Below are 72,089 nucleotides of genomic sequence, written 5' to 3'. Positions count from 1 at the left end.
TAACTGTGAGCTTGAAAAAAGTATTGATACAAACTTGATCCGACAACTGGTTTCTTTGTCATTTTCTCTAGGAGTCTCGTCACAAAACTCAGATGAAATTTTGCATTCATGGTATGAGGAGAAGCAAAGTAACCCATTGGATGAGCTAAGTCCCAGTGCACATGAATTTCAAGATCCTTATGCAGTATCTTTGGAGTCAGATAGAGAATCCATATATTCAATTTGGGAAAATTTGGATCTGTTTACAAGTTTTCATGGGATTTGCATTTCAGTCTTCTCTTTTCTTGCTCATACACAAGCACTTGTGGAGAATTCAAACAACACCCAAAATGCTTACTTGGTTGCATTGGTTGTTTCATTTCACTTGATCAGGTGATGAATGGAACAATTAAAGTAGGTTTTATTGAATAAGCTCCATTTTGAGCATCTTTTCCATTTTGTCAGTTGTGTTTTAGTATCGAGTCAATTTTTAGTTGAGTAAAAGTAAGTTTGTGTCTTTGAGTCATCAGTATTCAGTCATGTATTTTAGAATGAGATTTTGTTTTTTTTGTTTTTACTCCATGGCCAATAGATAAGGCTACTTGGTCTACGATGTTCTTGGCACCTCCAAGGAGATACCATCCCCAGTGGAGCCAATGTCAGTGTCAGTCTTTGCAGCCTTCCACCAACGATCAAACATGCTCTTACAAAGTGGTCTTAGGGTGTCAAAGTGAAATTTTGTCATTTCAGTGAGTCTTCAAGTAAAATTTGGTCACGAGGTATTAGGTCTAGGATTGTTTTCACTCCTTCCAAAGCTTTCCAAGTATTGGTCCATGTCACCATTTGATTGAGTGTACCATCATTCAAAAAGTTTTCATCATTATTTCAGGTTCCAATGGGTCATTTTACACCTTGTTTGTGCTTCAGTTGTGCTTAGGTAAGGCTCATTTCCCTCTCCTAGGGTTTTGAAGGTAATTTTTCTTGGATGGTCAAATCATAAATAAAACTTGTATCCTGATGCTCATACACCTTCCCGTATCCTTAATATACCTTCTAAAACACTTACCATCACTGATATCCCTCAATTTCCTCATTTTCCCACAAACCCTAGCCTATTCCTACAATTTGACACTTTTCTAGGTTATGCCTATGTTTTGCCCTTTTGGACCCCTTCCCCTCTCTCAATCCTTGAAATTACACTTTCCCCTACTTCCTAACATCCATCCCTACTTCCCAAAAGTTTCTCCAAAATTTAGAATCCCCTCATCCCCTTCATTTCCCTTCATTTATGCAAATCCCTTATTCCACACATCGGGATAGGTTTTATTAAAATGATGTTTCTGAGCAAGAAAAGATGAAATTGAAAAATGTGAGAGAGGTTTTTGTCCATAATAAACCCAAGAAGAAAAAAAACCTTCAGTTTTTACAGAGGTCTCATAGTTTGGGAGAAATGTTCAATCCATGATTTGCCTCGGGAGAGTTGACGTACTTCTGGAGTTACCTTGGTAAAATCATTTTTTCCTCTATATGGAATGTCCAAAAGACTTGATTGATGAGTCAAATAATAACTATACAAAGATACCTTTTCAATGAGCTATCATGAGGTCAATTTTGAGTTGAGGAAGGCCTCCAAAAGTTGACTGAAACAACACTCTGCATTTTGGTAGCCTCATTCTGCACATTTTGACCAGTCTTGGGAGATTGAGCTTTTGATAGGGAAAATGAGCTCCAAATTGAAAACTTCAAAATGTTTTGGAAAGTAGACTCGACATGGTTTCCAATGAGTTATTCCATGCTCAATTTGGACATCGGGAAGGTAGTCAAAAGTCATATTGAAGTGGTGTTGCGCGTTCAGGAGGTGGCGTTGCGTATTTGTGGTTGGTGCTGCGCGTTGAGTAGAAGGGCCAAAAAGAAACTTCTCAACAATTGCATTTTTACCTCCTAGTTGTGGGATTCTTTAACCACCATTTTCCAATAGTCTGATAGGGACAAAGGAAGTATTATCAACACCCTAAACAACTGGAGAAGAAACTTTTCAGATTATGAAGTTCTTGGCTTAGCTTGGGCTCTTACGCCAAGCTTCATTATTTGTAATGTCAGGAAAGAAAGGAACAATAGAATCTTCAAGAATGAAAAGAAGCCATCCCTTTTCCTTTTTGAACAGATCTTAAAATAGCTTAAGGAGACAGTGGGCACTATAGTCTGAAATCTCTCTAAGAATCCACCTTCTGTAACAGAATTGAGGATTCTGAGTCATCTAGGGTTGCAGGAACTTATTCCTCAGGGCCTGGATAGGAAGGTTTTAATTTTGGATTCTGAGCTAGACTTCTGGCATCCTCCCCCTAATGGTTTTTCAAAATTCAACATTGATGGTGCTTCAAAAGGCAACCCGGGCACGACTGGTCATGGAGGGGTTTTAAGGGTTGAAAACGGAAGTATTCTTTTCATCTTCTATTTCCATTTAGGAAGAGACACCAACAATATGGTAGAATTAATGGTTATGGAGCAATGTTTAGATTTCCTGGTTCAAGATAATCGCCATAATGTGATTGTTGAAGCTAATTATGAGTTAACCATTAACTCGGTCAAGAGAATCAGTTGGGGCACCAAGCCGAAAAAGGCCTCAAGAAACTGGAGCCTGATCCAGGTCTTTCAACGGATTCACAGTCACCTCCAGTGCCTTCGAACAGTTAGTTTTAAACATGTACAAAGAATGGCCAATAAATTGGCAGATCTTCTGGCCAATCAAGGAGCGATCTGCACAGAAAATAGGGTTGCGATGAATTGGCAAGAGCTACCTCAGAACAGATTAAAGGCGAATTGTCACGACCAAGCAGATGAAGATAGGATGGTGTTTCGGAACAGAGCCATGGAGGTGGGGTTCAGATGACTCAGCAGCTTTATGATTAGCGGTTTGTTCATAGTCAGGTCTTTAGAGGGTTGCAAGCAATGGTCAGCCTTTGCAACTCAGGTCAATACTTTCATAGAGGCTCCTAGAGGTAGCAACCCGGGTGATTTGGTTTTTTGGATGACAGGCAGGATGGCGGGAGCTGCATCTCACAGTGGTTAAGGTAAAGTAGATGCAGCGAGAGGCCGAAAACCGAGAACTCTCAGTGTTAGGCCCCTATACTACTAGTGTAACCCCTTATTGTTATTAGTATAACCCACTTATTATATTGATGTACCCATGTAGTGCCCATACTGTTACTATTGTGCCCCATAGAAGCCCACTATTGTTATTATTGTGCCCTTACATTATTATTGTTATGTCGGCTTTGATTATGTTATAACCCCTTAGACTCCTATATCTAGAAAGGAGGTCTTTTCATTTGTATCATCAAAGAATTGTTAATTTATGTAATGTAAAGGAGGTTGCCGCCTCGAAGAGGCTGAATTCTAAGGCGTTGATCTATCTTTTCTATCTTTTCTTGAGCTGGTTTCGTAGCATTTGGTATCAGAGCTTTGGATTCTAGGGTTTCGCTGCTCCAAACAAGTCATCGTGGAATTTTTGCTATAACGTTTTTTCTGTGGCATTTTAGAAGTCGCAGAAAAAACCCCTTTGAGAAGAAATCGCGTTGAACCTTGGGTCCGAATTTCAGAGCTTTTTGCACGATATTTACGAAGATATGATCTGAGGAAGTTGGTTTTTTTGTAGACTCCTGAATTACATTCAAAACAGCTTACCTGGGGAAAATTGTCATAACTTTCTCTCTGGGGATTGGATTGAAATTTCGTAAGAAGGTATAGAGGGACGACAGACTATAGTTTCTTATATGCATTTTTCAGATCCAAAGGTTGAAACAGTGACACGTGGCACTTCATACAATTTCACTCTTCTGGAAATGTCTATAATCAGGTCATCTTGGGAGATTGTGCATAACGCTTTCTTAGAGAATCCAATTTGGATCAGACTAGTGGCATTGGAAAGAGGACACAGAGGGCTACTATAGTTCACAATTTCAGAACTTAAAGATCTGAAAGTACAGAGTTATAGTCATTTCAAGGTCGAGCTCCTAAAATCAAGAAAAAGCAAGATGAGGAAGTTTGATGGCAAGGATCCGGTAAATTGGATACTTCAGATGGAGCAATATTTTGATCTACATGGTGTACAACTGTTACAAAAGGTATGTATTGCATCTTCATACTTAGAACTAGATCAATTTTTATGGTATGAAGGGCTTTGTTCTCATAAAAAACTTGTTACGTGGTCAATTTTCAGGGAGGAAATGATAGCACATTATGAGGATACAAAGAGCAACACCCTCTTTAGAGCAACACTACAACAATTGGAAAGATTAAAAGGGTTTTGTGAAATAATGGAAAGCAAAATTATGGAAACCAAGAAGCATACCCCTCACAACCATAAAGATCGAAGTGTTGTTTCTCCCAGCCTTCCACAACCTACAAGGGTTACACCACAACAATTGGAAGAAAAAAGAGAAAAAGGGCTTTGTTACAATTGTGATAGCAAATGCACTAAAGGTCATAGGTGTGCTGAGAAGAAATTATTTTTCATAGAATATGAAGAGGAGGAAGAAAAGGATCAAGAAACATCAACAGAAGAGGATATACGCCAGGACACCACCCCAGAGAAAGAAAAAATGAAACAAACCATATCTTGTAAAGCATTGGCAAGAATTACCACTCCTCAAACTCTCAAGATAGAAGGACATATCAAGAAGAAAAAGGTGCAAGAAGTGAAAGATCACATCGAGAAAGAAGAAATGAATCCAACCATATCTTGTAATTCAATGGAGGAAATTACCACTCCTCAAACTATCAAGATAGAAAGACACATCAAGAAGAAAAATGTTCAAGAAGTGAAAGATCACATTGAGCATCAAGAAGTGAATCCGACCATATCTTGTAAAGGACTCGAAGAAATTACCACTCCTCAAAAGATAGAAGGACATATCAAGAAGAAAAAGGTTCAAGCAGAGAAAGATCACATCGAGCATCAACAACAAGTTCTCCAACTTTTAAAGGATAATGCCACTTCGGTGCAAAATCAAATGAAACAACAGATAGATCAACATCGTAGTGAAAAACGTTTTGATGTAGGTGATTGGGTATTTTTACTGCTACATCTCAAGCAAGCTATTTATGAGAAGGAAATGTTGGCAATACTACATGCACTTAAAAAATGGCGACCTTACCGAATGGGAAGACTCTTCAAGGATGAGGATGTGGAAGCATTGTTTTGTGCTATTTATATTATCCAACCAGATTGGATAAACAAACAAGGGATGAATGGAAGAAGGACGAAGAAGTATGGCCACTTATTCAAAAGTTGCAAAAGATCCCAATTCAAGCAATATTGCTAGAAATTGAAGAGGAAGGAAAAATCATATTGGAACCTGGAGCAGTCACAGAAACAACAACCCGACAGCTACGAAATCGATCAATTTCAGAGTATCTCATCAAGTGGAACAACTTACCCACTGAATATTCCACATGGGAGGAAAAGAATTTTATACAGAAGCATCAAGAACTACTCAAGCGTTGAGGACAACACTTTTTGAAGGAGAGTGGCATGTTAGACCCCTATACTACTAGTGTAACCCCTTATTGTTATTAGTATAACCCACTTATTATATTGATGTACCCATGTAGTGCCCATATTGTTACTATTGTGCCCCATAGAAGCCCACTATTGTTATTATTTTTCCCTTACATTATTATTGTTATGTCAGCTCTGATTATGTTATAACCCCTTAGACTCCTTTATATAGAAAGGAGGTCTTTTCATTTGTATCATCAAAGAATTGTTCATTTATGTAATGTAAAGGAGGTTTCCCCCTCGAAGAGGCTGAATTCTAAGGCGTTGATCTATCTTTTCTATCTTTTCTTGAGCTGGTTTCATAACACTCAGCGGCCTCAATAACCGGGGTTTTTATTCTTTGTTCGTAATACCGCGTTCAGGGCAGTTTTTCAGTGATTGCAAGCCTTGCAAGAGGGAAGTGGTTTTGCCTATTTGCGAGCGATTCCATTCAGTGAGCCCCACGTGGCAGTGGGGTTGGATGGAATACCGCCCTCATCGCACGCTATTGTTCGGTGATGTAGACTGGTGCAATATGATCCTCAACCGTTGGATCTTGCATTGCAGATCTACGGATGGGATTGATCGAGCATGTTGGTGGCTCCATATGGGTAAACGTCGTGCTTCTAAGCACAACGATATTGGCCATAGCCGTATGATGGAGCGAGAAAGTTCAACGGTTGAGATTAAAGATGCTAGTCAGGAAAATGGCGGGAGGAGTTAGTGTTTAGTGCTCTTGGCGGGAAGCGCCTTTCTTATCTGTTCCATAGATTTGTGGGTTGTGAGTTATGCGGACATGAAATCTTTACAGAATAACACATTGTTTCGCTTCGGGTCCAACTCTAGATTCTTGCTTGCTCGTTTCCGTAAAGTTTTGAGGTTTGGTTGCAGGGATCGGGGCTTTTGCCTCTGGCGCATTAACAGTTAGTGTTGGGTTTTCTCCTTGGTCCACAGCTTACCGAGGAATGTTGTATTTTATGTATTTTATTTACTAATTAATGAAACAGAAGGTCCGACTCTTGCTTTAGCAAAAAAAAAAGAATCAATCAATTAATCAATTGTAAAGAAAGGAGAAAAATTGGTATAAGTTGATCAATTTGTACAATACTGATTCACCCCTCCCTTCTTAGTATTTTCAAGGCCCCAACATTTGGTATCATAAACTTCCAACAATGACATAATTAACAACAATGTTAATGCAAACTTATCTATTGGCACAACTTTAATAAAATAAAACACCAAATATAATGCATTGTGATGCAAAAATGATGTGATTGGTTCCAATCCCTTTCTACCCATTATATTTAAAAATGTAGTATTATAGAAAATGTAATACAAGAAAATTATGCATGCCTGATAATATCACTTAGACAACTTTAAATGGACATACGTGATGCAAATCGAAAACTCAAAATTCATATATTATAGGAGTGATGTTTAAAATAAGATTTTATTAGATAAGATTCATTCTATTATACTAGATTCATTAGCTTAACCAAATTCATAGAGCTAAAAATTATTTTTGTAACAATCCAAAAACAATACCCCATTCAAACTTTGAATATATCAAAGTTGTCATCAAAGTTTGAATATATCAAAATTATATACATATATATGAACTGATATCGACCCTGATAACATTTTCTAACAGTGGAAACCTATGGACCAACCCAAGTTGTGGCCAGAAAACATAAATAAAACCTGCAATTGTGGCCAGAGAACATACCATTTTCGTGAACACAATGGAAGTTGTTGTTCCATGCGAAATGCGTGATTTCATGTGTTGGCGTGGCTGAACATAACATTTTCATGAGAACCAAATAAAAAATCGACACTCTGATGTATATTATATAACACCTGAATGGTGCTCCTATGATTAGAAGTTTCATTTAGCAAGTGGATCTGTAGCCTAAGTTTATAGGGTCTTAATGCCTTTAATAATCGCTTAATTTTCATTATTTTGATTAAGCAGCATGCAAAGAAGTATATATATGGCGGGGATTAATTGCAAATCAATTCCAAGCACTAAAACTCCGTAAGTTAGAGTACACTAAAACTCCATACATCAGATTTAAGTATAAGATTTACTTTCATATTGCTTGTGTATTTTTATACTAGCGTATAAGTGATGCCTCCAAAATCCAGAGTTGATATGTTCTTACGAAAAAATTATAACATGATTGGAGTGGGTATGACCAGAAAGAATTAAATTAAACTCTACATAAGGTGCACTAGTATTCTTGGCAAATGGGAACAGGTACTAGGAGATAGAGGCATTGGTAGTGTGCAAGAGTTTATTGGAAAATGGAAACATGCAATAGGAGATGGCATTAGTTGTGACCGCTGAAAAGGAGGTGAAGAGGTACAAACAAGGCTGGGTTATCATATAGCTCTCACATTATAAATCAGTTGAATTAACAAGTAGGAAGAGAATTCTAGAGCTTTTGTAATAGAAAGAAAAGATTAATAATCTACAAGAGTGTCCTGGACAATTATATTGTTGGTGTTTCATACTGAAGTTTCTTTTAATTATTTCAGAAATATCAACAGCGACAACACTAGTGTGGTGAAGGGCATAGTTACCAAATTTGAATTCAAGTTCGAATTCAAATTCGATTTGATATATATATATATATATATATATATATATATATATATATATATATATATATATATATATATATATATATATATATATTGACCATCTAAAATTCAATATGGAAAATATTTGAGAGTATGCATCATAGAGACTTATTTTTTCAAAATTTTAAAAATTGAAAGGAACAATACTTATATTCAAACCATTAAAGAAAAGTTATTAAAATCTTTTCTCACAAGAATAGTCATGTTTACTTATCTCTAACAATGACCTCTCTTGTCTAAGGTGTTACAACCCCTCCTATTAAGGATGATAAAAAACAAATGAGGGGCAAACTAAAACATGTAAAGTAAAATCTAAGAATGAAAACTCAAAACTAAATCCTATATAAAAGATGGAATACTAAATATTAAAAATAGGCTTAAGTGATCCTCACATACTAGTAAATTTATGTCTCTATCATTAAACAAATTCATATAAACTTTGAAAATGTAAAAAACATCCTCATTTCTAAAAAGAGAATGCATGCATTAGTTCAAAGTTTCAAATAGCCCTGATATTAATAGATGAAAGCTAAATTATCAACTAAAAAATCAAGGCCTAAATACAATGAAATATCATATTAAAGTTTGAATAATTATATAAAAATTTGATACTAATCAGATTTTCTAAACAGATTTAAAACTTCAACTTCATTTAACGAATCTTTATAATAATGAAGAATAATATTAACAAAATAATTTTTTATTATAAATTGTAGAAAAGAACCTCTATTTGAATTCCATAACAGTAATTGTTCAATTATATTTTTTTAAATATAGAATTTACCTTAGTTTCAAATTCTGTAATATAGAAATTTCTATTTTTTTCTGTGTTTTACATATTTTTAAATGTTTTTAAATATAAATTTACTTTGGTTACTGTAATATACAAATTTTTGTTTTTTACCATATAGATTGCTTTCTTTTTGGATGGGACATCCTCAAAAGAAAGGAGAGGATAAATATTGTTCATAGGGTAAGATACCTCCTTCCTAACTGATCCTTAACCCCTGGTTGGTAGTTGCTTTGGAAGAATTTCAAAAAGCAGTAAATCCAATCCTTTCAAGATTCTTTTGATTCAATCCTTAATTGGTGGACCAAGAGGAATATTTGGCCACTAAATCATTATTTCCAAGATTGACGAAACTGAGGGGTAGTGATCGGGTTCAGAATGATAGCGAGAGGAAGCTAAACTCGTACGAACTAGCAGACAAATCGAACCAAACCCATAAATATTTGAATTTTTTGGGTCAATTCGCCCGAATTTGGTAACTATGGTGAAGGGGGAATTGAGGGGGGAGGGGAATTAACAACTTGGAACCCTAGTCATCATTGCCCTATGTTTCGTGTTGCCCTTCCCATCTACCATGATCTTAATGAATTTTCCAGTTGCCTTCGCCTTTGTTGTCAGTATCGAGCTCTCGTTGAGGTGCTTGTGTGACTCATTTTTTTTTGGGGGGGGGGGTTTGGTGGCATTTTACCATCAATGATCCCTGTCCTTGGCTCTCATTCTTGGATGCATCTTTGCTGAGGGTTTCTCTCGTTGTCTTGGTGCTGACCTTGTCTATTTTCCATCGTCGATGTCTTTTATGTTGTTGTGCACAGTACCTAAGGGTTTTCTTCGGAGGCATTTATTGTTCAACTATTTTCCATGTTGTTTTTTGGTGATTGTTTTTGAATAATGTTGTCTTCCCATCTACTTTACCTTGTTTGTTTGTTTGGCCTTGGTTGTTTGAGCTCGAGGTTTTTGTTTGCAGAGTTTTTCTATTTCAAACATGGGTTCAAATGATACTAATATCGACAGATCTTACTTGAATACATATTTAGTTTGTGCATTTATTTGGAGCTAGCATTCTGTAGAGAGAAAAGATTCTTATTGCTCAATTAAGAACTAACTCACATAAACTTTGATGTGAAATGGGAGGGTGGAAGAGAGATAAAGAAGCTTGGGAAGAATGAGTGTGTGCTTTTTGCACTTCCGGGGCAGTGGAATCAGAAAAGAATTTCATTTTAAAATGTGATCCTTTCATAGACATTAGGGACAGTGATGGGTATGTTAGCATTAATTCCTTGGATTTGTCTTTTCAAGAGTGGACTATTAGAAGGTTGGGTCAGCTCATCATTAATTTGAGTAAGAAAACGATTGAATTGCAAAAGGAGTCCCATAATATACTATTTTTAGTCTTGTGGATACACACTTAGTTTGTGCATTTACAAAATGTATTTTTCTTATTTCTATAAATAAAATTAAAATTTTTTACGAGGAAAAAAACAAACAACATAATCATGGTGGAAGTTTTATATACAAATAGTAAATATATTAAATTTAAATGTGTAAAAATATAATTTGCTAGAAGTTTCATGTACCTCAAATTGTTGTATGAGATTCTCCTATTTACCAAATAAGGTACTCACTTCTGTACCATTTAACCTTTAAAATCTCTAAAGACATATATAAGTTTGTATATATATATTATCCCTATCACTTTGAACATATGAATTTTCAAAAGGAAATACATATGTTTATCCATTAAATCCATTCAAACTATATTAATGTTAAAAAAATACAATATAAACAATGAAATTACCTATTAAAAATTTAATTCTACTATAATTCAAACATAAACAAAAATCATTATGGATCACAAATTTATTAGGATCAGAGATGGGATGAAATTAGTTTGATTGTGATCAGATAAGGGATGCAATTAGTTTGATTGTGGGAATCATGCTTAGATAGTAGGATTTATATAATGAAAGAAAAAGAGAGTCATATTTTTTCTCAATCAGCGACATGTAAGTTCATGAGTTTGTTGCATCACTATAAATAATTTTGTGGGTGGAAATTTTATCTATTTTCTAAATATAAATACAGTAATCTCACAAGTATGTGAGGTGTATATATTTCGTAGAAAAACAAAAATATAAAGTTAATAAGGTATTGAAATCTTTGACAATAAAAATTAAGAATAATTAATTATAATAATAAATTTAAATTAATATTTCATAATATAAATTAAGAATAATTAACTATATTAATAAATTTAAACTCTTACCAATCAAAATAGAAATAGAAAAAAGAGTTTTTAGAATAAAAAAAAATTCTTAATTTTTAAACATTTAAAAATTTGAATAAAAGATAATGTTTTACATCATCACATTTACTGGGTTAATTATCAGCTTTATCATCTAAACTTGCTGTAACTCGTTTTGTTAATTACATTGACGAACTTATGTTCATTTCGTTGACCACAATAATAAATTATTTAGTGGGCACTGTCAAGAACTTTCCTCCACTATAGCTATCGCAATTAGGTTCTTTTATTAGCATATTGTGTTGGAGTTAGATCTTTGAGAATTTGATTTAATGTGTATTAATGGATCAATCCACAAATTCACAAGATAAACCTCTAGTTAATGAATATCACAAATACTAAACTAAACGGTAAATATAAAAATAGTTTCCCGGTATTTGGTGATTAACTTATTTCCATGAACTTTGGGTTTTCACTTGAGGATGACTAGAATTTTTTTTACTAGATTTCAGGTGAGGTGACGAACTATGGAATGAATGAATGAATGAAATTTTAATGTCCACGAGACTAAAAAAAAAAAAAACTATGGCATCACTAGCCTCCCTACTTTTCTCTTTTTGTAATTCAATCATTTTCTTACTCAAATTAATGATGAGATGACTCAACCTTGTAACGGTCCCCTCACTGAAAATACAATGCTAAGGAATCGATGTTGACATATTGTTGTAACTACCTCTGATGCTCTGAGATCATCACATTCCAAAATGAAATGTTTCTCTAATTCCACTACCCCATAATTGCAAAAAGAACACACCCATTCTTCCCAATATTCTTTAGGTCTTTTCTACCGACAAATTTTGCATTGAAGTTGATGTGAGTTAGTTCCTAATTGACAAATAATAATCTTTTCTCTCCATCGAATGCTAGATCCAATGTACTCTTGTTGTTGGAGATCACACGTGGGGTTGAATTCCTAGACATAGTACTTCTTCTTTCTACTCAACATTTTTCCCCATAAACGCTTACGCAGCTTCTCCATAACAAAATTCTTTAACTCCTTGTTTTTTGTGGGATAGGAATTGAGGTAAATATTCCATTTTTGCATCCTTTTGTTGTTTTGTCTCATACATGATTTGTTTCTTTCACTCATGCCTTCATTGTAAATAACTTTAGGCCATCTACCTACTCTCATTTGCTCAATTCTTTTTAAGTACCTTATGAGACGCACCATAGAAATTTGTTCGATGGGATCTACTCATTTTTCACTCAACATTTTCTCATAAGGAACCGAACTTTTTATTTTGAATTTGCCCATGATCAAGCATTTTTGGATTTTCTCAATTTGCTTCCATTTTGAGACAAGGATATTGCTAGCCCACAGTTTAACCCATATAATATCACTAGAGAAACTAGGAGCCCAAAGAGCACTTTGATAGTTTTCCAATCCCATAAATATGTCTCTTAGAGCATATAATGCTTTCCACCCTCCTAAATTGTTCTTCTTTTTGCAATCCTCCCAATTAAGCTTGTGGATTATATCGAGGAAATATATGACCTCTAACTACTAGTTTTTAATATAATTTAATTTTATTTACAATTTCTCCTTAGTGTTATCATTGACCTATTAATTGTTCCATATTCTTTTTCTATTAAAATTTGTAATTTGATTTTTGACTTTTCATAATATTTCTGAACTATTTTAATTTTATTTACAATTTATTCCTAATTTAACCATTGGCCTATTAATTGTGTTAGCTACTTTGTGTCCTCATCTATTTAAGGCTCTCAAAACTTGTGTGATAATCATTAGACTTTCTAGTCTCTCATGATGAGTAAGGTGTTACCTGAAAAGTTAGACAAGCCAAATTCTTACAGAGTTTTATTCATAAAGCTTCCAATAACAAAATTTAAACCTCAACAATGACGACCATTCAAATTCAATAACCTTAAATTTGATATTCAATCACTGAATTTATAAAGCTACTTGTCATAATTTCCAATAAGATTTTACAAATTAATTTACACTTACTTCAACAATTACGGCCATTGAAATTTAATAATCATTATTGTAACATTCAATTATGGGAACTAGTCATCATAATTTTAGAAATTTTAGAGCGTGTAAGACCTAAGACCTAAGATATAACATAGGAATGTTGCCATCAATGGGAAGAGGGGGTGCCATGATTCTCCTCAACCACTCTCTAACTTTTCATTTCTATTGGTTTTGGGACAGAAGCACTAACATGAGAGCGGAGTTCTTGGCCATTTGGAGCATTTTAGATTGTGCCTCTTAGCTCACCTTGGATGAGATTCACATTGTTGGTGACTCAAAGGTGGTTATTGATTGGGCCTTGTGGAATATTTCCATTTTGGTGCCCTTCCTAGTCCACTGGATGGAGAAGATCTCTTACGTGAAGGATTGTTTTACTTGAATCACCTTTGATCACATTTTCCAGGAATAGAATAGTCAGGCTAGCCTAATTTCCAAATGTGGAGTCTCTACCACATCTGGAGAGATACTTTTAAAGCTTCTTGCAGGGTAGGGCGATCCGATTTGGCTCCATTTCCATCTCATGAAGCATCCTTTGTGTCATTGTTTAGTATTTTTTTTTTGTTGTACATGATATGGTTCCTAATGGATTCATCTTAGAGGCTTCTCCTATCCTCTCCTTAGTTTGCAAGCTTTTTCTATTTATCAATTTTGGACATATTATGGTGGCTACACATGCAAAAGATGGAAACCTCCTATACAAAATCATTATCTTAATGCTTTATTCCTTTTGGTGCATAGACGTTTCTGATATTTTTGAACTCTGATGAATGTAATCTCTTTTATTTTATTATTAAATCTTACACAGGGCAAATCCCAAGTTTCATGATCGAAGCAAACATATTAATACCAAATACCACTTGATTCAACATTATGTAGAGGCCAAAGTTATTTATTTGACACATTGTCCTACTTTACAGCATATCGCAAACATATTTACTAAGGAACTGGGATGTGAAAAGTTTGAAAAGTTCTAAATGTTACTTGGCATGTCAAATGTTCCTTCGGATTAAGGGGGGAATGTCAATTAAACCTTTGGGATTATGTTTGTAAAATAGTAATTAGTTGTTAGTTTTTACTTTCAGCTAATAAGTTACCAAGACATAATTGTCTCGTACCTACCCTATGTTTGTATAAATGAATGTATTCACAATCAATGCAATTTCTTTTTCATTATGGAGTTTATTCTGCCATGGAGTTGAAGCCTTTTGTTTCTTCTGCAAGTCTTCAAGTACTTTGCAAATCCAAATGATTTATTTTGTAGCTTGATTTGATGCAACATATTTGACTTCAATGGTATAATCAACAAGAACATATTACTTGTGTTATCTCCAACTGATAGTTGTTGATCCAATATTCGTCAAATAACCAGAAATAGAGACCTCATTCTCCTTATCTCCGTCAAAATCACAATTTGCATAGCCAGTGAGATGGAAATTTGTAACTTTGGAATATTTGATGCCCTATGTTCATTCGATTGCCTTTCAAACACTCGACCACTCACTTTTTTGCATTCCAATGACCTTCACATTGCTAATGCATGAACCTGGAAAGTATCCCTATAGAAAAAGCTATGCCAGGTCAAGTAGTAGTTAAAAAATTCAAACTTCCAACAAATTTTTTGTACTTTGTTGGATCTTCAAACGTGCTTCCTTTAGTGGAAGTGAGATTCAAATTTTTATCCATTGGAGTAGCAATGGGGTTACATTCCTACATCCTAAATATGTTCAATAGTTGTCAATTATGGTTCTTCTGAGAAATAAAAATATATTTGGGTTTCTGATCAGCTTCAATACCTAAATAATACTGTAATAAATCCAAATCTGTCATGTTGAAAACTTCCAATAATCCTCTTTTAACATATGCTATATAGTCATCATTATTTCTTGTGATCATAAAATCATCTACATAGGCAACCAAATATACAACTGAATTTCCAACTAGATCAAATAACTTATAATTCAACTTGAGAAGGTGTTCAGTTAATTTTTCATACCATGCGCAAGATGTCTATTTCAGTACATACAAAGCCTTCAACACCTTACATACCTTTTGTTCTTCTCCTTTGACAGAAAAACCTTATGGCTGAAACATTTTAACATCCTCCTTCAAATCGCCATTCAAAAAAGTTTTTTTTTACATCCATATGGTGTATCTTCCATCTATTTTGAGCTGCAAGAGAAAACAGAGTTTTAATTGTGCCCCATTTTGTTGTAGGAGAAAATGTCTTTGTGTAGTTAACACCTTCCTTCTAAGCATAGTATTTTAAGTGAACCATCTACCTTATACTTGATCTTATACATCCATTTGTCACCAACAGGTTTGATGCCAACATGAGGATCCACTAACCTCCAAGTTCCATTCTTTAAGTTTTATTTTTTCTTAGGGTCATTACGGAAATTTTTAGGTCTAAAATGGGTCTCCTAAGAAAAATGTACAACCAAATAAACATTATAAGAACCAATAGAATTCAATATGATGATGTCAACCATGGGGGATGATTCGCCATTTTTGGAGTAAAAAAGTAAAAAGATTAAAAAATAATAAAATAATAAATCTAGTTTTTCAACCCATATTTTCAACTTATCTTCATACGATTTTACTCAAATTTTGATTCGAGTAGGAGTACAATTTGGATGTACAATTTAATTCCTCATTCAAAGATTACCCATGTTTCATACTTTAGATGGACCCTATTATACGAAAAATGAGAAATACATGAAAAAGCGTGATTGCAATCCCGTTTTTCATGTATTTCTCATTTTTCGCATGGTAGGGTCCATTGAAAGTATGCAACATGGGTACTCCTTGGATGAGGAATCAAATTTTGCATCCAATGAGTGTTTCCTCTTGAAATTTGAGTAAAACCATAGGGAGATAATTGAAAATACGAGTTGAAAAAATAGTTTTTTCTTTTATCCCTCTAAAATTTGATGATGTAATCTAACCTTATTTTATTTTTTCCACTATTATTTTATAATTTCCTTAGGAGGCCCATTTTAGACCTCAAAATTCCCTAATGTATATTGTTCTTTGATTTGATAATTGAATTTCTTTATTTACACATTAAATTCACCCCATAACAGCATAGAATTATTCAGATTCACATCATTGTTTAGTAGCATATGCAACTATATAGAAAGAACAATATCATCATCATCAATGCAGTGGAACATAAAGCAACAATAGAAGAAAATCATTCACACATAGAGACACCGGGATTGGTCAGAGACCAAGGAAAAACCTACTATGGCGAAAACTCTTTCAAATTCTTCTTCTTACTATATTCTCATTCAATGGTTCAGCAAAAGGGAGTACAAACACTACGGTCAATGAGCGAAAACTTTGGATAACTAAAAAACAAACATTTAGTTGTCAGTCGCATGGAGGAGGAATCATGCATGCAACTGGAGAGGTTCAATCACTCCCTTGAGCTTGTAAGATAGTGATTGTGGTCGAATTAAACCTTTGGAGAGCTTGCGACTGAGATGCCAGTCGCATGGAGGGTGATTTGTGCATGCGACTGAGATGCTTTGGTCGCATGGATGAGCTATTCAACGAGTGACTATGGTGAAGCTATTCCTATGTCATGCCTGCGACTAAGGCCCAAAACCCTAAAACAGAGATGCGAGCTTCAGACCCTACAATTTCATCTTCAAGCGAACCCATTTCTCTGTGGACGTGCCTCGGACTTGTGTGAGCCAAAACCAAGAAAGAGAATTAGAAGAGTGTCGCACGATAATGTCCAAATGAGGTAGAGATCACTTGTATTTATAAACTTCCAAGGGTTTCCACTTTGCTTTAGGGCTGACCTGATCAAATATGCACATGTGCTTATAATTCAAAAATACAATTTCTCTTAAATCCAAATTAGATGACCATTATATCGATTTTGGTCCTCTAGAAAAGAGGAATTTAATAAATTGTCGTCTCCATAAAATGAGCTATCCAAAGTGGAATTTGATCGTAGTTGCATATTTTAACACTGTCTCAACTAGGGAGAATTCCATTTGTATCATGTCATATGTATCTTGTCATCAAATCATATCCAATCTCAAGTATATCATCGTCACGTATCGTCATTGTTCATGTTGGTTCATCTCTTTCTTATTTCTACTTTCCTCTTTATTTTCTTTGCTCATATTTTGAACATTCTCGAATCTAACATAAGAATAATTTGACATTGAAGAGGAGTCTAAGCTATCACCCTCTATCCATCTGGGATCCATTGCTACCACCTAGAATCACTGTTAGCATGGAGCTCAATGCTACCACCCGAGAAACATTAGTGAGGAGCCAAATCTACGGTTTGCATCTACATCAAAGAGCACATCTCAAAATCACATCGAGGAGCATATCTCAACCTAGAATATAATGGGGGAGCTAAACATCTACGATATTGAGCAATAGGTGATATAGGGGAGCACATCTCAGCCCATCTTATTGCCTACCGATCTTCCCATCAATGACCCTGAAGGGTCGTGTGGTAGAACACCTGCATCATAATCCAAGCTTGGGTTAGATACTTGACTTACCAAAAGGTAAGGATAGCATCGCCTAAGCCTCCTCAACCTGTTGGCCAGATGGGGAAGGACAATCTCAAAAAGCCCAGCTTGTGAGTATGATGCCAACTGGGGTATACTCTGTAAAGACCAAGATAGGGGAGCAACATCTCCAGCCCCATGTGTAACAAATAGGGGTGATACCCTATTTTCCAAATATCCCTCAACCCTAGGATCTCTCCATCTCAATTCTACACCCTAAGAGATCAAACAGAGGGGAAGAGTTGGCTCAATGACCTCAATCAATGATGCTCTCTGTAGATTAGCAACATATCATCATGCTCATATCTAGTAATCATCATGTCACAATAGAATTTGTCTCTCGTTCATACAAGTCATCAAAATCAAATTTCATATTACAACAAAAATATATATATCACAAAAAGGATACCATAGTCATCCTCCCTCTCAAGGAGGTTCCAACCACAATCCTAAGCTTGCCTCGTATAGCAACATTATCTTAATGAAGGTGTCCCAGTCCTAGCTATATGTGGGATTAGATTCCAATCGATTCCCACTCTTTGTAATCACAATGTATCCATGTCATATCTATAACTTGCTGAAACAACTCTTCGTAGATCTTCTTCATCCTACCTCACAACTAGCCATGCTAGCAACATCGTACTCAACCACGGTCGTGATATAGACCTCTCATCCAAGATATCATGGCAGATATCATACTAAGACACACCTAGATGCACTCATCAATAATAATCCCAAACATCATTATTACATCCATGCAGTCGTATATCAGAGGAAGACTTTATCAGAACAAAAATATCTTGAAGGGTGCTCGATGGCAACACAATGTATATGAAGCAACTCAATCATGAATTCACTCAGGTTCTATACATAGCATATATGTATACAGACGAGCGTTCGAATAGAGCATTAATGCTTCAATCAATTATCAGTTGCCAAGTCAAGTTCAACAATATCTATTCACAACTTCTTGAAATTCAATCGGAGTGTCCAACGATTTTCATTTCCACTTTCCAAAAAATTCTTCAATAGCTTCATGATATATATTTTCTTTTCCCAACTTTAGGACGTGATTCATCATGCCATGATTCATTATTTTGAGTTTTATAGGCGAGATTCCTCTTACTTTGATCATAAGAGGCTCATTACTTTTCAAGAATAGATTGTCAACATATAAAACCAAAATCAAAGTCATACCTTGAACCACTTTCGAAGGTGCAGTGGTTTTATCTAGTCTGTGAGGTTAATGCATCGTTGATATGGTCCTAGTGGTTATGGAATGCATTGGTCATCTTGATTTGGTTGATCTGGAGGATGCTAGGCTCATAATAAAATATGAAAGTGCTACACAAAGTGTTAAGTTTTCATAGTTGGTGTGTGTTGGAAGATTAGACATAGTGCATTTTTCTTCTTACCAGTGTGTATGACAAAGAGATTTTGCAGAGAGGGTTTTTATGGACTGAGTGTTGAACGATGATCTAATGCAGATAGTGAGACTAGTGTGATGATTGAAGCATAGTGCAGAGTTTAGATTATCATTTACATGGTGTGTGCTAATGTTCTAGTAGAGGTAAAATGACAGAGATTAACATACCTATAGTTGTGATTTGCACACTTGTAGAAGAGTGATTTGGTGAGAAGAATGTGCATGGATTTGGTGAGTGTTTGATTGTGAATGTTAGGGGCAATGCATATCAATGAGCAAAAGAGTTGGTGTTGGTGGGCTCACAGTGATCAGATATACATGTAGTAGAATGTGGCTCTGACATTGGCATAGCTACTATTTTTTATGGATAACATTGTTATTGTAAGGATTATTGTTATATAGATGTTGTTGCCTTGTATTTAGATCAGTGGTGTGCATGGTTAGAGCTTGAGCATGATGATGTTGTTGTTGTAGTTTCTATATTGTCATGTCATGAGGACTTAGTTTGTGAGTAAGAAAGTTATATTGTTGGTGATTGTGCTTTAGTTTGTTTTCTTGTATTGTATGTACAGCCATGTATGACATGACTGATGTATTTTTCGTGGGAGTTGAGCATGTCTCAGCTTAGATTGTGTATGAGTAAGAGTTGATGTTGTTATGGTTTGAGACAAAGTGTATGTGATGGCGGATTGAATGTAAAAGTAGACAGTTATATTAGAGAGGTGCTTGTATTTAGTTGATGAGGTTAGAGTCATTAGTGGGCCCAATATGAAAATGGGATGAAAAGTGGCCTACTATTTATTGAGTTGAGTAGTGGATCCTAGTTTGAAAATGTATGAAAATTAGTCCACGAGAGCTTAAAGGTTGGGGCCTTCAATGGGTGAGTTGTGGCTTGTTGGCAAGTAGTGGATTGTTCATTCGAGTGGTGGCTTCCTTTAGGTTGTAGCTTGATAATTTGGGAGTGTTGGCCGGAAAAATTATAGGGTGTTGGGGCATCTAGTGGGTAGTGGCTTGCATAGTTGAGGGACTAGTCGCTTCTAACAAGTGGTGCCCTACAACGCACAAGAAGTGGTGTATTTCGTCGAGAAGTGGCCTGGAGCAAGTGTTTGCTCGCATGAATAGAAAATTGGAGCTTGCACACTATTGGTGGCTAGTGCATATTGTTGGTATCATCCTAAGACCCTTTTTCCTTCCCAGTTTCACATCATTTATCCATACATTTTCATCATTTATCCCTCAAAATCCTTGAATACTGATTATTAATTGTTCTATAGTTATTAAATTGCATAAGAATTAATTTAGGGGTTTTATGTTCTAGAATTAGAGGTTTTTGATGACTTGACTACAGGAAGTACTCACAACCTGTAATGAGTTTACCGTTTGACATGTGGCGCAGCGGATGAGCGAGAACGAAAAGCATGGGCGAAAAGTGGAATGTCCAAGGATGGACAAACACCTATCTTCCATCCAAATTGAGCCTCCTATGCATGCGGTCAACTTCAGTCAAAGCAGGGTACTCTGGCGCATAAAAGCAACAACAGCATTGTTCTATTTTCATTTTGATTTTTGTTCTTTTTGAAACTTATGGTATGGAAACATTTTGCAAAAAGCTATGTAAAAACGCGGCAACAACACTATGTACATTCACTGCATCAATGACATGGCTGTATGTATGCATGTGTAAATACAATTAGTTCAATGTTTTGAAGGTTAATTAATCAGTTGTTGAAACATTTGCTCAGAACAGAGTTTAGTTAATACACAGAACCGTTTACAGTCCCAACGTGTGTTCACTCTTTTGCATTGGTTGATTGTTGAACGGTGGTAGTTAGTATACCCTTAGGCGCGGATGGGCCCTGCGTCCTTTGTTTGGTATACTGCTCTTCGTTTTGTTACATTTCATTTCAGTTTATATATATATATATATATATATATATATATATATATATATATATATATATATATATATATATATATATATATATATATATATATATATATATATATATGTTTGCACAACGTTGTATTAGTTTCAATCTATATGCTTACACAGCGTTGTATTGGTTTCGATTTATGTATCACACAGGTTGCATCATAGTTTTGATTTACATAACTGTTGATTCACATAGCATACGGGCTGCAGTCATATGAACTTTCGATTCCTTTATGTTTTGAGTTTCATTACATGTATATGGTGTGCGCATCCGAAGGGTTTATTGTTATGTTGAATGGTCAGCGCTAGGATCTGGAACGAGAATCTTGTAAGGGATTTGGTCCTTGTGTGATTTATAGATGCATGCTCATAAACCCTGCCTCATTTTACAGTCTATTCATGTTCTTTTCATATAGTTTAATAGTGTACATATCTTGCACGCTGTGTGTGTTTACTAAGCAAAGGTTTTCTGAGTGATACCTCTGTAAGGGGGTTAGAATCATTGCCATAATCATACACAGTCTTTAGATTCACAGTTTGCTTTGATAGATGCATCTCATAACCAGCATTGTAGTCAGATACATCAGTAGGGTAATCTAGGTGTGTGAAGGATAGGCTGCATATAACGGTCTTCCGTAAAGAAGCCTTGCAATTTACCTCATAATCACCTGGGCGGTAATTCTTTATGTCTATATATTTTAGACCACGCCTCTAAGCTTACGCACCTCGGTCGATATTAAATATAGAGTCCAGTCTAGCACCCTAGCTGGAACCACTACATTTTGGCGCCGTTGCCGGGGAGGCGTACGTAAAGAATTCAAACAAGCAAAAAGAAAATTTTTAAATTCACAAAAACCAAAAACACAGTTAGAATCATGTTCATTTATGCCTAGACTTAGGGACAATCAAGGGAGATTTGTGAAAACCCCCCACCATCTTAACACTAATCCATCATCATCAGGAGCAGACTCAACACCAACTGAGGAGGATATTCAAACATTAGCTGAGAAATTTTATTCAGGACAGCACATTACTCTTGCTGAGAGAGAAATTCTGTTTGCACATAAATCACAGCAGCAACCTTTTCCTAAATCTTCTACCCAAGGGAAAAGTAGCACCATTACCAAACAATATTCCTTTCTCTCTTTTCCACCAAGAGACTCTAAGAGACCAAGCAAAATGGCTGAGGAGGGATCTGGATCAGTTCCCCATCAAGAGGAAGAGGAATCCACTTTTAAATTCCCTATATAAGAACCACAGGAGGATGGGGAGATTAAAATGAAAAATATACCCCCATCCGTGTTACCTAATTTCTATGGTATGGCATCAGAGGATCCGGACTCATTCTTATTTGAGTTCGACATTGTGTGTCGCACTTATGGTTATACAGATGATGCTCACAGACTGAGATTGTTTCCAGCCACATTAAAGGCAGCAGCCTTGAAATGGTTTATGGGGCTAGGGGAACATGCCATAGTAGATTGGGATGGCATGAGGAGGATATTTCTGAGGAAATATCAGCCTTATTGCAGATCCAAAGACTCTAAAGATGACATCTTTAGAATGAGTCAGTAGGAGGATGAAACCTTAGAAGAATATCTAGAACGGTTTGTTTATAACTTGCAAAAATCTAAACACCGAACAATGCCTCCTGATCTAGTCCGCACAATATTTTTGAAAGGTATCCGGGAAGAATACATGGATGATCTCAACTTAATGGGCAAGGGTGATATCTCTGCCTTACCCTTTGAAGAAATAGCTGAACTGTGTGAAAAATATTCCAGAAGTAAAGCCAAAAGGGGAAAGAGAACCTTGTCATCTAGGGTCATAAAAACTGCCTTTGCTAGTGTCACTCGGGCTGAAATTGGTAATCTTTTAGAAGAGTTCAAAATAGATTTGTTGAGTACTCTAGGAAACCAAATTGATACCTTAAAAGCCAAAAAGAAACAAGAGGAAGAAGACAATATCATGGCCATTTTCTGCCCCAAGTGTCGCAAGAAGCATGCATTAAAAGATTGTCCTCTAGAAAATATACAAGTATGTGCTTTCTGTACTGAGCATCATGATATGTTTAACTGTCCTAAAGTTAAAATTGTGCAGAATTGTAACATGGCAGCCAGCACAGAGATGGAGAACGTGTACTACATGGGTGCAAAGCGACCATGGCAGCCAAGGCAAGCACCCCAAGATATGTTTCCTAATCAAAATATACAATTTCCTATGAATGATTAGATGTATGCACAAAACTCATGGAATATACCTATGCCATGGCAGCATGGAAACCAGTCACAAAATCAATGGAGACCATCTCAACAGTATCCCCAATCCTACCATCAGTATCCTCAATCATACCCACCTTACTCACAGCCATACCAGCAGTACCAACAGCCATATCCATCACATTCACAGCCATATCAGCAGCACCCTCAGCCAGTTGTTTATCAGCCCCAACCTTCTCAACAAACTTTGCCTGCTCCTCCACAAATAAATGTCCCACAACTTCAATTTCCAACTACTTCACCACCTCCCAGACCCACACAAATACCTGCTCAAACTGTCCCAAATCCGAACAATAGAGCAGAGAGGCCAGCTTATAATGTAGAGGAAGGAACTTCCTACTCCACACTGCCTTTACAAAACATTAATCTGAGGTCTGGTAGGGTCCTCCAAAAGGATTCTCCAATAACAGATCAGCAAGGAGAAAACGTAGAAAAAGAAAATGAAATGACAACTCAAACACAACCAAGCAGTGAAATCAGAGACAAACAAATGCAGTCACTGCAACCACCTTTTCCGGACCGTTTGGTCCAAGTCAAACCACCATTGCCTCCACCACAATTTGATGTCTTGGATGAACTTAAAAATGTCTACATAAAAATCCCTTTGCTGCAAGCTATAAAGGACATTCCTATTTACACCAAAGCCATCAAAGATATGTGTCTAAAGAAACCTGCTAGGAAGAGGATTGATCCTCAGACCATTCATGTTCTAGGAAATTTAGCAGGCCTTATGACCAATACCATCTCCATGGAGAAGTATGTTGATCCGGGCATTCCAAAAGTGACCACCATCATTAACAACATACGGATCCCAAACACTTTGATAGATCTTGGAGCTGCAATTAATGTCATGACCCTTGAAACTATGAGAACACTCCAGCTTGTGAATTTGCAACATACCACAATTGTTCTTGAGCTAGCTGATAGGTCCAAAGTCATTCCTGAGGGGATTTTGGAAGATATCATTGTTTCACTGGACTCTTGGGAGTATCCGGTGGATTTCCTAGTCCTTCAACCCAAATCCAATCTAGGAGGACATCCTATCATTCTAGGCAGACCATGGTTAGCGACTGCTGATGCATTTATTGGATGTCGATCAGGTAACATGATTATCTCTAGAGGGACCGAAAGGAAACAGCTCACCCTCTATCCATCAGCACAATCACCTGCAGTCACACATAACTTGTGGCTTGATGACAAAGAGGAGGTACAATCTGTTTTTAGCATTGACCAGATCTATGATTTCCATGAAGATAATACTGATTTGGTAGAATTATTTCTCTCACAGCCTGATATATCTGAAAACTTGAGAAATGAACAGTATAATGCTGCAGATGTACTTCTAGCTCAAAAATTTCAAGAAACATGCACTATCCACTCCTTGCAATCTACATTTCATGACATCTTTCCAGTTCAATCCATCACCAATACTCAGAGTCAAGTCATAGAGATGAGTCAGGGCAAAACTTTGAACATAGGCAACCACCTAGACTCATCTCAACAAGAAAAATTGATTAGACTCTTGACAAAGTACCAAAAAGCCTTTGCATGGGATTACACTGACATGCATGGGATTCACCCCGACACATGCACTCACCACATTTACACTGATAGCACCATTAAACCGGTGAGGCAACCGCAACGAAGAATGAACCCCATGCTCCAAGACATTGTCAGAGAAGAGTTGCAAAAACTCTTGAGAGTCAACTTTATATATCCTATTTCTGACAGTGAGTGGGTATCCCCATTGGTTATTGTGCCTAAGAAGAATGGCAAGTGGCATATCTGTGTTGACTACAGACAGCTGAACAAAGCCACACTCAAAGACTACTTTCCACTACCATTCATTGACCAAGTGTTAGACACCCTAGCCGGCAGATCATCGTTTTCCTTTCTTGACGGTTTCAGTGGCTACAACCAGATTCGGATTGCCTCTGAAGACCAGGACAAAACCACCTTCACCTGTCCTTGGGGTACCTATGCCTACAATGTTTTGCCATTTGGACTTTGTAACGCTCCAGCTACATTTCAGCGAGCTGTGTTAGCTATCTTTGCTGATTTGATTCATGATTGTGTTGAAGTGTATATGGATGATTTTTCAGTATATGGCAATTCTTTTGAACATGCATTAGAAAATCTAGAAAAAGTTTTGAAAAGGTGTATTGAAGCTAACCTGTCCCTCAGAAACGAAAAGTGCTTCATGATGCTAAATGAAGGGATAGTGTTGGGCCATTATATCTCTTTTCAAGGCATCCAGGTTGACCCAGCCAAGATACAGATTATTGCCGATTTGCCTATTCCACAGAACCAGAGAGAGGTAAGAAGTTTTCTTGGGTATGCTAGCTATTACCGCAGATTCATTGAACATTTTAGCAAGATAGCCTTACCTTTGTTTAAACTTCTTGCCAAAGATGTACTTTTTAATTGGACTGAGAACTGCCAACATGCATTTGAACAACTTAAGAAGAAGCTATCTACTGCACCAGTCCTGAGAGGGCCTAATTGGAGTTTACCATTTCATATTTTTACCGATGCATCTCACACTGCCATAGGTGCATGCTTAGGCCAAAAAGAAGAATCTTGTACATATGCAATTTATTTCATTAGTAAAAATCTCACACCTGCCGAGCTTAACTATACAGTTACAGAAAAGGAAACATTTGCCATCATTTATGCTGTGAACAAATTCCGCCATTACATAACTGGTTATGAAGTCTTTGTACATACTGATCACTCTGCCATTCGACATCTCATGAATAAACCAATAACTAGTGGCAGAGTTACCAGATGGTTACTATTGCTGCAGGAATTTAACATCACAGTGCTAGATAGACCAAGCAAAGAAAACCAGGTGGCAGATTTCCTCTCTAGACTGAAAAATCCAGGTGAGATTGTTCCTGTTGAGGACTCTTTTCCGGATGAGCACTTATTCGCAATTTCCATAGTAACTCCTTGGTTTGCTGATTTAGCTAATTACTTGTCTACAGGTAGGATACCTCCACATTTCACTGCAAAGGAAAGGAAAAGACTGATCAAACAAAGTGTTAGATATTCATGGCTCAATGGCGATCTCTTTTACACTGGTTTTGATATGATCAAGAGGAGATGTGTCCGAAATGATGAGGTAATTGACATTTTAAAATCTTGCCATGATGAACCGTGTGGTGGGCATTTTGCAGCGAAGCGGACAGCCTTCAAAGTTCTTACTCTTGGATACTATTGGCCATCCATTTTCAAGGATGCCAAGAAGTATGTAAAGAGTTGTGACAGCTGCCAAAGGATGGGCAGACCCACAGCTACGGATCAGATGCCCCTTCAGCCCCAAGTTCACTTAGAACCATTTGATAAGTGGGCTCTGGACTTCATAGGACCAATCAACCCAGCCTCTAATGGTAAGAAGTACATCTTAGTGTGTACTGATTATGTCACAAAGTGGGCAGAAGCAAAAGCACTGGTAAGAGCAACCGAACACACAGTAGTCAATTTCCTTTTTGAGGAGATCTTTGTGAGGTATGAAGTGCCAAGAGAAATTGTCACTGATCAAGGTACCCAATTCACCTCCCAGCTCATGAAGGATATCACAGACAAGTACCAAATAAAGCATAGGAAAAGTACCCCCTACCATCCACAGGCCAATGGGCAGGTGGAATCAACCAACAAGACTCTGGAGGGGATCATTACCAAAACTGTTGCAATGAACCGCAAAAACTGGGAGGAAAAGCTCAAGGAGGCACTCTGGGCTTACCGGATTACTTGGAAAGATACCACCGGATTTACACCATACCAGTTGGTGTACGGTAAGGATGTCATGCTTCCTATTGAATTCCAAATTCACACTTTTAAATTAGCTGCAGATTTACTAATTGATTTGGATCAAGCACAGAAAGAGAGAATCCAGCAGTTGAACCAGCTGGATGAGATGAGGCAACAAGCAGAACAAACCACCACCCTCATGCAAAAGCATAGGAAGCAATGGCATGATTCACACATTAAGAAGAAGCACTTCAAAGAAGGTGACTGGGCTCTGCTTTTTGATTCAAAATTCAAGGATCATAAAGCTAAGTTCACCACCCTTTGGATGGGCCCTTATGAAATTGTTCAGGCTTATGACAATGGTTCAGTAAAACTCCAAACTATTGATGGCAAAGGTCATTATTTCACAGTCAATGGTCATCGCCTGAAGCTGTACAACAAGCCCATCAGCAAGCAAGATTTTCTCAATACATTATCTCAGCAAGAATAGGTTGAGGTACTGCAGCCCTCAGCTGCAGTATCACTACCTTAATTTCATTTTCTTTCAATTTCAAAATCAAGAAAAAAAAAAAAAAAACATAAAAAATAAAAAAATAACAAAAATAAAAAATAAAAACAAAAACTAAAAAAAAATAATAATAATGGGTTAGATGTGAAAACCAGTATCTGGCACAATCTAACCCCGAATTCCTACCTGAAAACCAATTTATTGGCGGGTATGAATTCTATTTCTATTGTTCATTGTTTCCTTTCTCAGTTGTTTCATGACTTGAGGACAAGTCACACTTTCAGTCGGGGAGAGGGAGACATCTGTTCTGTTACTTTTATCTCTCCCTTGTAAATTCTTCAGATTTCTTATTCTATATTTCACTGTAAATTTCCAACAACAGCTTGTTACCAGCATTCTAGACTTTAACAAATAAGCTGTTCTGTCATGATTTTCAGAGGGACCTGGTTGTAAATAGTTTGCAGGGGGACCTGTTTTGTTCAGACACCTATGCTACCAACACCATTAGTGCAAGGGGACCTGTTTAAAGATATTCAGAAGGGACCTGTTTTAAGCAATTGACACCTGTTTGAGACATTCCAGCCAGCAGTAGGGACCTGTTTAAAACATTCAGTTGGGACCTGTTAAAAAAATTCTTGACACCAAGGGCTACTTCAACAGACTTCCACCAAGCTTTTACAAGGATTTGGCACCAACGCTTCAGCAAATTGCAAGCTCAGTGAACCTGTAATAATACAAAGAGCTGCATGAACATCTTCAATTTTCTTAAGGGACCTGTATCTTCAAATCTTCCTAAGGAACCTATTGCATCTTCAGTTTTCACAAGGGACCTATTACATTTTCAGTTTTCAAAAAGGGACCTGTACATTCAAATTTTTCAAAAGGGACCTGTTATATCTTCAAAACTTTTCTCAAAGGACCTGTGTATTCAACTTTTCTCAGAGGACCTGTCAAAAAGAACAGTCAAAAGGATTAGCAACTCAGCATGTCAAATGATCAACAAAGGAGTAATGTATTTCTATTCTTGGGCATTTAATTTCCTAGATTAGTTTTAATGTAATTTTGGTGACTATAAGCTGTTATAATTAATTTCAAGGACACCTTCATACATCCACTTACCACCCTTTATCCCACCAAGTTTCATCATTCCCTACATCCACCTATCCCTAACACCCATCACCAACACATATACCCTTCAGGCATACCAACATTCTCTACATGATTGAATATAATTGAAAAGGGCACGTGGTGAGCTGTGTGTTTGTTTAAAAAAAAAATACAAAGGATGAGATAGAAGCGGCCTATATATATTCTTTACTCCATATAGTCGAATCATAACAAACAGCCTATATGTTTTACACCACACACACACCCGAATTATAACCTCGCCACCCAGCATTACAGCTCAGCACTTTCGGTACGCTCTCAGCGTTCTTATGCTAATATGCATACAAGCGTACAACCCTCTGTTTTTAAATTGTATGATTACATTGTAAGGAGAGTACAGGGTATTTCACATCCTCGGTTCCCATAACTTACAAAGCGAAAGTTTGAAGCAAGGAACGCGAGGAGATTGTCATCATATGGGTAGAGTTACAACGTAAAGGAGTGAAGCAAGGAACGCCGAGGCAATTGTTACCATTTGAGTGGGGTTACAAAGTGAAAATTTGAACAAAGAGCGCAGAGGAAAGTATCACTGTTTGGGGTCGGTTTACACAATGAAACCGGTGAGCGCCGAAAAGGGAAGCATCACCATTCTACTTCTAACACCCACAACAGTCATATCGACCAGCTAACCACCATAATTGAAGATTGAAGGAAGCTACATATACCAGGTAACCGACTTGACATCTCTGTGTTTAAATTCTAAAAGTGTAGACAGAGAAGGGTTAGAGGCATAACCCTCTGCCATCACCATGACTAATAGAGTTGAACCTAGTACATTCGATAGCTCACAGTACCATGAAGACTGTATTGAGATTCTTAGAGAAGCACAGTGGCTACCTTTTCTGGAAAAATTCCATGGGAGTAATGAAGAAGTCACAAAACAATTTGCCTTTACTTTTAATGGGGAAAAGGCCCTAATAGGCAACTTCTCCTTTAGAATCTCAGAGGATACTATAGCCCAGGCAACTGGAATAAGTCCTGAAGGAGAGAAGTACTTCAAAACCAAGCAGTTCAAGGAGAAATCATGGGTACAGTTCATGTCCAGATCTAGAGTTTCCTCAGTAAATTGGAAAAAGGGAGTTCCAAGAAGCTGGTTAGTTCATCCTTGGGATGAAATGGTTTACATTCTTCAGAAGTTTATAACATGTGAAGGTAGATACAACATTGTTTATCTCTATCACATCAAGCTACTCCTCCATTTAAAGAAACAATGTGTAATCAGTGTGCCATATTTTCTGGTGCAAAGTTTAACAAAGATGACCAAAACTATCCAGAAACAAAAAGGGAATGAGGACAAAAGTCTATACCATTTTGGCCTGATTAAAATCCTCATTGAACATGAGTTGCAGAAGCGAGGGAAGCCATGGAAAGAGTTCCTAGCTGTCAACCAGATCAGAGATGAGGAGGAAAAACAAGAGCTGCAAGAAGATTCTGGGTTTATGAAGGATATAGATGAGGAAATTCCAGTGTCCAAGGCCAGCAGAGCACCTCAACCTGAGGGCAGCATAAGGACCAGAAACATGCAAAAAGAGGATGTCAAGAGAGCTGAGAAAGACAAAATCTTCACCACCTACTCCCGAAGATCAAGGAGGACATCAAAAACTCGGCTGCAAGAAGACCAATTTGAATCTCCTGCCCCTACCCAAATGGATGTTGAAAGTGGTGATCATTCACCACCAGCACCAGAAGTTGACATAGAGGTGGAAAGCCATAACCAGCAGGAGAAATGTTCACCACCTCCTACCAAGAGACAAAAAAAGTTAGAAAAGAAAATTGAGGAATTGAAAGAAGAGCTCATGGAAGCTAACATGTTGGAAAAGGTTATCAAAAGAGAAAATGAACTGCTCAGGGCACAAAGCAAAGAAGTACAGAAGACAAATGAAAAGCTAAAGGAAAGGATCAGTGAGTTAGAGACTGAGCAATCTGAGATTTCCAACTAGGCCACTAAGTGGTACAACCAGAAAAAGGCTCTTAAAGAGAAATATAAAAAGCTGAAGCAAGAGCTCAAGGGACAGAAGGATCAACAGGTGAAGAAGAATGTAGATACCCTGCTCAAGGCAGCAGAGATCCATGTAGGCACAGAGTTCAAAGGGAGTACCTCTAGGGTAGCATGAGGACATGCTAAGTCCTTAAGTCGGGGAGAGATGTTGGTATCATCCTAAGACCCTTTTTCCTTCCCAGTTTCACATCATTTATCCATACATTTTCATCATTTATCCCTCAAAATCCTTGAATATTGATTATTAATTGTTCTATAGTTATTAAATTGCATAAGAATTAATTTAGGGGTTTTATGTTCCAGAATTAGAGGTTTTTGATGACTTGACTACAGGAAGTACCCACAACCTGTAATGAGTTTACCGTTTGACATGTGGCGCAGCGGATGAGCGAGAACGAAAAGCATGGGCGAAAAGTGGAATGTCCAAGGATGGACAAACACCTATATTCCATCCAAATCGAGCCTCCTATGCATGCGGTCAACTTCAGTCAAAGCAGGGTACTCTGGCGCATAAAAGCAGCAACAGCATTGTTCTATTTTCATTTTGATTTTTGTTCTTTTTGAAACTTATGGTATGGAAACATTTTGCAAAAAGCTATGTAAAAGCGCGGCAACAGCACTATGTACATTCACTGCATCGATAACATGGCTGTATGTACGCATGTGTAAATACAGTTAGTTCAATGTTTTGAAGGTTAATTAATCAGTTGTTGAAACATTTGCTCAGAACAGAGTTTAGTTAATACACAGAACCGTTTACAGTCCCAACGTGTGTTCACTCTTTTGCATTGGTTGATTGCTGAACGATGGTAGTCAGTATACCCTTAGGCGCGGACGGGCCCTGTGTCCTTTGTTTGGTATACTGCTCTTCGTTTTGTTACATTTCATTTTAGTTTATATATATATATATATATATATATATATATGTGTGTGTGTGTTTGCATAGCGTTGTATTAGTTTCAATCTATATGCTTACACAGCGTTGTATTGGTTTCGATTTATGTATCACACAGTTTGCATCATAGTTTCGATTTACATAACTGTTGATTCACATAGCATATGGGCTGCAGTCATATGAACTTTCGATTCCTTTATGTTTTGAGTTTCATTACATGTATATGGTGTGCGCATCCGAAGGGTTTATTGTTATGTTGAATGGTCAGCGCTAGGATCTCGAACGAGAATCTTGTAAGGGATTTGGTCCTTGTGTGATTTATAGATGCATGCTCATAAACCCTGCCTCATTTTACAGTCTATTCATGTTCTTTTCATACAGTTTAATAGTGTACATATCTTGCACATTGTGTGTGTTTACTAAGCAAAGGTTTTCTGAGTGATACCTCTGTAAGGGGGTTAGAATCATTGCTATAATCATACACAGTCTTTAGATTCACAGTTTGCTTTGATAGATGCATCTCATAACCAGCATTGTAGTCAGATACATCAGTAGGGTAATCTAGGTGTGTGAAGGATAGGCTGCATATAACGGTCTTCCGTAAAGAAGCCTTGCAATTTACCTCATAATCACCTGGGTGGTAATTCTTTATGTCTATATATTTTAGACCACGCCTCTAAGCTTACGCACCTCGGTCGATATTAAATATAAAGTCCAGTCTAGCACCCTAGCTGGAACCACTACACATATGTAAAAGAAATACTTTCAATCATAAAGAGAAGAACAAAGTAGAAGCAAATGGTGGTTTTTCTCCCGGAAAAGGTTTGACCTTATATCCTATGTTCTCATCTGTGATAATGTTTTGATGTGTTGTGCTCATGGTTATTTGTTCATGTGTATTGTTGCTTATATGCATTGATCATATTTGTGTTTAGATCTACTATTTATGTATGGTGTTGCTAATGAGTGAATTAATTAGTTAATTGTAAAGAAAAATGACCAAATTTGATATAGTTTTATCCATCTGTACAATATTGATTCACCTCCCCTCCCTTCTCAATATTGTCAAACTCCCAACATTTAGTATTAGAGCTTCCAACAATGACCTAATTAACAACAATGTTAATACAAACTTATCTATTAGCACAACTTCTGTAAAATACAACACCAAATACAATGAAAAAATTATGTGACTTGTTGCAATCCCCTTTTGCCCATTATATTTAAAAATGCAATATGATAGAAAATGTGATGCAAGGAGATGATGCATGCCTAAACATGTGCCACTTAAATATCTTTAAACAAACATGTGTGATGCAAATCAACAACTCAAAAGCCATATAGTGTAGTAAGGATGTTTAAAATAGGATTTTTTTAGATATGATTACTTAAATATCTTTAAACGAATATGTGTGATGCAAATCAACAACTCAAAAGCCATATATTGTAGTAAGGATGTTTAAAATAAGATTTTCTTAAATATGATTACTTAAATATCTTTAAACGATCATGTGTGATACAAATCAACAACTCAAAAGGCATATATTGTAGTAAGAATGTTTAAAATAAGATTTTCTTAGATATATTCATTCTATTACACAAAATTAGTCACTTTAACCAAACTCATAAAGTTCGAGATTCATTAACTTAACCAAATTGATAAATCTCAAAAATAAGTTTTTTTTTTTAAAATCCAAAAATAAGTTCCCCATTCAAAGTTTGAATACATCAAAATTGTCACATTTTAAGCTATCATATATATTTTAAAAAGTAGTTTCAACTCCTTAGTAAACCTTCTGTGAATAAACATAGCAAACACTAGAGATAAAGCACTACTATTTTATAACAAATAAATTAATACTATGCTTTAAAAAATGAGTTACCGCTATTTATAAGAAATAATTTACCAATCTATCTCATCAAAAATTAAAATTAAAGAGATGGCTTAGCAGAGATTTAAATTATATAGTTGCGCATATGAGCCAGCTAAGATTCTCGTAGCTATCGACCCCCCATTAAATTTTACTAACAGTGGCAACCTATGGACCAACACAAACTGTTTCAAAAACCGCTGTCCGTCCACACAGTCATGACTCCTTGTGAAACCTGCAACTGTGGCCAGAGAGCATACCATTTTCGTGGACAAAACGGAAGTTGTTGTTCCATGCGAAACGCGTGATTTGATGGGTTGGCGTGGCTGAACATAAGGTTTTCATGAGCACCAAATAGCAAACCGGCACTCCATGTATATTATATAACACCTGAATGCTGCTCCTATGATTCGAAGCTTCATTTGGCCAGTAGATCTGTCGCCTAAGTTTACAGAGTAATAACCGCTTAACTGTCACTATGAGAATTATATTTTATGGAGCATGCCGGATCTTACAAAAAGTTTGTAACATGAATGGAGTGGGTAGGACTGGAAAGAATGAGATTAAACTCTGCATAATTGGTGCACCAGTATTCTTCGCAAATGGGAAGAGGCACTAGGAGATAGAGGCATTGGTAGTGTGTAGCAATATTATTGGCAACTGGGAACATGCAATAGGAGATGGCATTAGTGGACACAGCTGAAATGGAAGTTAAGAGGTACCAACAAGGCTGGGTTATCATGTAACTCTCACATTATAAATGAGTCGAATTAACAAATAGGAAGAGAATTTTAGCACTGTTGTAATAGAAAAAAATGATTAATAATCCACAAGAGTGTCATGGAAAATGATTGTTGGTTGTGTTTCATACTGAAGTTGCTTGTAATTATTTCAGAAATATCAACAGCAACAACACTGGGCGGTCACTCCCCCCAGAGATCCGTGAACGATAACCGAGTGACCGGATTGCTTAGTTATAAATCAATTCCCAAGGTCAAAGAGAACAAGGTGCAGAGCCTGTTTGAAGGTTTGCTTCGAGGTAAGTAATTTTTTTTATTTTGTTTGCTCTATTTCAATTTCTTTTATGGCCATCGCCTTTTTCAAATCAGATTCATCATGTCAGAACGAACTATTAATTTGGGAAGATACGTCCATGGGGACGGCACCGGCACCGGCACCACTAACCTCGCCGTCTCATACAGGAACGCACAAATGGTTCATCTTGCCATTGCAATTGCTTTGTTTCTATTTAATACTCAGCTTCCCGGAGACGTTATCGCTATGCTTTTGGGATTGTCTATGGGTGCTTCTTCCAATGAGCAAATTTCACGGTTAAATGCGGCTGTGAATGTGGCTGTGTATTCCAATGGACAGATTTTACAGTTAAATGCTGCATATTCCAACTATACAGGTGTTATATACACCTCTTTAACTACTTACTTCATGATTCAGGTGCCGATTTTTGCAGCCATCTTTTCTGCGCAGGAGCCGGGGCGTTGTCAAATTTGGTGGACTGCAATCATTGTGTCCGGGCTTACCTCTGCAGCCATTATTGTCGCATTCTTTCTCATATTCAGTTTGCAGTTCAACATTCGGAGCCGCACACGACAAATCCGAAAACAACTCCGACGACAACTCGGAGAGGAAGGTCTCTCTGTGGTCGACATGACTATGCCCGACGGATGGACAATTGTTGCTAATGGACAAACAGAAATACCAACAGCGTGGTGAAGGGGGAATTAAGGGAGGAGGGGAATCCACGGCTGGGAACCGTAGCCGCCGCTGCTCTCTGTTTTGTGTTGCTCTTCCCATCTGTCAAGATGTTGATGCATAGTCCAGTTGCATTCGCTTTTGTTTGTCATTGCCGAGCTGAGGCTGTCGTTGGGGCGTTTGTGTGATTCATTTTGGAGAGCTTTTGGTGGTGTTTTACCATCGATGATCCCTGTCCCGATCTCTCGTTCCTGGGTGCATCTTTGCTGAGGGTTTCTCTGGTTGGCTTGGTGCTCACTTTGTCTACATCGCTCATGTCTTTTGTGTTGTTGTGCACAGTACTTTAAGAGTTTTCTGCCGAGGCAATTTTTGTGGCCACTATTTGCCAGGTTGCTGTTTGGTTATTGTTTTCGAATGATGTGGTCTTCCCATCTACTTTACCTTGTTTGCTTGTTTGGCCTTGGTTGTTTGTGCTCCAGGATTTTGTTTGCAGAGTTTTTCTGTTTCAAACGTCAATAGGTACCGATTTGGGTAGAGCTTACTTGAATAGGTATTTAATTTGTGCATTTAATTGGAGAGCACATATTTTTATTGCTTAATTAACAATTAATTTATATCAATTTCGATGTGAAACTCGAAAGTGGAAGAGATGTTTTTTTGTATTTCTTGTGTAGTGGAATCGGAAAAGCATTTCATTTTTTTAATGTGATGCTTTCAGAGACAACAGAGCAAGTTATGAGACTGTTAGAAAGTTGAGTCAGCTAATCATCAATTTGAGTAAGAAAATGATTAAATTGCAAAAAGTAAAATAAAGAAAAAGACAAATAGTCCTATACTATTTTAAGTCTAATAAACTTTAAAATATAATTCAATTCAATTCATTCAAAATGTAATTTTATTTATTTCTATAAATTACTAGCACTTAATTTGTACATTTACAAAACGTATTTTAATCTATTTATATAAATAAAGTTACAGTTTTTTATGGGGAAAAAAATAAACAACATGATTATGGTGGAAGTTTTATATACAAATGGTAAATATATTAAATTTAAATATGTAACAGTATAATTTGCTAGCAGTTTTATGTACATTAAATTGTTGTATAAGATCTTGCTCACTTTTACATTGTTATTTAACCGTTAAAATCTCGAAAAACATACCTAAATTTTTATATATATGTATAATCTCTATCACTTTAAACCTGTCCTTCTTTTAAAACACATTTTTAATTATTAAACCCATTTAAACCCATGAAAATCTTTATCGCTCACAAATTTATTATGCTGCACATTTTAACAAAAAAATTTACATGCTTCCCTTTTGGCATCAGAGAAGGGATGCAATTTCGTTATGGCTCACAAATTTATTACGTCGCACATTTTAACAAAAATTTACATATTTCCCTTTTGGGATTAGAGAAGGGATGCAATTAGTTTAGATATTTGGATTTATATAATGAAAGAAAAAGACGGTTACTATTTTATGTGAGTTCATGAATTTGCTGCATCACTGTAAATAATTTTGTGGGTAGAAATTTTATTTATTTTTTAAAGATAAATATAATAATTTTATAAGTATAGTGAAATTTTTTGATAATATAAATTAAAAATAATTAGCTATACAAATAAATTTAAATCTAATTTTTATCTATATAAATTAAAAATAATCAATTATAATAATAAATTTAAATTTTTATAAATAGAAATAGAAATAGAAATAGAAAATAAGAAATATTTTCTAACTTTTTAAATATTAAAAAATTTATATAGAAAATAATGTTTTGCATCATGGCATTTATTGAGTTACTTATCAGCTTTATCATTTAAATATTGAGTTATCATATGAACTTGTTGCAACTCATTTTGTTAATTACATTGACGAACTTATGTTAAACTCATTTCGTTCACCTCAATAATAAATTGTTTAGCGTTCACCTCAATAATAAATTATTTAGTGGGCATTGTAGCTATGGCAACTGATGCCAGGTTCTTTTATTGGCAGATTGTGCTAGAGTTAGATCTTTGAGAATTTAATTTAATGTGTATGAGTGAATCAATCCACAAATTGATAAGATAAATTTGTGGTTAACGAAGATGATAAATACCAAATTAGACACCAAAGATAAAAGTAGTTGTCTGGTATTTGGTGATTAAGTTACGTTCATGCATTTTGGGTTGTATTTTGGGTTGTATTTTGGGTTTTGATTAGAGGATTACTAAAATTAGGTGAGGCGAGGAATTATGGAATGCATGAATGAATGAAATTTTAATGTCTATAAGACTAAAAATAGTCTATGAGACCATGAGTCTCCATACTTTTAGCCTTTTGCAATTCAATCTTTTTCTTATTCAAATTAATAATGAGCTGACCCAACCTTCTAACATTTCCCTTATTGAAAAGACAATGCCAAGCAACTGATGTTAACATACCGTTGTAACTTTATCTAGTGTATTTGAAAGCATCACATTCCAAAATGGAATTTTTTTCAATTCCACTGACCCATAAGTGCAAAAAGTAAACACTCTTTCTCGTTAAGCTTCTTTAGGTCTTTTCCACTGACACGTTTCCCACCAAATTTGATGCTTCTTAATTGAGCAATAAGAATCTTTGCTCTCCATGCAATGCTAGCTCCAATGTACTCTTTTTGATGGAGATCACAAGTGGGGTTGAATTCCTGAACATAGTGATTCTTCTTTGTACCCAACTCTTTTCTCCATATACGCTTATGGAGCTTCTCCATAACAAAATTCTTTAACTCATTATTTGTGGTACATACATTGAGGTAAATATTCCATTTTTGCATTCATTTGTTGTTTTGTATCATCCATGATTTATTTCTTTCACTCATTCCTTCATTGTAAATAACTTTAGGCCATCTACCTACTTCCATTTTCTCAATTCTTTTTAAATACCTTATGAGATGCACCAGGGCAATTACTTCAATGGGATCTGCTCCTGTTTCACTCAACATTATCTCATAAGGAACTGAACTTTTTATTTTGAACTTGCTCATCATCAAGCGTTTTTGGATTTTCTCAATTTGCTTCCATTTTAAGACAAGGATGTTGCTAGCCCACACTTCACACTCATATAATATCACTTGACAAACTAGGACCCCAAAAAACACTTTGATCATTTTCCAATCCCATAACTCTCCCTCTCTACATCTGTTTTGAAGAGCATATAATGCTTTCCACCCTTCCAAAATTCTCTTCTTTCTGAAGTCCTCCCAATAAAGCTTGTGGATTATATCGAGGAAATATATGACCTCTAACTACTAATTTTTAATATATTTTAATTTTATTTACAATTTCTCCTTAGTGTTACCGTTGACCTATTAATTGTACAGTAGACTTACATCTGTTTTGAAGAGCATATAATGCTTTCCACCCACCCAAAATTCTCTTCTTTCTGCAGTCCTCCCAATTAAGCTGGTGGATTATATCGAGGAAATATATGACCTCTAACTGCTAATTTTTAATATATTTTAACTTTATTTACAATTTCTTCTTAGTATTACCTATTAATTGTCCCATACTCTTTTTTTATTAAAAATTGTAACTTGATTTTTGACTTTTCAGAAAATTTATGAACTATTCTAATTTTATTTACAATTTCTTCCTAATTTAACCATTGACTTATTAATTGTGTTTCTTACTTTGTTTCCTCATCTATTTAAGGATCTCAAAACTTGTGTGACAATCATCAAACTTTCTACTATCTCATGATGAGTAAGGTGTCACCTGAAAAGTTAGACAAGCCAAACTTCTTACACAGTTTTCTTCTTAAAGTTTCCAATAATAAAATTTAAATTTCAACAATGACGACCATTCAACTTCAATAACCTTCGATTTGACATTCAATTACTAAATTTCTAAAGCTATTCGTCATAATTTCCAATCATATTTTACACACTAATTTAGACTTCAACAATTACAGCCATTGAAATTTAATAACCATTACTCTGACATTCAATTATTGGAACTAGCCATCAAAATTTTAGAAAGTTTAGAGTGTGTAAGAACTAATCCCTGATATATAACATAGGAATGTTTCCATCAATGGGCAGAGGGGGTGCCATGATTCTCTTCAACCCCTCTCCAGCTTTTCATTTCTATTGGTTTGGGGGCAGAGGCACTAACATGAGAGCAGAGTTCTTGGCCCTTTGGGGCATTTTAGGTTGTGCCTCTTGGCTCACCTTAGATGAGATTCACATTGCTGGTGACTCAAACGTGGTTATTGATTGGACCTTGGGGCATATTTCCCTTTTAGTGCCCTCCTTATTCTAATCTCTTTCGTGCAGGACTATTTTACTTCAATCACCTTTGATCACATTTTCAGGCAATAGGACAACCACATTGACCTATTTTCCAAATGTGGAGTCTCTCCCACATTTGGACAGATAATTTTTAAAAGCTTCTTGCAGGGTAGGGCAATCTGATTTGGCTCCTTTTCCATCTCATGAAGGATCCTTTGTGTCATTTTCTGATCCTTCTTTTGTTGCTGCACATGATATATCTCCTAATGGATTTATCTTAGAGGCTTCTCCTGGCCTATCCTTAGTCTACAATCTTTTTTGACTTATCAATTTTGGACATGTTGTGGTGGCTACACATGCAAAGGATGGAAGCCTCCCATCCAAAATTGTTATCTTGATGCTTTAGTCCTTCTTAGTGCATAGATGTTTCAGATATTTTTGAACTCTGATGAATGTAACCTCTTTTATTTTTATAACGAAAATGTACATTTGGCAGCAAAAACTCCACTACTTATTGACAACTCTTCTGAAATTAAGTAGTTCCATGATCAAAGCAAGCATATTAATACCAAATACCACTTGATTTGACATTATGTAGAGGCCAAACTTATTTATCTGACAAATTCTCCTACTTCAGAGCAAATTGCAGACATATTTGCTAAGGAACTAGGATGTGAAAAGTTTGAAACCTTCTGAATGTTACTTGGCATGTTAGGTGTCCCTTCAGATTAAGGGGGGAATGTTAACTAATCTGTACCCAAGGATTGTAGCCATTAGACTCCTAGTACAACATCAACACCACCCATTGGAATGGAAAGCATTGGGCTATTCATTACATATTATCCCATGGATAGCTTGATATTATGGCACATTCTAGAGCAATTTATGGTTCCTCCACTTGTAAACATCACTTGATACTCTGGTGTTGGATATAGGAAGAAATTCAATTCCTTAGCTATCTTACAATGAATAAAATTATTGGTACTGCCCAAATCAATCAACACTATTACCTTTTTCTTCTTGATATGTCCTTCTATCTTGATAGTTTGAGGAGTGTAATTCCAGCCAATGCATTACAAGATATGATCAGATTCATTTCTTCTTTCTCTAGGGTTTGTTCCTGGTGTATATCCTATTCTTTGACATTTCTTGTTCCTTTTCTTCCTACTCTTCACAATCTATGAAAATAATTTCTTCTCAATACACTGATGACCTTTAGTGTATTTGATATCGCAACTGTAACAAATCCCTTTTGCTATTTTCTCTTCCAATTGTTGTGGTGTCAAACTCGTAGGTTTTGGAAGGCTAGGGGCAATAACACTTCCATATTTATAGTTGTAAGTGGTAGGCTTCCTTGTTGCCATAATTTTTCTTTCCATTTTTCTTGCCAACCTGAATGCCTTCTCCAATGAATCAGGTTCCCAAAGGAGAACCTCATGTTGGATGTTATCATTTAAAGTCCCTATGAACACATCAATACTATGCTCCTATGGAATATCTTTTACCCTTATATTCAATTTTTGGAAGTCCTCAATGTGCTCCATAATTGAACACTTTTGTTTGAGATTTATCAATTGGATAAAAAAGGTGTTGCTTTTTGTATCCTTATAATGTGCTATAATTTCTTCCATAAAAATTACCCAAGTGACAATTTGTTTACGAGAGCAAAGCCATCGATACCATACAAACTGATTTGGTTCCAAATATAAAGTTCCAATGCATACCTTTTGTGTGTTTTGCACATTATGGAGATTGAAATATTGCTCCATCTGTAGTATCCATGTTACGGGATCCTTTCCATCAAACTTCCTCATATCGATATTTGGAACATGGTGGGTCTTCAATCCAATGTTAGAGTCTATGAAATCATGATTAACATTTTTTTTGTTCTCATCATGAGTTTCCTTTAATACCCTTTCGCCATTAGTAAGTATTTCTTGTAGCAACTTTGTCAAATCTGTCTTCAAATCTTCCATGTTTCCTTTAAGTTTTTCTTCTATACCATCCATCTTAGCTTCCACGTCATTCATCTTAGCTTCCATGCCTTTATTTAAAACATCCATCTTAGCTTCCATGCCTTTCTTTAAACCATCCATCTTAGCTTCTGTTAATTTTTGTGAGAGTGCATTTTGTTGCACTTGGTCTCGTAATTTTGATACATCATGTTGCTTTTCTTCCTCTTCTTCATGAGTCATGCTAGATATTTCTAGTTTCTTACTAGGTGTTTCCATTTCTTTTTTCAGGGCATCAATTAATGATAACTATGCTTCACTATGCCCTTTGAATTCCTTCAAACTATTTTTTCAAACCAAACTTATGCAAAATTTAAAAAAAAATACACACATTTTTTCACTTTGTAGGAGATCGATATTGAATCTGTTTTATATTTGTAATTTCGAATCTCCAAGGTTTGAAATTGCATCATGCAGTAGCCCTCTAATTCCTCTTTCCAACACTACATGTCTTATCAAGATTGGATTCTCCAAGGAAGAGTTATGTCGAATCTCCCATGATGACTGGATTATAGACTGGTTCAATAGAGCGAACTTGTACAAAGTTCAATGTGTCATTGTTTCAACCTTAGGACCTTAAACTGATCGAAAGAAAACTACATACCGTCCTCTTTCTATAACATTTTACAGAATATCTATCTGATGCTCAGAGAGAAAGTTATGACGATTTTCCCCAGGTCACCTGTTTGAGATATAATTTCAGAGCATGCAAAAACCCTAACTTCCTTGTATCCTATCTCTGAAAATATAGAAATTAAATATTGGAAATTCAGACCCAAGGTTCATCGGGATTTCATATCAAATGGGTTTTAATTTTATCTTTTGAAACTTCGTAGAAAACAAGTTATAGCGAAAATTCCATGATGGCATGTTTGGAGTAGCGAAACCTCCTTTACATTACACAATTGAACAATTCTTCAATGATACAAATGAAAAAACCTCCTTTCTATATATAGGAGTCTAAGGGGTTATAATATAATCAAAGCCGACATAACAATAATAATATAAGGGCACGAAAATAACAATAGTCGGCTTCTATGAGGCACAATAATAACAATATGGGGACAATTGGGGCACAATAATAACAATAAGAGCTACAATGACAATATTAATGGGGGAATAACTAGTGTTATAGGGACCTAACATTCAAACTGGAGCAAAAATTGAGGAAAAGGAATAAGCAGGAGTTTGGGCTTGCAAATCTATTGCAAAAAAATATTGGAAAATGAGGTCCTAACTCATAGAACAAGTGAAAAAGTGAGGATATCAAAACTAAATATAACCATAAAAAGTCATAGGAAAATAAGTGTAATGGGAATTCGAAGAGGACACTAGAAAGTGATATGAGTTCCATAAAATACCCTAACACAACATTGATGAATTATGCTTGATACAACCATTGTTGGTTAAGTTTAAAGAGAAAAAAAAGAATTTGGCTCATATTTTGATTCAAAATAGAATAAAGGAAATTTGATCATTGATGTAGAACATAGTGCTACCATCATGATCACAATTATCCAACCAAAAAATTCTGGGGAGACTAAGGAGGGGGAGTGGCTCCTCCATTCACAGATGTGGGTTAAGGGTAGCCCACTACATTTCATTGTTGATGGTGGGATCCAAAAATACCTTATCTCTACAAATATCATCAAGAGATTGAAGTTTCTGATAGTTCCACATCCCCAACCATACACCATTGGTTTCAGCCATAGATAAGAAATCTATGTTAGATAGCAATGCCTCTTATCCTACAACATCAACCCCTTCAAAGATGAGGTACCGTGTGATGTTTCCCTACCTAAGTTTGTGATGTTATTATAGGAAAACCTTATATGTAGAAATATTATGTTGTTTATGAGTCTCAACCTTGTAGTTTCATTGTTACTTTGGGGTATCAACTCTACAAGATATCAACAGTAGTTCTTGTTAGTGTCAGTCTTTTCAGCCTTCCACCAACGATCAATCATTCTCCTACAAAGTGGTCTTAGGGTGTCAAAGTCAATTTTTTTCATTTCAGTGAGTCTTCAAGTAAAATTTGGTCACTAGGTCTTAGGTCTAGGATTGTTTTCACTCCTTCCATAGTTTTCCAAGTATTGGTCCATGCCACCATTCGACTGAGTGTACCATCATTCAAAGAGTTGTCATCATTATTTTAGGTTCCAATGGGTCATTTTACACCTTATTCATGCTTCTGTTGTGCTTAGGTAAGGTTCATTTCCCTCTCCTAGGGTTTTCAAGGTAATTTTTCTTGGATGGTCAAATCATCAACAAAACTTGTATCGTGATGCTCATACATCTTCCCTTATCCTTAATATACCTTCTTAAACACTTCCCATCATTGATATCCCTCAAATTCATCATTTTCCCACAAACCCTAGCCTATTGCTACAATTTGACACTTTTCTAGGTTAGGCCTATGTTTTTCCCTTTTGGACCCCTTCTCCTCACTCAATCCTTGAAATTACACTTTCCCCTGCTTCCTAACATCCCTCCCTACTTCCCAAAAGTTTCTCAAGAATTTAGATGCCCCTCATCCCCTTCATTTCCCTTCATTTCTGCAAATCCCCTGTTCCACACATCGACATAAGTTTTATTCAAATGATGTTTCTAAGCAAGAAAAGATGAATTTGAAAAACGTGAGTGAGGTTTTTTACCATTATAGACCCAAGACGAAAAAACTCCTTCAGCTTTTACAGAGGTCTTATAGTTTGGGAGAAATGTCCAAAACATCATTTTCCTTAGGAGAGTTGATGCACTTCTAGAGTGACCTTAGTAAAATCAATTTTTATCCTAGATGGAATGTCCAAAAGACTTGCCTGATGAGTCAAATGATAACTAGACACAGAGACCTTTCCAATGAGGTATCATGAGCTCAGGTTTGAGTTGAGTTAGACCTCCAAAAGTTGACTGAAACAACACTATGCATTTTGGTAGCCTCATTCTACACATTTTGACCAGTCTTGGGAGATTGATCTTTGGACAGGGAAAATGAGCTCCAAATTGAAAAAATCAAGATGTTTGGGAAAGTAGACGCGACACGCTTTCTAACAAACTATCCCATTCTCAATTGGGACATAGGGAAGGAAGTCAAAAGTCATCTTGAAGTGGTGCTACGCATTCAAGAGGTGGTGTTGCGCGTTCAGAAGGTGGCGCTGTGCGTCTGTGGTTGGTGCTGCATGTTGAGCAGAAGGGCCAGAAAGCCCTCAAAACTTACAGAAACTTCAAAATTGCTCTCTATTACCTTCATTGCAAGTGATTTAACCTCCCTCACTACAGTTTTGGTTTGCATTTCAAACTTTTAAGCATCATTTCCCTTAGTTATGCCTAAACCCTAAATTTTCCCCTACTCATGCCTAAAACCCTAAACCCCCATTTTTCCTCCTATCACCAATCACTACAACTATAAACTCTTTCCCACCCCTTTATCCCTATTTCCCTATCCGTTTATGCCTTTGCCCATTTATCCTTATTCCATAACATCCCTATCCCTTTATCCCTCTTCCCCCAAGGGTTATTTCTCAAACAAAACAAGCCCTCCCTCTCATTTTTATCATTCCTACTCCCTCATTCATTTTCTAGCCCATAAGGTCATTGTTACACAAAAATATCATCACCATGATTATTTGCAGTCAGTATGGGTCTATCATCACTTGTAATGTCCTCCTAAGCAAGTCTCAGACCTCAACTCTTCAAGTCAAGCTTTGAAATTGAGAAAAAGACATTGCAAATCAATAAAACTCTGGTTCTGCACTTTCTCTCACTGTTACCTGCGGTCTCGCACCTTCTGTTTACAAAACCTACGGACCTGCCCGCTCTGTCCCTAAAGGTGTGGGTGCGAACCACTGTGAAAGTCAAAAAGGCGCAAGTTTATTCTAAAAAACTCACTTTGGGTTAATTCTAGATTATTCTAGAAGGAATTTTGATGTGGATTGGCCCCTCTTAGGTGGTTCATGCATCCCAAAAGAGAAGGAGCTAATCTCTTGATGAGAGGGGCTATCCCTTTGAAGGAGGACCTAGTAACTGCCCTCCATTGCACTATAAATTCAAGCATTGGGCTAGTTACTGGAGAGGTTAGAAGCTGAACATTTTTTAGGGTAAATGCTGGTGAAATCAAGACTTCCTAGTTAAGATTGAGAGGAGAGATCACATACCTTTTTGGCTTCATTGGGAAGAGAGTGAAACTTGTCAAAGTAGAGGAGACTTCTTACTAGACCCTAGGAGGAGCTTGTATAGCGTCAAGGCACAGGTTGTAAAGTTCTTCTTTGATTTGAATTAATACAATCAAACTCATTTTTCTCAACAAATTGTCTCATGTCATTTGTTTCATGAATTCCTTGACTTTCATGTTAAATACGTTTTATGATATTGGCTTTTCAGGTGCTATTTAATTTGTTTTCTTGTTTGTGTTTGCATATTTGCGACAAGGGAGCTCATTTGGATCGACAGAGCAAAGCTTCGACAAACTTGCGTTGGACCCAAGGTAGGCCTAAAACACTTGTTTGCCTTTGTTTATGAAAGCATATTTAGAGAAAGATAGTGTGTGATTGGTTTGCTTGTCATTAGGTCTTCTTTAGATTCTAGGAAGGTCTATCTTGTCCGCAAGATCGACTTATTCCATGTGACAAAATGGCGACCATACTAGGGACTTGATTTTTCCTTGTTTTTACTTTGACCTGAGAAACTATGTTTTTGTTTCTGTTTTTGGCTTGTTGTGTGTGGAATTGGGTAGAAATTGTAGATCCAGGGTTATTTTTCATTTTTCATAGCTTTGGGAGAGGACTGCACCCTAGCCTTTTGACACAGTGCGTACTTATCCGCACTTTTTCTTTTAGCACAGAGCGGTACCGCACCTGTGTTAACTGTAGGCCTGCGGACCGTGTCAAAATTTTGAAAAACCTGAGATTTCCTCTGTTAGTCAACTTAGTTTTTGTTTAGGAGTTATTATCCACTGGCCAGACCCGCATATAACCTGTCAGAAGCTTTCCTTAGGTTGATTTCATTGGTGTTAGGGTTTTAGGTGAAATTCCTAGGAGTTTTTCTTGTTGGGTTTGTTTTTCATCTTGGTCTTGTAGTAACTCTGAGCTTAGAAGTTGTAGGGACCTCAGATCACCCTGGTTTCTACCAGTCTTCTTATGAGTGTGACCATTAATGAAATCTACCCTTGTTGAGGAATCCGCTTTGTGTTTTCCCTTCACAAAACTTCGAAAAGCTTATGTTTAAAAGTTTGGATTTTCATTTTTAAAAACGAAAACAACATTGGTTGTTTTTGACTGATTTGCGATTCTGCATGAATTGGTCCTTAGTTTACATCTAGCTAAGTAAAACATCCTTAAAAAAGACATCTTTGACTGATTTGCGATTCTGCATGAATTGGTCCTTAGTTTACATCTAGCTAAGTAAAACATCCTTAAAAAAGACATCTTGTAGGCTTTGACTTCAAATAGGTTTTTATAATTTATAAATCTCAAAGTTAGTCATTTCCATAGTTTTGAGTGTTTTATAAAAAATAAAAAATAAATCTCTTTTGGAAAAAGTTTGTTTTTTGTAGTGGTTGAGTGCTTTGAAACGAAAAAGGGAAATTTTTTGTGAAAATAACTAGTTGTCTTGTTTTGAGTGCATTGGAAAGGACAAAAGCTCTTCTTTTAATTTGTTTGTTAAGAAATATTTGTGTTTACAAAGTATTTTCATTCTCAAACTCTTCCTTAGCTAGAAATTCATCGAAGGGAAAAGATTGTTTAAATCATCTTAGGTGCATTTTTAGTGATTTTGAGTCGAGTCTTCGTACCACGAGTTTCATCTCCACACCTTTTGACTTAAAAAAAAATCAATAAAAATAACGCTTAAAGTAAAATTCATCTAGTAACATTTTTATTTCTAGGGCTCTGATACACCAACTTAGCTTAGGCTAGTGTCTTGGAGTAGGAGAGTAATTAACTCTCCAAGACAGTAAAAACAAACAAGTAGTTGTATATTGTGGTAGGGAAGAAATCCAATTGTCACTTTTATGCTCTGGGAAAGCTCCTCTTAAAGGAGAAGCACGAGATCGTGTCTGAACCAGTGTGGGAATCAATCCTTCCTCATTGGGAATGACGCCAGATATTCACGTATTAAAAATGGTAAACCTCGGATTAACCATTGTCGAGGAGCCTGGGGTCACTTGTTGGTAAACCTTGGATTATGTCAAGGAGCCTTCAAGGGGATTGAGCTTGCTACTCTGCCCTTACGTGCGTATCGGATCGTAGACTATTCCCCCAGGTATATTTGTTTCAGTTGGTAACCTTAGTGGCCATATTCTTTAGTATTCTTCCTGAGGTGACAGTGGTGGGAAGATCCCATTGTACCTGGAGTAGACGTCGGCTAGAATCACTTGGATTTTCTAGGGGGTTCTCTTCACTCGAGACGGTTAAGTGAAGGAACTTGTGCCAGTCTATTCATTAAGCAGGTTGCTGGGGTAACTGTTCCAACCACCATTTCTGTATTGGACTCTGCGACGTTGGATTTCATCACCAACTAGTGTTTTAAGTACAGAAAGTTACTGTTTGTGTGTGTTTGATCTCTTAGATTCTTTAGGTGTGTGATTCAAATTTGTTTGGTTCTTTAGAGGCTTTAGGTGGTTTTCATTGAGATTTTACTTTGTTTGCGTGTGAAGTATTTAAAAGTTTTTAACCGTGGCTGAATTACCGAGGAAGTCTCGTAGACTTCGGGGCCAACCTCCTGAGTTTTCACCAAGCCATACTGAAGGGTTGAAAGTCCTCGTAACTCCTAAAGACAGTAGAGTTGGGTCACCTGAAGAAGGAGAGTCTTCTTTAGTGGTACATCCTAATTTTCAAGCTTTAGTAGCAGATTATAATCCACAATCAATGTCTGTTTCCGAAGTTACTGGTAGCTTTTCATCTACAAATGATATAGGTGAGGAACCTGAAATATTTGAACCTGAAAGTGAATTTGCTGCTACTCCGACATCGGGGTTTGCTTCTCCAGCTTCTAGTGGTCCTGGTTCACCTAGGGTAGAAAGAGTAATCACCCAAGATCTTCCTTCTGGACTTATAGCTATCGAAGAAATTGCTACTCCAGAAGAAGAAGTAGGCATCCCTATCCCTGAAAATCAACCTGTTATTGAGCTAAGGGAGCGTGAATCAATTTTTTACAGGCCACCTAGGAGCAGTTCTTGGTATCTTTCTTTGACTAATTTCTTAGAAAACCCAGGGTTAAGTTTTTCACCACCTCGTGTTTCTTATCACCCAACACCTAGAGGTTATTATCCTCCGTTAAATATGTCAATACAGTCGTCCATGTTTACTCAATCACCCGAATCCTTTTTGTATGACGGTACTTCAGTTCCCTCTGGGTATCAATCGCTTTCTAGTACTTTTTCGGGAGCATCACCTCAACCCATTGAACAAGGGTTATTAACTGGAAGCAATGGTACTAAGCCATTGAGCGTAGAAGATATTATCATGATGTCAGGTTCTATTCCCAATCCTCAACCTCAAGGTGGCCAGTTATTGCCTGGGGGGCAGCCTCAAGGTACCCAATTTGCATCTGGGGGGAAACCTCAAGGACAGTACATACCTATGGGATAGTACGTTCCTCAGGGTCAACCCTAGACTCAATATGTACCCCAAGGTCAACCCCAATAACAATTTATACCTCAAAGTCAACCCATGTATCAATTTATACCTCAAGGTCAACCCCAGTATCAGTACGTGCCTCAAGGGTGTCAACCCCAAGATCAGTACTCGAACCAAGGTTTCCAACCACCCTCCGGTCAATCATATGTTCAAGGAACGGGAAGTGTACCTTTGAATTATCAATCCTACCCTCAACCTGGTTATGGTCCTCAATATTCTCAACCTGTTATGGGTCCGTACCCCGGAATGAATTTAGTGTGGGATCCATTACAGACTCAACGGATGTTACAACCAAATGTACAGTTGTCATCCCAAACTGGACAACCCTTAGTTTCTGGTACACCCCATAAATCTGTCTAGTCTAATATTCAAACTTCTATACCTTCGGTAGTTTCTCAGCCTGGGCCTAGTACGCCTCGTACTCCGCCTCAAACGACTGCTAGAACTGCCGCAACATCTGTTCAATCTATCCCACCTACTTCCGGAGTATTGACAACTCCGGTTTCTATTGTTCCTGTATCTACTCCTCAGACATCTTTACCACCGTCTGGACCCACGATTCAAACTTCGGTTCAGATGCCTGTAGGACAACCTGGTTCAAGTACGGTTGTCACAAGTCAACCAAAATTTACTTATCAACCGTACTAGAGACAGTACCAATTCGGTCCTGCTGTACAGTAGCCAGTCTATCAGTATCAACCGTACCCTGGGTACACATATCAACAACCTCAGCAACCCCAGTACGGTCCGGTTAATCCTGGTTTTCCGGGAGGATACAATATCCCAAATGCAATTCCTATTCCTAGTTATCCTGGATATCCTCCTCCTGGGACTAGTCTCATGACCCAGAGTTTTAGGGACCGTAATCGTCAGTTACCATTTATCGTAGCTTTGGACTTGCCTGACTTGTCGTGCCTAATGAACGATCCCATTAATTATCTTCCATTTTGGCCGCCAATGCCGAATAAGTTGCCTAGTGATATTCCTAAGTTTGAAGGCAAATCAGGAGAGGACCCATCGAACCATGTGATGACTTATCACCTCTGGTTTGCGTCTAACTCCATTTCAGATGATTCAATCTGTCTAAGACTTTTCCAGCGCACTCTAATTAGTCTTGCGACCAAGTGGTACATTGAGTTACCGCGAGGAACTTTTTATAATTTTAGTCAGTTAGCTACCTCATTTTTAACTCATTTTCAGTTGCCAGTCAAATATGACAATGGCACGGAATTGTTAACTTCATTAAAGCAATCGACATCCACTTACATTTCAGATCATATTCATGAATGGAGACGTCGGCAGTGCTTAGTGAAGGTTTTTATTCCGGATCAGATTTTGGATGAGTGGTTTGTAAAGTCTTTGTTGCCAAAGATCACTGAAGATGTAGCTAAAGCCGCAGTTGTTACTGAGGAGCAAGTAATTGCTCAAGCACAGTACCTTCACTTGGTCTACACTTAGTTATGTACGTTACACGAGAAATCCCCAATTTTCCCAAGCAAAATCAAATCGCTGCAGCTCCTTTGGGATCTCATGCCACCGATGGTATGATTGGTACGGTTAACACTAAGAGTAAGAAGAAGTCTTCCAAGAATTCTTCTCCTATCATAACCATGCCTGATTCCCAGATAGGAGATTCTTCAGCAGATATTTCCGCCGATATTCACGTTGTAGAGTCATCTACAGCAAAATCAAAATCCGGTGGGAAGAAGAAAGGGAAGAAGAAGAATAAAACAGACAAAAATTCAAAGGAGAAACCTGAAAAATCGGAATCCAACGATGAAAAATGCAAACCTCGTTATCCTTGTCTCATTTGTGACGATGAACATTTTACAAGAGACTACCCTCATCGTGTAGAGGTTGCGAAGATTGTCAAAGGTTACCAAATGCCTGCTGTTTTGAAGGATCCTTTTCCAAGTCAAGACAGTAAGATGATAGGTTCTTCCTCGAGTGCCAATGAAGAACCCATACTGATGTTGTCCCATTTTAGGATTGCGACTCGATCGCATGATTATAGTACTAAAAGTCATGTTGATGGTAAAGAAGCAGAATCTTCTCATTCTAATCCATCAACCTCACTCCCGGTTCTGATCCACTACAGGCCGAGAAACCTAATCCAGACTTGGTAATCAAACCGCCCGCCAAGGGTATACTTCGAAAGTCAGCTTTCAATCCACATGCGAGAGCAGCTCAGAACTATAACATTGTTGAGGATTTAGCTGTTTCACCCTCAGCAATGTCGGCTTTGGAAGTGCTGCAATCATGTCAAGCACAGCGTAAATTACTTTTGTCGGCTATAGGAGCTGTTGACATTCAGGACACGAACCTAATAATTTTCGATCTAGAAAATAGTACAGCATGCTTACCTCATCAAATGGATTTCTAGATTCCAGTGATAGTAAAAAATAGACCTATTCATCGGACTGTAATTGATGAGGGAGCCTCAACGTGTATTATGTCGATACAGTTTTGGAGATCGCTTGGTTCTCCTTTGCTAAATCAATCCCCGACGATTCTTAAGGCCTTTGATGGCCGTGGGTTTCATCCTTTTGGCATTCTATAGGATTTGCCTATAGGGGTTGAAGGAAAAACCGTTAATCTAGATGTGGAGGTGGTTGATGCCCCTCTAGATTACAACCTTCTCTTGGGTCGAAGTTGGTCTTACACAATGATAGCTGTCGTTTCATCGGTCTTTCGGCTTATAAAGTTTCCTCATAATGTAAAGATTGTAACAATAGACCAGTTGGCTTACTTTTCATCCGACCCAGCCTCTTCTGAAAGTATTCAGCATGTCGGTAAAACGACTATCCCATATAAGGATGTTGGAGTAGGACTAGTTAAAGATGCCGGTTTACTGGGAACTTTTCATTTTCCTTCGATCAACGCATCGTCTTCATTTGTAACCATTCATATGATTACGTTAGACACCATTGTTTATGATGATCCTTTGATCGTTCCTTCTGAATCTGAGATATACTCATTTGGTGATGTCATGCCTTTGAGTCCATATGAAATTGCGTATGAGGCCGTGCAATCGTTTACCGATCCATCTTAAACCGAAATTGACTTAATGAATGTGGTCCGTGAAGAATCACTTTTCACATCAATCTCGGATTCAATCACGTTTTCTGAACTTGTTCACTCTAATGAGAAAATTCATCAAATCCTATGTGTAGATGATTTACCATGGGAAGATCTCCATCATAGATCTTCATTTTTACCCGAGAATGATTGTTTTGAAAATGATTTTTCATTAATTTTTACGACTGAATATGTCAATGAACATTAGAATCCAATGAAACATCATGATTCAGAGTTAAATTTCGGAAACATCTCTCGAACTATTCCTATTGACATTTCGGTTAAACCTCAAATTGTTGAAAACATTCATATAGGTGCCTCATGCACAGATTACGAAATTCAAATATATAAGGCCCTATTTCAGGAATTCTGCGACGTGTTTGCCTGGTCCTATGAGGAAATGCCAGGAATTGATCCCGCGATTGTTATTCATGAAATAAAGACTTACCCAGACGCTAAACCCATCCGGCAACGTTTGCGTCAGATTCACCCAAGAAAAGCTGTTGTAATTAAAGCAGAAGTTGAAAAATTACTCAAAGCAGGTTTTATTTATCCGATTCCGTTAACTGATTGGGTATTGAATATTGTTCCGGTTAACAAAAATCAAGGGACAATAAGAATATGTATCGATTATAGGGACATTAATCGAGCCTGTCCAAAGGACAATTACACAACTCCCTATATCGATCAAATCATTGATGATTGTGCCAACAGCGAAATATTCTCCTTCATGGATGGTTTTTCTGGATACAATCAAATCAGTATTCTACCTGCCGATCAACCAAAAAAGGCTTTCATTTGTCCATGGGGGACATTTACTTATTGCAAATTAACTTTTGGGCTCAAGAATGCCAGAGCAACTTTTCAAAGGGCCATGTCTTATGTGTTTCATGACATCAAGCACATTGTGCAACCCTATCTCGATGACTTGCCTGCTCATTCATTACATCGAGCAGATCACCTCGCCCATTTACAAGAAATCTTTATGAGGTGTAGGCATTATCGGATTCGGTTGAATCCACACAAGTGTGTCTTCTGTATAGAAATGGGTCGATTGCTATGGTTTATTGTTTTGAAAGTCGGCATTCGCGTCGATACCCCGAAGGTTGAAGCCATTGTCAAATTGCCTCCTCCTTCGAGTCTTCACCAACTCCAAAGTTTGCAAGGGAAAGCAAACTTTTTACGACGATTCATTCCTAACTACGCCGAGGTTACAAAGGGTTTTACCTGGTTGTTGAAACAGAATACTCCATTCTATTGGGATGAGATAGCTCAGAAATCTTTTGATGCACTCAAACACGCGTTGACCCATGCACCGTTATTGCATCCTCCCAACTACAACCAGGATTACTTCTTGTATCTCGCCGCCTCTCATTCCACCATTGGAATGGTCTTAGTTTAGGAAGATGAATTCGGAACTGAACATGTGATATATTACCTTAGTCGAACTTTAAATCAAACTGAGCTAAAATACTCACATGTGGAGAAATTGGCATTGGCAACTATTCAAGCTGTCCAATGTTTTCGTCACTACATTTTACTATGTAAAACTACAGTAATTTTGGATTGCAACCCTATGATCTACATTTTTACCAAGCAATTGCTAGGGGCCAAGTACTCTAAATTGATTGTTATCCCGTAGGAGTTCGACTTGGAATTTGAGAAATCTAAGTCTAAGAAATCTTTAGTTTTTGCGGAGTTAATGTGTGATTTCCCGCGTACTGATACGGAAACTGTGGCAGAGGAGCCCATTGCGGATGAATCCTTGTTTCTAATCAGCACTTTAGATCCATGGTATGGGGATATCATCAGTTATCTCCAGACCCAATCCTTTCGGCCAGAAATTTCAAGGTCAAAACGTCGGAAAATACGATTCTAGTCCCAACAATTCAGGATTATTGGGGATACTCTTTATCGCCATGGGGCGGACTCTGTTTTTCGACGTTGTTTAACTCACGAAGAAGCTGAAAGGGTTCTAAATGATTGTCACTTTGGAGTGTGTGGCGGGCATATTTCTGGGTATGCCACAGCCCAAAAGATATTGCGCGTTGGCTACTTCTGGCCATCCTTGTTTAAAGATTGTATTACCGCGGTCCGAAAATGCCACAACTTCCAAATGTTTGATCGAAAGATGCGCGCTCCACCTGCTCCTCTCCACCTTATAATTGTCATTGGTCCTTTTTCCAAATGGAGTATCGATTTTATTACATGTAACCCTCACTCGGTTGGGGGGCATGCGTATATCATCCTTGCGGTATATTATTTTACCAAGTGGGCCGAGGCAATGCCTACATTTGAGGCAGACGGCAAGACAGCTGCAATTTTCATGTTCAATCATATAATTGCTAGGTTTGATGTCCCACAAGCGATTATCACTGATCATGGGCGTCATTTTCGAAACGTTATGATGACCGAACTTACAGGCCAGCTTGGTTTGCGTCATGATAGTTCAACTCCTTATTATCTACAAGCTAATGGTCTAGTTGAATCCATCAACAAACTCTTAGTCATCATGATCCGGTGAATTATTAGGATTCATCGGTTGAATTGTCATAACATGCTATTTTCAGCGCTTTGGGCGTATCGAACTTCAGTAAAAACATCAACAGGGTTCACTCCCTTCCAACTAGTTTATGGTCTGGAAGCTGTGTTACCCATTGAATGTGAAATCCCATCATTGCAAATGGCCATCGAGTTACCTCCAGCCACTTCCGAAGAGGAAAAGCATTTGTTGTACTTGGCTCAATTAGATGAGAATCGACGTGATGCTGCATTGGTGATCGAGACTCACACAAAACGTATGAAATCTTAGTATGATCGAAATGTGACCCCTCGAAATTTTTCGGAAGGAGATCTAGTCTTAGTTTACGATGAAGCTAATGATAAATTAGGCACTGGAAAATTCGTTCCTATGTGGCATGGTCCCTATGTTGTCAAGCGAAGCTAGCAAAAGGGGCCTATGAATTGGTAGACTTTGACGGGGACTCTTTAGGTAAACCCATAAATGGTCTTTACCTGAAGAGGTATTATACTTAAAGAATGGGTATGGAGATTTTTAGTTAGGATAGTTTTTTCTTTCTAGCTGGTGTGTTTTAGTTTAAACAGTGTGCTTAGCTTAGAGAGTGTTTTTCGTCATTATTCCTGCTTATCTTGGTTTTACTCTTGATATTGCAGATGTCGATGCCTCTCCAAACATACATTGGTTTCGCTGATGGTGCTTGTCGTAATACATGGAACATTTCTTCTGCAGCTTGGGTTATCTATTCGGCCTCTGACGAGTTGGTATCTATGCATGGGGTAAGCCTTGGTCAAACAATGAACAACATTGCCGAGTATAGTGCAGTGATTGAGTTATTATCTGAATCTATTTCATTTGGGATTCAGAGTTTGATAGTGAGGTTAGATTCTGAACTCGTTGTATTACAGCTTAATAGAGTGTATGCCATTAGAAATCAAGTGTTATTGAGATTATTTTTGAGAGTGCGTCTCTTGGAACGTGAATTTGATTATATTGAATATCAGCATATTCCAAGATCTTTAAATACATTAGCAGATGCAATTGCTTCTCGAATGTTAAGTAGACATTTGCAATAATCATACATGTAAATTTATAACCATTCCATAACATGATTTACAAGATAAGCCAGTAATAGTGATATATATATATATATATATATAGGAGTGTGTCAAAAATACATCGTCCCCGATCATAGGTTGAAAAACACCTTATGATCAGCAAAAATGATAAGTACAAAAAACAAAAATGTCATATATGCCCACAATAAGCGATCATCCTATCACTGGTGATGATCTCGATAAGAAACCACTACATGGGCCACCTTGCAAAGGAACCTCCTAAAAGGTCCTGGGACCCCAATAACATAGCGCTGAAGTCGATGAGGAATGTCATATATGGTGGTCTCTGCAATATCTCCTGTCAAGTGCTCTAGATGACTCTCCAACTCTGCCAAAACCTCTGCTGATTCGTCCTGTGGGGCTGGCACGGCTGCAACTGGTTGTTTCCTCTCGTAAGGCCAGAGAGTGGCTGGTCGTTATGGACCCACATCTGTATTTGAAACTTTTATTATTAGTTTTGGGGCGATAGAAAAATAATAAAAAATTAAAATAGGAAAAATGTTGAAAATGATTTTACCTGAGTCATACCATTTCTCTCCTGGTGGAAGAGCCATGTCTGGGTCACCACAAAAATCTACCCCAGCGTAAGGGAAGTCCTGAATAGAAAAAACCTAGTTTTCCAACCACTGGAAATACTCAGGTTTGAATCGAAAAACCTCTGTCCCCTCGTCCAGATGAGGGGCCATAAATGCGACCCATCGCATCAGTTTGGTCTCTCGAGGAAGCCCAGCTCCGTTCTTGGCTCTGGTCAGTTGGCCTTTCACATTGGCCAACACGGAATCGCACCAGTTGAATATGGTGCCTCGAAAGCAGTCAACTGCCATCCGCATCTGGGATCCGGTGGCAACATGTAATGCGGCACTCCCGCAAAGTCTGGTGACAGTAAATGCGATCACCATGAGTTCAGGAAGGGTTATGGTTTTTATGTCTATCCCTTTGTCTCTAGCCTGGCTGTTGCAGAACTCTAGCCGGAGGCTATCGATAGACTGGCCACCTAGCCTAGCCCCAAATAGAGTCAAGTCTTCGCCTCTCTTAGGCAAACCAGTCAAGAAATATATATCTTCCAGCTCGATTTCGAGCTGGTGGCCACCAATGAAGAAGCACTGGTCCTGTATGCTCCATCTGTCAACCAGCCACTGTAAGAAATCCACCGGGGCCCTCATGCCAGGTATGGCCCAGAATTTGTACAAGCTGCACCCCTTCAAAGCATCGATCATAGGTTGTGATTCAACGCGGCTAGATCCACATCCTCATGCTCTCGTTCACGCAAATCTAGCATGATTTACTCTCTGCATCAAGTAAAAGGATAAATTAGAATGCTAGAAATTAATTTGTTTGGCCCAAATTTGAGAATTTTTGGGTTAAAAACCCTTGTGGCGGGGACCGCACCCTCTAGGTTAGACACAGTGCGTGGGTCCGCACCTTGCCTACATGGAAGGTGCGGACCCCTGACTTTTTTCCCATTGAGAAAAGGTCAGGGTCCGCAGGCTGGCAGTGTTACACCTTCAAGCCCCCGCGCGCGGGTTTTAAGCCTAAAAACCCTCCAAAAAATGAAATAAAAGCCTAAAACAAAAAATGAAATGGTTAAAAATGAAGAGTGGGACGATGTGGATTACCTGGAGAAGACGGTGTTCGATTCTGACGGTTGGATTTTCCGCAATCTTCACAGGAAGTTTTCTGAACAAAAGCACTATTTTCTCACCCAAAATTCAAACGGTAAAAATGAATTGACGAAAGCCCTTTTTATAAGTTTTTTGAGTAAAAAAATTGCAAATTTGTTTATGTTTCACTTTGGAAAGGTATTTTTGCAACATTTTTATCCATTTCAAACAGGTATGAGTAATGTTTGCATTTTTGTTTAGGATAACAGATTATTCAGGCAAAATCTATCATTTTCGACGAAAAAACATTTAGAGTCACCTTTAAGCTCTTTTCTGACTCCTGAAACATGAAAAGATTGCCAAGTTTTTCTTTTAAACTCGTTAAAACGGAACTAAAATACAGTCCACTTACAGCTCTTTTTTGACCGTAAAAAACATGAAAAGATTGCTGGATTTTTGTCGTTTCAAATTCGATATTGGTTATAAAACGACGTGTCGTTGATCGCTTTTTACTCTTTCGGATCAGGGGCACTAATTAGAAAAGTACTCCTTGGTCGTAAAGATCAAGCGGTTCTCTCAAGTATTATTTTATACTTTTTCGGGTTTGGGAGACACAAATTTATGAAAAAGATCAACCGTGGAGTCTTCTTAAGTTTTTTAGACTCTCTAAAATTGAAAAATGTCGAGTTTCTCCTATACTGGACTCATTAAAATTTCACAGTAAAGGACTTGTTCAATTACAAACAGGAACGAACCACTACTTGTTAGGGTTCGAATTTAAACTAAGTTGGACCCATCCGAAGGATGAACTTATAATCAAGCAAATGTTATCCTCCTCAAGCTTGTCAAAAATAAAGAGGTACTTGCTAGAAATGGTGGGGGAAAAGAGAGAAAAATGAGCTTGTTTGTCATACTTTGTAACCACTCTTGAAAACGACACTTTTATTCACCTGGGTTGGGAAATCCTTTGCCTAACAGTTGATCAAACCACATTGAAAGTCTTCAGCTGGTTTCTGGGTATTAACTTTGGGTCAATTGTCACCAAGCCATCTGTTGTGTCGTTATGTGTTCAAGAGGTCACTGCCAATAAGCCATTCATCTCCAAAATATCTGTAATCCATCTTGACCATCCCTGAGTCACTCTTTGCAACTAAATTTCTTCAACTTGATCTATGATTTTGTGGAGCGATAAAAAGGTGTCTTTCGAACTCCTAATTACCTTCACATTAATTATCAACCCAGGGACAACTTTTTATTTCAAGAGTGTACTCTGTGTGAGGCGGCTATTTACTTAAGAGTAATGTTTAGTAGTATAGCGTTCAGAGAACACAAGAGTAGACAGGTGCTAAACTATGACTAAATTACTTCAAAAGGATAAAATCACACAAGACAGCTTATCAGTCAAGGGTGCGGAAGTGATAACCCATCCCTCTAGAAACTGATGGAAAGGAAATTAGAGCATGGACCATAGGTTTGGGAGCTAAGCAGCGATTTGCTGAGGCTCACTACAGCCTTAGACCTTCTCTCACACCAAAGCAGCAAATGCAAGTAAATGGAACAGCAGAAAGTAAATGTAACAACAATCCAATAAACTAAATCATTCAAACAACCATCAATTGAGGATATAGTAGCAATAACTCATTCCTCTGGATATTGATGCAATTGAAATGAAACACACAACATTAAATAACCAATTGGAAAGTGCAAAGAATTAAATCAATCGTATTACTACAACTCGATGAAAATGAAACAATTGTGCTAATTAAAAGAATGCTGAAAGGTAAGCTTAAATAATTGCAGAAAGTAAATAAATAACAACGCTAAGTATTAGAACTAAATAGCCAAACTTATATAACTGTAATGAACAGAAAATTGTTAAATTACTGGAGTGATCAGCGCAGCTTTGAAGATGAAATGAACAGCGCAACAACATGCTGACAAAAAGCAGTGAGCTCCGTTAAGAAGGAAATGAACAGCAACGCAATTTAAGTACAGTATATAAAACATATCAGTTCATTCAGTATGGAAATACCAATCAGTAAAATTACATGATTACGATAAGTAGAAATAAAATCAAACCATCACACAATAAAGATCATGAAATAATGGTACAAGAATGGCAAGTGAATCCACTGGGGTTGGGCCCGTAACCACCAGCGATCACTGCCGGTAGTGCTTCAGAAGACGCGAAGGAATAATAACTCTGCTTATATATTGATCATCAAATTGAACAACATTATATTGAGTGGTGTCTTCTCAGCAGCGAGAGTATGCAAATAAAATTACAGTTCAACATAATACTCGTTCCATCTCTCCCCCTATCCTATCACTCTTGAATCTCTAATTCTACATCCTCAATTCCATCATTCGAATCCCAAAATTCCTTCTGAAGTCATCCTGAAGCCATCCTCTCTCTGATCTTTGTTTTCATTTAAATAGAGAAAGATCAGAGAGCAGTTACAACTTAGATAAGTACAACATGATTTCTTTTACAAAATTGGGTTGATTCTAACCAGATGATCAACAAGAAAATATATTTCCTTTCATCTCTTCAACAAAAGCAAGACGAATTTGGGTTTGCAGCTAAGATTTGGAGGACGACCGCAACTACAAATCTGAGAAAATCATGCTCAAAGAACCCTGCGTTTCTCCCTGTACAAGCCGAATTTGGGCAAACCATTCTTTATTAAAGTTAATTGGGCCAGTTCTGGACAAAACCCATGTTTCGGATTTCTCAAATTCGTCTTCATTTGCTCAGAATCTCAACCGAAAAACTGTCACTCCTTAAACCAGCGAATTTCTGAGTTGGCAGATTTAAAAATCAAATCTTCAATCTGGAAGTTACCTTGGAGGCTAAAAATAGTGAATAATGTTATAACCAACTTATTAGAACTATCATTGATAAAATAATGCATAATCATCAATTTATTAGAAATAAAGGAGAATAAATAATATAAGAGCATAAATCATCATAAAATGGATTTATATAATAAATTATAATAAATGACATGATGAAGAATGGTAGAAATGGGTAGAATAAACGTTCACAAGTGACAATAATAATGGCATATTAACGACCCAACATACCCCCACACTCAATATGTTGCATGTCCTCATGCAACGAAAACTGAATATATTGCATGTCCTCATGCAACCCAAAAACAAAAACCATGTGTTAACCAAGCAATAAAAATTTGAAAATAAATGAATGCTTCCTTAATTAATGAATATTCAATTTTAGCAGTCTCGGTGAGGGCATAACAATTTTTACATTGACATTCAACTATATGTATGAAGTTGCAGCAAAATATGACATAGATAACAACAAACTTCATTAACCATTTTCCCAAAAACTACAAACCAGATTTTGTTGAAATGTTGCAAGTAGATTTGTAATATATGAAGGCTTCTATGATCCAAAAATCAAATCGTTTTGATGCATGGATCATGAGATATAAACAAAATGGCTGTAGGTGAGAGTGCATGATTTCCGAAATTTTATGAACCAATATTTCTTGAAATTGTGTGGATTTGTATTAATGATACGTATGTGTTTTCCAAAAATTACAAGGATTGAGTTCATGGTTTTAAAAAAAATATGTGGAAATCAATTTCTGCACTGTGTAAAAATGAAATTATATGCCTTAAATAAGGAAGAAAGTAGAAAACATCCATCATGCATAGCAATTCCTCCCCCTCTCTGAAAAATTAGTATGTCCTCATGCGATGCTAGAAAACAAATAGAGGTGGTTGCTACCAGCTGTTGAATTCTATGCTTGGTGTAAAACAACATGAAATAAGGGAGGTGTTGAGAGTGAATAAGAATAGCAATGGATGATAAAGAATATGAATGACGTGGTTATAAGAAAGAAATGAATAAAAGGAACACTCCCCCACACTCGAAAATGATATGTTGCTAAAAAAAGGGAAGTGGTAAAGATGTGGAATGAAAGATGACAAATAATGCTCAAAATAGATTTTCATTAAATTTTCCTAAATTCATAATAAATTAGAAAACTATGCGATTTAACCTCAAGTTTTACCTCCAAAAAAGTGGAATGACATATATGGACTGGCAGTTGTTGAAGCTGATGTAGACAGAGTTGGTGCTGAAAGTGATGCAAAAGGTGGAATCCAGGGAAGCACATCATGTCTGAAGAATTGTTCACGTTCGCGAGCCTCTACTGTGAAGTGCAATAGTGTGGTCATGCTACGAATAGAATTCTGCCCATACTTGTTGTTCTCCTGTAAACAAAGCACTATTTTGCATACAATGTGCTTGAATCCATAGTGTTAGCTTTGAATAGCAACAGATAAAATGCATGCAAAATTGCAATTAGAAAAACTTATGTATACATGCAATACTAATATGTTGGCAAATCAACAAGGTATGGCAAAGTGCAGTAATCATATCGCATGCAATCCCATAATGCATACATTCCCCCCTCCAATTGGAAAATGGGTTCCATAACCATAAAGCATATGAAAGGGGTGGTGCTGACGGCAAGGCAATGGAATGAACAATATATGAGTAAGGGAGGCATAGTACACTTATGAATGATAGGACGGTGAAAGTTATGGTTATATTGAGAGCAAAGTGTGTAAAGATAGTTATGAATAAGAGATAGGACGCTTTGGATTGATGATAGTTTATACAAAACGAAAAAGGACAACAATATGCTAAAAAGATGCTTTGCTGATGGTATTCTAGCTGAAAATGATGTGATTGATCATAAAACAATTTCTCATGCATAAAGGTTCAAAACAGGGAAAAAGTTAAGGAAATAACTTCTCTGATAAAAAAGAAAAAATAAGAAAAGAGTATTATAATAATAATTGACGATAAGATATAACTTCAATACCATAAGCAGAGCCGCTGCTGCCAACAGGCGTCCATAGCCTCGGCAGGGTTGCTTTTTAACCCATAAGAGCCAGAATCCTCAATTTATAACTAGAGAGTTTCAGTGTTGTTCTACAGAAGAGATCAATGTGCTGGCATGGTAACCAGATAACCACACTGCCATTCACTAGGATGTAGCAAGAGTGATCAGGCCGGCTCGTGATGAGACCTCCTGTTCCAAGGATAATTTGGCTATCCAATGGATCATAACCCTGGTGTGGTGGCCATAATGGGAATGTCACTTTGTTACAGCCTTATGAACATGGTAGGCTGGCTCGTAATGAGACCCCCTATCCTCGATCTGCGAACAAAATTTTGTTATTATTACACATTTTTATGACAAAAAGAGGGAGGCTCAGTACTCCTTAAGAGCAGGGATGGCGGAAGAAGTTGAAGATGTCAATAGAAAATAATATACCCATAATCTCATTTATTACAGACAAAGAAGATTATAACCAGGGATGATGGAACCAGCATGGTATTAAGATGATCAATCAATATCATGTTCAACAGAAAACAATGCAGTAAAGTAGTATATAAATAATTATGTCTCTTTTGAAAAAAATCTATCATCAAGGAGCTGTCCTGTTAAAGAGCATAATGTGAATGATATTAACTTGCTTCAATAGAATCCATAATTCTTGTCCTCATAAAAGTAGTGTACTTCTTGCCATGAAAGAGAATCAGGAGAATGTGGTTGAGATGAACTAGGAATAATTCCACAAGAGAAAGGAAGGGTTGCTCTCAAAAATAGTCTCAAAGTGTTGCTTTTTTTTGAAGGAACAGCAAAAACACTCAAAAAGAAAGTGCTGTTCTCTGTAGGGAACAACAAAGAAAATGCATACCAAAAAAAAGCAAAAATACACACAAAAACACAAAAATGCAAATGTCGTTCCTTTTGAAAGAGAAAAATCCATGCAAGCAAATAGTTGGGATGCCGTTTTCCTAAGATCATGAGTGCTTGTCAAAAAAATGCCAAACTACTGTTCTTTTTGAAAAAGGAACAGAAAAAACACCAAGTGTTGTTCCTTTTGAAAAAGGAACAGCAAAAACTCGAACTGTTGTTCCTTTTGAAAAAGGAACAGCAAAAACATGCACTGTTGTTCCTTTTGAAAAAAGGAACAACAAAAACTCAAACTGCTGTTCCTTTTGAAAAAGGAACAGCAAAAACAAAAATTGCTGTTCCTTTTGAAAAAGGAACAGCAAAAACACGAACTTCTGTTCCTTTTGAAAAAGGAACATCAAAAACTCAAACTGCTGTTCCTTTTGAAAAAGAAACAGCAAAAACACGCACTGCTGTTCCTTTTGAAAAAGGAACAGCAAAAACTCAAACTGTTGTTCCTTTTGAAAAATGAACAGCAAAAACACGAACTGCTGTTCCTTTTGAAAAAGGAACAGCAAAAACTCAAACTGCTGTTCCTTTTGAAAAAGGAACAACAAAAACACGCGCTGCTATTCCTTTTGAAAAATGAATAGAAAAAACTCAAACTGCTGTTCTTTTTGAAAAAGAAACAGCAAAAACACACACTGCTGTTCCTTTGAAAAACGAAAATGATGTCCCTTTGAAAAAGGAATAGCAGGAACGACAAAAATGCACACAAATGATGTCCCTTCAGAAAAGGAACAGCAAAATACACAACCATAAAATGCAAACACGCAAAGAATGAGTTAGATGTTCACTGTATTGAAGCTGAGGATGGGTCACAGTTTAAATGAAGCAACACCTGAAACACAAAATATAAAAGAAATTAGAAAAGAAACAACATTTTATTTAAAAACAATATGTAAATTAAGTTACAACAGCTATGATATTATGTAAAAAAATGATCTTTTTAAAAAATGTTTTGGCAGCAAAGAGATGACATGAATCTTCAAATGGAAATCAATTCTTCATTTCTTCTATTATGAACCCGTTGGGTAATAAGTTGGATGAAGTTCCTTTGTTTCATTAAAAAAAATTTCTTTCAAGAATCACTCGTCCATAAATTGACCTTCTTTATTTTCCCAAGACCTGCAAAAAAACGAGTATCTACCTGCAATAAAACATTAAATCATGAAGAAAGAGAGGTGTACGGGCTCCCTTAATCCAAGAATTATGTAAAAAACTAACAAGTAGTTACTCTGTAGAACAAATCCACAGAGAAAATAACAAAGTAAAATTTATTTGTTACCTGCGGGAGAGTAGTGGCCAATCATACTAACCTGCAGTGTTTTAATCACAACTTCTTTGTTTTTTGTCGAAATTGAGTGATTCCAAAGGAAAATGAGAGCTAATTCAAAGGTTTATCTCCAGTATAAACAGGTTTTAGAAATTCAATGATATGATATATCAATTTTAGTTAGAACAACCTGCATAATAGAGTCATTGTCGATTACCCGGCTTAGACCAACAGTTGATATTTCAAGCGTAACTTTTTCGTTTGATGTCGGATTCGAATGATTCAAATTGGAAATGAAAATAGATTCATTTAATTATCTCCAATAGAAACAGGGTTTGAAGACAAAAATAATTGATAGGTCAAATATTGTAAGGAACAACCGGAAAGACAAAGTTTTAAGAGTGCTGATTTACGATAGACAGTCAGTATTTGGATCATAACTTTCCCATACGATATAAAAAATGAGTGATTCAAATTGAATTGTAAACTAGATTCACAGGGGAATATACCATAGAAACAAGTTTTAAAAATATGGTCATTTAGGCCTCCAAAAATTGACTGTCCCAACTCTGTTCCTGAGCTGCCCACTAGATATCTGGTCAATGTTTTGGCTCTAACGTTTTCGTTTCAAATCCAAATTGAGTGATTCAAATTGGGTTAGAAAGTAGACATCAAGGGATACTTGGGGTAGAAACAGGTTTTTAAAAATATTCACTTTTGGTCCCTCAAAACATGACTGTCCCGACTGTTTTTCCAGAAAGTTCATCAAGCCCGCAAGCCAAAAAAATGAAATTCAAACATTTTTTCAAATTGGTGATAAAAATGAAAATGAGTGTTTGTAGAACTTATTATTTCCATTATGATTCATCTACATACACAAATTATTAGAAAATAAAAGATTATCACCGATGTTGATTTCGATAGCATGTTGCAACAAAAACAACTAGTTTTACAAAAATAAAAATAAAAATGTATTTGTTTTATTTCTTTATTTATTTTATTTTCTCCACTATCCTACTCTTCTTTGAGAATTGATTATGTTTATGTATAAGAGTATTTCCAGTGGAACCATGTTAGAAATAAGGCCTCATGTATGCACATACCCAAATTCGAAAAATGCATGTTGATAAAAATTAGGGTATGAGAAGCCAACTTCCCTTGAAAAGATGGTTTCAAAAATTGTTGAAGCATAGGGTGATGTTGCAAACAAGTGATGGAGTGAAACCAATCTTCAATATATCCTTTACTTTCTTGATTTCCCATAGCCATAATATCATGAAGTTCTTGAGCTTTCAAAATAGCTTGTTGATGCATAGTAAAAGAAACCTCATTTTCTTCCATAGCTTCTACAATTTTTGCATTTGAAACATTCTGAATCTCATTGTAGGTTTTCTCTAATGGCGCATGTGAGATAGAATGGGTGGGAAGGGTGGGTAAATTTGGCAGTTCAACATTGTAAGCATGTTGTACTGGTTTATTATGGTGAGGGTGTGGAATTAGTTGAGCAGGAAAATGTGTATGGAATGGAGCATTTTGATGATGTGGTTGATTGGGTTGTGTGAATGGTTTTGATGGGCAAGCAAGGTGTTGTGAAAGAGCTGGTGGAGAATATGGAGAATGTGCTTGTGTTACAGGATGAGGGAGAGTAGTCATGTCATCATAAGATGAACCATGCCCAACTTGTAAACAAGATAGGTGGTTATATTGAAATTGACATGGCTGCCCTAACACATTAGTATTCCATAATGGATTATGTAAGTAAGAAAGTGGAGAGGGAGTGTTTTGAACCATACCTGTAGGGCATGATTTCCGTGGTTTTGACCTTGTTGCAGCTTCCTTACCTCCTTGATATGCTACTTCCATCCTAGATAAGGAAGAGTGAGTGTCTATGAGATGCTCCTTTCGGTCTTGAGGGTAAAATACTTCATCCAATTCTTGATTTTTATGAACTTGCAAAACATCCAATTTTTCATTTAGAGAGCTAATAAAATCAACTTTAAAATTTTCAAATAACACATTGATTTCAGCTCTTATGTCTCCTATTCTTGTAGCAGATTTGGAAAAGAAAGAACAAACATCTCTAGAATTCTTACCAGCCTTGGGGATTCCTCTTGAATACCTTATGCACAACTCACAAACATCATCATATGATAACTGAAAAACATCACCTTTTCCTATCAGATTTAAAAGTTCTAAAAATTCATCTTTGATTCCTTTAAGAAGGAGTGTTTTTAAGATCTCTTTCTCCAAATGCTTATATTTTGATTTTTGAAGGTTGTATTGAAATCGATCTACATAGTCCTCCAAACTTTCATCTTCCCCTTGTATCATACCGAAAGTATCTTCATTGGATTTGCAATAGTCTTGGTACTTCTTCAAGAATATGTTCTTCATGTCCTCCCATGTTTGGATGCAATTCCCACCTAGGCTCATGAACCATCGGAGAGCTGCTCCTTTTAGAGTAAGAGGAAACACTTTCAATCTTTGATCGTCAGTACAATAATCATATCCTCTACAAAGTATTTCAAACTCGAATAAGAATGTATCTGGATCTTCATTCGCTAAACCATGAAAATTTGGTAAAGATGGGGGAATTATGTGCATTTGTGTCACTCCTAGATCTTTGATAGGAAATTTAAAAGTAGAAACGTGAGCCATTTCTTACCATAGCTTAAGATGTTCTTCATGTGTTTCTTCGAGGCTCCTTCTTCAAATGTTCCTATCAATCGGTTAGTGAAATGGGTGGTGCTTGCATCACCACTTGCGTGAGATCATGTAATTCATTTTTAAAAAATTTCTATCTTTTTCCTAATCTTTCACACAAAAATTCAAACATCTATCTCTACCCTAGGTTCTTTAACAGTCCTACTGGAAAGCGGACGGGGGAGCAGGGCTTTTACATGCTTCGTACGCAGGTTCTTACCTTCCGTTTTTAAGATCCAACTCTTCCCTAGCAGGCACTCATCAAATTCACACTACTCTTTAGAAATGGCTACACTCTCCCCGGCAACGGCGCCAAAATGTGGAGCGATAAAAAGGTGCCTTTCGAACTCCTAATTACCTTCACATTAATTATCAACCCAGGGACGAATTTTTATTTCAAGAGTGTACTCTGTCTGAGGCGGCTATTTACTTAAGAGTAATGTTTAGTAGTATAGCGTTCAGAGAACACGAGAGTAGACGGGTGCTAAACTATGACTAAATTACTTCAAAAGGATAAAATCACACAAGACAGCTTATCAGTCAAGGGTGCAGAAGTGATAACCCATCCCTCTAGAAACTGATGGAAAGGAAATTAGAGCATGGACCATAGGTCTGGGAGCTAAGCAGCGACTTGCTGAGGCTCACTACAGCCTTAGACCTTCTCTCACACCAAAGCAGCAAATGCAAGTAAATGGAACAGCAGAAAGTAAATGTAACAGCAATCCAATAAACTAAATCATTCAAGCAACCATCAATTGAGGATATAGTAGCAATAACTCATTCCTCTGGATATTGATGCAATTGAAATCAAACACACAACATTAAATAACCAATTGGAAAGTGCAAAGAATTAAATCAATCGTATTACTACAACTCGATGAAAATGAAACAATTGTGCTAATTAAAAGAATGCTGAAAGGTAAGCTTAAATAATTGCAAAAAGTAAATAAATAACAACGCTAAGTATTAGAACTGAATAGCCAAACTTATATAACTGTAATGAACAGAAAATTGTTAAATTACTGGAGTGATCAGCGCACCTTTGAAGATGAAATGAACAGCGCAACAACATGCTGACAAAAAGCAGTGAGCTCCGTTAAGAAGGAAATGAACAGCAACGTAATTTAAGTACAGTATATAAAACATATCAGTTCATTCAGTCTGGAAATACCAATCAGTAAAATTACATGATTACGATAAGTAGAAATAAAATCAAACCATCACACAATAAAGATCATGAAATAATGGTACAAGAACGGCAAGTGAATCCACTGCGGTTGGGCCCGTAACCACCAGCGATCACTGCCGGTAGTGCTTCAGAAGATGCGAAGGAATAATAACTCTGCTTATATATTGATCATCAAATTGAACAACATTATATTGAGTGGTGTCTTCTCAGCAGTGAGAGTCTGCAAATAAAATTACAGTTCAACATAATACTCGTTCCATCTCTCCCCCTATCCTATCACTCTTGAATCTCTAATTCTACATCCTCAATTCCATCATTCGAATCCCAAAAGTCCTTCTGAAGTCATCCTGAAGCCATCCTCTCTCTGATCTTTGTTTTCATTTAAATAGAGAAAGATCAGAGAGCAGTTACAACATAGATAAGTACAACATGATTTCTTTTACAAAATTGGGTTGATTCTAACCAGATGATCAACAAGAAAATATATTTCCTTTCATCTCTTCAACAAAAGCAAGACGAATTTGGGTTTGCAGCTGAGATTTGGAGGACGGCCGCAACTGCAAATCTGAGAAAATTGTGCTCAAAGAACCCTGCGTTTCTACCTATGCAAGCCGAATTTGGGCAAACCGTTCTTTCACAAAGTTAATTGGGCCCGTTCTGGACAAAACCCATGTTCCGGATTTTTCAAATTCGTCTTCATTTGCTCAGAATCTCAACCGCAAAACTGTCACTCCTTAAACCAGCAAATTTCTGAGTTGGCAGATTTAAAAATCAAATCTTCAATCTGGAAGTTACCTTGGAGGCTAAAAATGGTGAATAATAACCAACTTATTAGAACTATCATTGGTAAAATAATGCATAATCATCAATTTATTAGAAATAAAGGAGAATAAATAATATAAGAGCATAAATCATCATAAAATGGATTTATATAATAAATTATAATAAATGACATGATGAAGAATGGTAGAAATGGGTGGAATAAACGTTCACAAGTGACAATAATAATGGCATATTAACGACCCAACAGATTTCGTGTTGTGGGCTTGCCTGCCACGGATCGCTTTCTATCGACTTCAACTCATTATCTAGAAAGATGATCTAGAAATCGTCAGTACCTTGGGATCTGCATGCCTCAATGGCAGGTTTCTCGCCTTTGACGACAGGTTGCATCATTGACCTTCGATCAAAGGATTCCGTGACATGTTCGACATCAATACATTTATTCACATCTCATGGATTGTACTGGGTACTTTGAGAGCCATTGACATCACTGGTGGTTTCTCTCATACTTGTTAACAGTTTACATCATTGACTGGTAATCAAGTAGTTTCTACCATGTTTGACATCAACACATTTATTCGCATTGATAAAATCATACTGTTTCGGGAAGTAGAAATGAAGACCCTGGATCTAGTTTCCACAATCCAGACTACGAGGAATTTTGTATTCATTATATAATGGACTATTCATAAACAGATGGTTGCATCCATAGTGTGTCCACATGAGTCTATACTTGTGATATATTACAAGACCATTCTTGTATCAGAGCAGTAGTTAGTTTTCTAAGTCAGTTTTGATCTGTGTATGGGAATGCCTACCTCAGCGATGATATGATCTCATATATATATATATATCTTGCATTGAATGTTTTTACAGGTTCCAACCGGGCTCTCCATAAGATGATCCTCGAAATGATAAAGTACTTCACTCTTCCTAAATGATAAATGAAATCCTCATCTACTATAGACTTTGCACTTTAGGGGGAATCTGTTACACAAAAATATCGTCACCATGATTATTTGCAGTCAGTATGGGTCCTCCTAAGCAAGTCTCAGACCTCAGCTCTTCAAGTCAAGCTTTGAAAATAAGAGAAAGACATTAAAAATGAATGAAACTCTGGTTCCACACTTTCTCTCACTGTTACCTGTGGTCCCGCACCTTCTGTTTACAAAACCCGCGGACCTGCCCGCTCTGTCCCTAAAGGTGTGGGTGCGGACCCCTGTGAAAGTCAAAAAGGCGCAAGTTTATTCTAAAAAACTCACTATGGGTTAATTCTAGATGATTCTAGAAGGAATTTTGATGTGGATTGGCCGCTCTTAGGTGGTTCATGCATCCTAAAAGAGAAGGAGCTAATCCCTTGATGAGAGGTGCTATCCCTTAGAAGGAGGGCTTTATCCCTTTGAAGAAGGACCTAGTAACTTCCCTCCATTCCACTATAAATTCAGGCATTGGGCTAGTTGCTAGAGAGGTTAGAAGCTGAACATTTTTGAGGGTAAATGCTTGTGAAATCGAGACTTCCTAGTTAAGCTTGAGAGGAGAGATCACATAGCTTTTTGGCTTCATTGGGAAGAGAGTGAAACTTGTCAAAGTAGAGGAGACTTCTTGCTGGACCCTGGGAGGAGCTTGTACAGCGTCAAGGCACAGGTTGTAAAGTTCTTCTTTGATTTGAATTAATACAATCAAACTCATTTTTCTCAACAAATTGTCTCATGTCATTTGTTTCATGAATTCCTTGACTTTCATGTCAAATAAGTTTTATGATATTGGCTTTTTAGGTGCTATTTAATTTGTTTGCTTGTTTTTGTTTGCAGATTCGCGACAAGGGAGCTCATTTGGATCGAAAGAGAGAGGCTTCCACAAACTTGCGTTGGACCCAAGGTAGGCATAAAACACTTGTTTGCCTTTGTTTATAAAAGCATATTTAGAGAAAGATAGTGTGTGATTTGTTTGCTTGTCATTAGGTCTTCTTTAGATTCTAGGAAGGTCTAACTTGTCCGCAAGATCAACTTATTCCGTGTGACAGTCATCTCCTATCCCCTCACTCCTAAAAACACTCTCACTCATTCCCTTCATACAACCTCAAGCCTTGCAAACATGGATAGAGAAGACAGAGACTATGGGGAGGCTAGGCTAAGGCAGGCTCTAAAAGGAAAAAAGGAGGAGGATAGGCTTAGGTTTCTTGCTAAATCTTCCTTGGCTCATCAGGAAACTTGATGATGGTGCTTCTCACTAATTATGGGTAAGTTTGGAGGAATTTTTGTCATTTTCCAATTTTTGAAATTCTACACACAGGAAAACTACCTAAACACGTAGCACCACTGGCGTTGCGCTTTTCCTAGGGGCACCCAATGAAGAAATGGTTTGAATTTTTGGATTTAGAGCAATGAGGACATGCACCCTAGATATTTTCAAAGCTACTGGGGCAAAACTAGTCCACCAAAAGGTCAAAAAACACCCTAAAAATGACCTTTCTCCCACTTTTTGGACACACAGAAGCAGTCTTGGGAGAATCAAGTTTTGAGGGGTCAAATGAGCCTCAACTGCAGATATTCTAAGTGTTTTAGAATGTAGACTTGAAGACCTTTCAAATGAGATATCATGAACTCAATTTGGATCCCGGGAAGGCCTCCCAAAGGGACCTAAAAGCGGTGATGCGTGTTGGGCTAGTGGCACTGCGGGTAGGGCAGATTTTGTTCAGGATGCCTATTTTTCAAAATTTTCACTGTGTTCTTGGATTCTCTCTCATGGACGTTGTTTCAACTTTTTAAATGATGAATTGACATGTAACTATGATAGTTAAATAGT

The sequence above is a fragment of the Pinus tabuliformis genome, chromosome 6, assembly GCF_031772625.1.
Source record: "Pinus tabuliformis cultivar Carrire ecotype Pingquan chromosome 6, CPIR1, whole genome shotgun sequence".
Lineage (NCBI taxonomy): Eukaryota > Viridiplantae > Streptophyta > Pinopsida > Pinales > Pinaceae > Pinus > Pinus tabuliformis.
Note: the sequence above shows the minus strand (reverse complement) of the source record.